This window comes from Thunnus maccoyii, chromosome 19, assembly GCF_910596095.1.
Source record: "Thunnus maccoyii chromosome 19, fThuMac1.1, whole genome shotgun sequence".
Lineage (NCBI taxonomy): Eukaryota > Metazoa > Chordata > Actinopteri > Scombriformes > Scombridae > Thunnus > Thunnus maccoyii.
Genome location: NC_056551.1, coordinates 22,261,607 through 22,333,695, shown reverse-complemented (window position 1 = coordinate 22,333,695; position 72,089 = coordinate 22,261,607). Strand labels below are relative to the sequence as shown.

General features: G+C 39.1%; 1 long non-coding RNA gene across 2 annotated transcripts; it reads left to right on the top strand.

Annotated features, from left to right (window-relative positions):
• Positions 1-50,753: 50,753 nt before the first annotated feature.
• On the top strand, positions 50,754-60,311 carry LOC121885944. Of its 2 annotated transcripts, XR_006092645.1 has the most exons (4): positions 50,754-51,010; positions 58,887-58,975; positions 59,228-59,263; positions 59,974-60,311. It is a non-coding gene; the product is annotated as an uncharacterized LOC121885944 (long non-coding RNA). The 2 variants fall into 2 exon arrangements; XR_006092644.1 differs by having other exon boundaries at positions 58,887-59,263.
• Positions 60,312-72,089: the final 11,778 nt, after the last annotated feature.

Here is a 72,089-nt window from a genome sequence, read left to right as displayed (position 1 = left end):
ATGGTTTCTATAAGATTAACTTTTCTTTAAATTAAAAAGGAGGATGGACAGAGTTCATGAGTTAAAAAAATTAAGGGAAGTGCATGACGGCAACAGGTGTTTTTTTTCTTTATTCTTCTATCCCTGCTGGACTGGACCAACTCTTTTTCCCAGTCTGTTTTTTTTTTTTTTTTGTCACGCGTTTTCCAGGATGAGCGTGTATTGTGTGGCCCTCTAAAGTGGTTTGATTGTGCACGGAGGCCTGAGCTGGAGGCCCTCTACACTAAACCACATGTGCTACCAGCTAAACATTTGTGCAGGGATTTTGAAACTACATCTGAGATGGCATTTTCCCTTTTGAAATCAAACAAAATACCAAAGGGTCAGATGATCCCTGGAAATCATGATTAGGCTAAGAGTAATTAGCACTGACCTTGCTCTGCGTGCTGGCAGCAGAGTGGACCCGAGTCTTTGTGTTTGCATTGTTACACCAGCATACACCCATATGGTGCATGCTAATAAGACTGAGAAGGCTTGGTCTCCGCAACTCATAAACAGCTGAAGTTGGTGTTTAGCCTGTAACCTGAGCTCATTTATGTGAGGAGATTCTGTTATAACACTGAGGCTCAAAAAAAAGGAATTTGTTGTTTGTTTTTGAGTGACGAACACAAAAACATATTATGTCTGACAGTGTAGAAAAAACAGAAAAATAAAAAAAAACTGAGAGCCAGATTTGTTTCTGCCTTTTTTTTTATCCTTCAGTTAACATACTGTAGCCTTTAACTACCATTTCCCCCTTTTGTTTCACCTCAACTTTGATAAAATGTCACACTGTCTGACATCACTATACTGTATATTCTTGTTCTAACTCATCCAGACACTTTACACTGAGTGAAATATTCAAACCTCAAACAAACCATGATTTTTATGGGTCCATCATTAGTTAAAAAGAGAAATATTCTGTGCAAAATGTTACACATATTTCCCTAAAACTCCTGAATGCATCAACTATTTGTTTTGGAAACTAACTTCAAATAAAGTTTAAACTTTAGTTTAAAGTTTGCACAGCATTAGTTTTTTAATGACTGTTCTAATTACTTTTAATGAATCTTAATTGCTAATTATTGACTGATTAACTGCATTATCAGCATCAAGCAGATGCCTTAAACTGTATAGCAGAGTTTCCATTAAAGGGTCTGTTTACTCAAATTACAAAAATACACATTTCCTTTTTCTCCTCTATTAAGTAACTCTCATTTCTACCAAAGAAATAGTTCCTATGTAAACTTTTGACTGTGTTCTGGAAAAAATATGTTGCTGCTGAATTTCTTTTTCATCGCTTTAAATCGCTCCTTAATATAGAAATCTCACAGTCAGATATCTGAAAACCTGAACAAATAAAACCAGAACTATCCGCATGGCTACATACAATTAAAGATAAGTGAGACATGTTTTTTGTAATTTGAGTGGACCTGCCCTTTAAATGTCACATGTTGTACGCATGCATGTGTGGAATTGGCTATATCTGAGGAAAGTTTTTCACTTTACTCAGGACATGTCTTGTTATTTTGACTGGAGAGGCAGATCTGGTGAGCCTCATTCACATTTTTCGTCTCTTGAGTCCCTCGGGATTATTTTTAGCAGCTGAAAGTGGCTGTTTTCAAAATGAGTTCCTGACCGTATATCAAAAAGATCCCAGTGCCACAGTGGTGGGCTCGCTCTGCGCCTGCTTTCATTTCACTGACTCTCTGTGTGTGTGTGTGTGTGTGTGTGTGACGTGCTATACGTAAGAGCCTGTGCAACTACAGGGCATGAAGACAGGGGACAAATGGATTCCATGTTTGCAGGAAAACACGCCGGAGGCACAGGAAAACTTTGTTGTTTATGAAGAACACGTGAAACCAATCAAATCTGAATTATCTTCCTGTTGTTCCAGCTTTTGTCGTTTGCAGCTTTCAGTTCGCTCGCCAGCAGTGTCACCACCCAGTGAGCGTGCAGGTCTGTGTCTGTGCATGAAAGGTAGAGAGAGTTTACTGGTCGCAGACGCACATGCAGTGAACTCACATGCACCCAAATAACAAACAGAGAGACTCCAACTGCACACATGCATTCAGAGTTTTTTATTTATTTTTTTTTTACTGTCACTCTGAAACTGATTTGTCACTTTGAGATTTAAGTCCTGACACTTTTCACGATGCTGCTTCTGGTGATGAAAAACACAAATTATCAGTTTCTTTATCTTTAAGATACAGGGAAAGCTTTTTCAATGTTGTTTTTTCTCTCCTTCTTTTTCTTTTTCCCTGTCACACACACACACATACACACACACACACACACACACACACACACACACACACACACACACATACAAGTTTGCGAGAGGAGTGTCTAAATCTCAAGGGAATCTGATAAATAGTCAGCCCACAGGAAATGATTTGCAGACCTCCTCAGCATAATAACCCATTTACATACTCATCCTTGTATGGAGCTTCACACACACACACATGCACACACACACACACACACACACACACACACACACACACACACACACATGCACGCACACAATTCTACTTCTTTCTAACACACACCATATGCAAAGACAAAGTTACAGGTACGTGCAGTTTCTTGGAGACACGCTAACACATGCAAACACTCACTAACTTGCCTGGAAAACACACACACAAACACTCTGTGAACACACACACACTCTCTTGCTCACATGTTCACACACACATTCACTTTCTGAGATAAAGATTAAGATGACTGCCCCTGTTTTCCAGAGCTAATGTGGCAAAACTATCAGCTACAATCAAGTTTTTTTAAAATTTTTTTATATTGACTGTGAGCCAACGACTGTACGTAGCCCTGATAAAGTCATCTCAGCTTCTCTCATCCCCCCTTCCTCCCCACTCTCTCTCTCTCTCTCTCCCCACCCTCTCTCTCTCTCTCTCTCTAATAACTTTCCCATGGCAAATTTTTTTTACGGCCAAACTCCCTCTCCGAGCTCACCTCAGAGAGCAGGTGTTCAGCTCATTCACAGAGAGCAGAGTGAGGTCAAATTCATCTTCTGCATTATTGGAAATCACCATATATGTGTGTTATGAGGGCAACCACAATGGATTCGAACGTGTGCTGAGTGCAATTACATGTGTCCTTCGTAAGGGTCAGTGCTTTGTCACACCACAGGAGGAAATATCATATGGAAAAAGAGTTCTGCGCGCCGACGATTACATTTATGAACAGCACTTATATTTCATTTTGTGTACGATAAGAGGCTTAAGTAGTCCTTATGATTATTTTTTAACAAGTATGAGGCTTTAAAATGACAGGATATAGCGATTATGATGTCAGATGTGGAGTATCGTGTAGTGGATAGTAGTGAGTGTGTAAAAAAATGATGTTTGCATCACACGGTGAGCTTTCAGAGTTGTCTAAACTTATTTTCATATTTTCATTTCTCAGCACATTTTTAAAGTTTTGCAGTTTTTACTCAGTGTTGTTATTTAATGTCTTCTTCAAATGATGTTAAAAACAAAAATAATAACACTGAGCTCATTCTTGACCTCGGGAATAGTAGCAGTTGTAGTTTTTGATGAAATAATCGTAACTCAAGACCTGTTTACAAACTTGCTTTCTGTAGCTTTGCAGTTGTATCTCATGGTCTTCATCAGTGGATGGAGTTCGCTCAGTTGTCCCGGAGCGAAGTGCTGGAAAAAGCTAAGTAAGTGGACCTTGAGTTAAGATTATTTTGTCAAGAAAACCTTTTCAAAAAGGAAGCTTCAAAGGGCACAAGGCGAAAAATTAGAATCGCTTTTGAAGTTGCGACACCTAAACTTTGGAATCTGTGGACACCTTTAAAAAGCACCTGTTAAGAGTTACCTTTGAATATTTTTTTATTTATTACTATTCATGTTGTTTTTACTCTCCTTAAGTCTGTATTCTATGTCTGCTGCTTTGTTTTTCATGTTGTTCATCACTTTATGACATTCTGCTCTTGAAAGATGCTATTTAAACAAACTTTCTCTACTCTAAAAAAGTCATCAAAACACAACAGGGACTGGTGCCAAATTGGTGGCATCACAAATATTAACAGTGTAGACTTGTAGACTTGAAAGCAAAGTGTAGTGTAATGTGCTGTTAATTTATGGAAATGCTGTTTGTCTGGGAACATGGTTGGCGCCATCAAATGTGTTCATCTGTTCAAAGATACTATTAAATATACAGTTTTATCCTGGAAATTCGGACTGACAGGGATGTCTGTAAAATGCAACAATAATTACAAACAAACCATGTGACAAATGGAACTAATATTTTCCCCAATTAGACCCAGCCCTCCCCTCGGAAAACCAACAGTTTGGGCTGTTGAGACTGTCGAAAAACAGAATAATAGACAAATCGCAATAAATATGAACTGTGTATGTGTTGTAGACCACCCAGTATGTGGCTTTAATGTTGCACATTGCATGTTGCACTTTACGACAAAACAGCTGAAGCTTGTCTCCAATTATATAATACTTGTATTATTATTACTGTGGAGGAAATAGTATTAGAAGTAGTAACATGTGTAACACAACTTCACTTTACTACATTGCATTATATTAATTATATCACTGTATGGCAATACTATATACACTGTTAGTATTGTATCTTTATGGTATTATATTATATTATATTATATGCTGTATCATGGTATTCTCTTCCATTTTTATTGTATATTTCATTGTATTATTATTGTACAGTGTGTGTATATTACATATACTGCACTCTATTATATATAACATTATTTACTGTGTAATATATTACTATGTTTGTTTTAGTTCATATCTATTTATACTATATATAGTTAACACACCATGGCTACAAGTTTTCTTTCATACATACACTATATTTGTACAATTCACTTAAATAGTTTAAGGTATTGTAATTTATACAGTATATTGTATTTTTAAATGCCATTGCTCTAATTTTCTGAGTATCAACTTTGTTTTTTATTTATTTTATTCAGATTTATTCTTTACCTGTTTATCTTGGTGCTGTCTCTGTGCTGCTGTAACATGTGAATTTCCCTAAAGGGTCAATAAAGTCTTATCTAATCTTGCTGTATATGACATTATATAAATTAATATTATAATGTTTAAATAATTTGACATGACAATATTATCTGCAGAAAAAATGGAGAGATGTTGTGAATTATAAGATAAAAATGTCAATTTCATAATAAACCCTTTATATAAAAGAAAATCTGCTGTATTAAATGCAAATACAACTTTAAATTCTAAACTTATTGAAGACTGACAGAAATAACAGCATTAACATCCCCAAAACTTCATTTTTACATGAATCTTGTGCTACTTTTGGACTTTTTCTCTCTAATTACCAAGTGGATAATTGAGAACTATTTTGAAATGACACCTTTATTTACCTTTTAGGACCAACCCGACACACTGAGCAGGCTGGTTCTGTTTTTACAGCAGAATGTATTTAATATAATAATGTGATACTTTGGGGAATTTTAGGGGGAAATCGTGTCTTATTACTATTTGATGCAGCAGTGTAAGAAACTGCGACGCAAAGCAAATTGTGAGAAATTATTAATGGTCGGTTTATTTACTGTTTGAATGGAGATTAAACAGTGATGTACTCAGACTCCCCAGATGGTGAAGGGATCTCTGCTGGTCATATGAAGTGAAACTGAAAGGACAGAGACCTACTTATTTGGCAAAGCAATGCCCCGCAAGGATTACTCTCCCTGCTGCTCCCAGGTTTCCATTCCTGCCTGTCAGTAAATACAACAGTAAGTATAACATTTCACACTAACAGAAATTAGGAGCAAGGAGAAAAGTAAACATGGGAGAATTTGGGAGCTGGGTATTTTGGAAAAGAGATCCTGTGTTTGTATTAATATTTCACCTTTGGGAAAACTTCTGTCACTGACAATTTAAAGGGCATGCAGCCAACATTATGTCAATTTGCTGTTACGGTGGTATTTATGACTTTATTGAATTAGGGCCAGAAAGTCTGTGGTGGGTCGAAATGTTTGGGGCAAGAGGAGAGGTGAAGAAGAAAAAAAAAAAAAAAAAGAAAAGAAAAGAAAATGGCCTGTTTGGAGTGAGGACGGAAAATCAGGACTTATTTTTGTTTCAAATGTGTTTCCGTCCACATATGGTCCTTGTTTTGGCCTATATACCGAGAATCTCAGAGGTGACCCATGACCCGGCTCCTCAGACTGACATGATTTTGGCTGTCTCACTCAGGTCTCACTCTGAGTTCAATTTGACCCCGTGTCCCCGAAGTTCAAGGGTCACCTGCAGGGAGCAGCAAATTAACCCAATGTGTCAAACCTGGCATGACACCATGTTCAGCCAAGCTCTGTTGTTTAAATATTCTCCTCTTTTCCACTTGCATTCATTTGATGTTAAGCCGTCTCTTGTCCTTGTCTTTTTTTGTGGGTTATTTTAAATTCTACCTCTCTTCAAAGTTTATGGTGTGTGACTAATTTTCCCCCCTTTAACCTCCCTCATCCTTTTCTGCTGAAATCCCACCCCTCTACACAGCAATCACTTCTCTCCAATTCTCCTGTCTCTTTTTCTTCTCTGACATCTTCTCCTTTCTTTTGGGCAGGACCTTTCTGTCTGATCTTCCCTCTCTCACCATTTCTCTCTCAGCCCAAATCCTCCTTACTCTGTGTCTCTCCCTGCGGTTAAAGACGTTTCAGTTCAGCTGTCACAAATTATGTTCGCCTGCCCAGCTGTCAAAACAGGGGGGTGTCCCTTTCATTCCACCTCACATACTACGAAAGGAGATGGGAGGGAGGAGGGCTTTAACGCTCGTGTTTGGACACAAGCAATTATCTCTAATTATTGTTTTTCTTTTCAGTTTCCCTGTCCCGATGGAGGTCCGACCAGACGAACATGCAATAATCCGCTCCAGTCGTCCGGGATCAGCAGGCCTCGGAGTCCAGGCTCGGTCCTGGGACTCTGTGGCTTTCATCTCAATGTGAGTCAGGAGTTGATTCAAACATGGAGTGATGGGAGAATTAACCCCTGGGACCCAGCTTTCAATGGGCTCAGCTAAGAGATTATATGTGTTGATGGCAGGCTTTTATATGCACTGGGCTTTCAAAACTTCAGCTGTTAAATCAAGGCACCACAGCCGGGATCTTCACCTTTACGTCTTCAGTATATGCGATGCCTCTGTCTCCTTCCTGGCACTTCATCTTTCATCTTTGTACCCTGAAACTGTTCGTGAGACAGACTAACATTTCCTCTGAAGTGCCAACGACACGGCCCACATCTTCACAAATTATACCATACATGTTCAGAGCCAAAGGACTCTCATCAGACTGCCACTGGGAGTTTACGTTCGATGTGCAGCTTTAGATTCCCATGACCGTCACAGAGCCTTTGGGATTCAAGCTTTTTTTTTAGTGCATGTAAATACAGTATATGTGGAGTAGTTATATGCTTGAAAGTAAATGCACACAGACATGAACAGAGGAACAGAAACACACAGTAGATTTCAGACGGATGGGATCATCCAAGAGATTGTAATTAATTTGAGTTTAAAGCCGACATCTTTGGTGGTCCTTGCAGGAAAAAAAGGCTTCTCAAGCACAGCGAGGGGGAGAAAAAAAAATCCTGTCCGTCTATGCAGACTTGTACAACATGTTGCATGCATCCTTTGGGTTTGGTATGTATGCCAAACCCAAAGGATGGCATGCATGCCAAACCCAAAGGATGTTTTGGCAAAACAAAAAGCCACACGTCTCAAATATGACTGACACGAGGGATGTGAAAGGAAGGAAGAAAACAAAAGAGGAAACAACAAATGATAGTTAAAATGAGTTACTTTGGAAAGAACATTGTAGATAACAGAATGGAATCCAAAAACATAGCAGTTGCAGGTTTGGATTTCTGTTTTCGCCAAATTCATAAAAAAATATGGCTTCTGACTCCTTTATTGTGACCATTGTGGTCCAATCAAGGCATGATTATTAGATCATGTGACTCCCTCATACCTCCTCTGCTCATTGTGCTGGAAATGCTCCCTGCTGAGACTGTTCATATCTCTTAAAAGCCTGATTACACCATCATTTAAAATGATTTTTTCTTTCCAAATTTGCGCTGTTTACCAATAGCTGTCTTGACATTGTTGACCTTTAAGGAAATGGAAAGCCAGAGAGTCCAAAGTAGAGTAAGCTATTGTAGCTTATTAGCTTTTTGGCACCATCCAGTTTTATGTAACCTCCTCTGTCACAGGAAGACTATAAACTACTCAACAAAAGGGGAATGGTTTTTGGACGATTATGACAGAAGTCAATGGCACAAATACGTCTCTTCATTAAATTGTGTGAACTTATTCCATTAGCAAGTGAGCTAACAGTTAGCAACCCTGCAAGCTGGGAAAACTTTTCCCCCTCTTTCAAATAGCTTTTTTCAATAACTTTTTAATGAATGAAATGATGCACAATCCTGAGAATGTTTCAGGGGGGAGTAAACAGCCCAGTAGAGCGAAAATAGAAAGAAGCTATGAGAACATTTGTGACTGATGACAGCTTGAATGTTTCTGGTTCGTTAGCGTGTTAGCCATTAGCTCGCCAGCTGCAGCTCACCACCTATTCCACGAAAATGCATTGATGAATTTTGTTGATTCACTTTTTAAGCAGGCCTTATTCTGTGCTAGTGGCAATTCAGTTTGATCAACCAGCATCTATCGACAATAGGACTGCACAATATGGTTAAAATCAATATCATGATATCACTAAGAATATTTTCTGATTTCTAATCAGTATATGTATATGTCAAATATATGCAAAAATACATATAAAAAGTTCAAAGCTATAGGCCTTGTTCCACTGTTATACATAACTTGAGACCAAGTTTGGAAGTTTTTATTAACAGCTTGCTTAAAGTTCATTTTGACAACAGAAATTTGACAGTATATATATCATCACAGTAGGATTCAGCTGAAAGTCGATAAATGATAATATTGTGCTAACACACTTACATACCCAAAAGAAAATCTTTTGCACTATCCATTGCACTTTTCTATCTCAAAAATTCAACAAATATGAGAAAGGCACAACGGAAATTAGCTCATATGCAGTTTAATGGCTGAATCTAAACCTGACCACCATGACAAACCCAAGCCTCTGTATATGGTCATATTATAATCTCTAAATGTAATGAACATTACATGGACCACCGAGGTAAGTATATATGGTATATTCACACATGTAGGAGTGTAAGCTTCTTTTAGTGTGGAATAATTTTGCCTCTGTAAAAGTCATTTATGTCACTGAAAACCACTAATGTGAGCTCTGCCTCATTGAGTTATGAGCTTTCCATGTGCTTGAGAGATTGAGATCTAAATCCTCCCCACGGGTTTTTCCCTACAGAGCCAAAATGACATTCATGGAGCAAGTGGTTGATGAACACTTAGGCCCCGATCAGACAGAGCGCTTTTTGCAGGTTGCAAAACGCGAGGCGCACTGCACTGCCTTTTTTGTTGAAGCCTACAGTTTGCCGCGTCTTTTTTCTATTGTTGCTAAACAACCACTGAATCACCTGTCCTTAGCCTAACCGTTATTTTGCAATGAAGTAAACTCACAGATCTGTAGCTTTTATTTTTTTAGGTAGTTAGTTAGTTAGCTTGTTAGCTAATTACCTTATCTAGTGAATAAACATCTGCATAAAATAGGACAAGTTCGTCCTCCATGATTGTTGTCTCCACTTCTTGTTGTCACCGCCACAGAAGGCCTGCCTCTCAATTCATCTGATTGGACAATGGGGAAAAAAAAGCAAACGATGAAACACAAGGTGCATAGAGCAGAAAAACGTGAGGCGCTCAGCAACACAAAAGCAGTGAGCAAAAAGCTTCACTCTCTTTGAAAACAATTGCAAAAAGCTGCCCTGAGGCTGCTACAAAGTGTTCTGTCTGGGGCCTTAGGAAGCAACAGATTAGTGAATATATGAAAAAATTATTATTGATATCCTGAATCCTGATTAGCTTTCTTTCATTCATTTTAAACAAAGTGGCAACTACCAATGAAGACAATGTGTTGAATCCAATGTGGAACTACTTTTAAGTGCAAAAGATCCCTGACCCCAATTGAATCCCATTCAAAAGGTGTTAACTTCTCTCTAAAAATACTATGTCTATTTTTCTTAAATGAGTCACTATGGTCTAAATCACTAAATTTGGGCTCTCTAATAAGTATGCTGGTGGTTATTTTGTAAATTATTATTGTTCATTTGCCTGCTGCTTTCCCCAGCTCTGGGACTCGCACTGAATCGGACTATTGTTGCAATATTTCAGTAAGTTTAATGTTACCTGATTACGATACCTGCCCTGTTAGCACAATATAGCTAAAGTAGCCAAAGTAAGCCCAAGTGTGGACCACTCTGTGTTCCCAGTAAGCTAGCGCTCACAGGCAACCCCCCCGGACTCCTTATCTGGAAGGTCCTGCCTCCAACCAGAAGCAGCAACACTTGGCTTCAAACCAGTTCCAATACAAACCAATGGGTGATGTCACACCTCGCTCCATCCATCTTTATATACAGCCTGTTTTAAACCTGCATTAACTGTTTATTTGGCCAATCAGTGGCAGCAAAAATATTGTAAACACAGCACTGACATTTTTCTCCTTACTGAGTTGATGTGGTGAACATGGGGAGGGGATTCTCTGTGGGTTTGTCACGAGCGACCTCTTTCACATACAAGTAGTCATGTGATCCATTGTTAATATATAAATATTGATTGTAGCTGCTTTAAAACATGAAACAAAATTAAACAGAGCATTCTTATCTCATATTGACCAATCATACTGGTCATTATCTAAGGTCATAGTTGACCCATGTGATGCTGAGCTTTGTGCTGTTATGTTTCCCTGATGCCCCACCACCCCCTCCCCCCTCCACCCCTGCACCCCCTCCTTGTCCTCACATTGTCCCAAAGGTGGCACCTCTTGGCCGGTGTCACATCCACCCCCCCTGCCTTCCCCTCCTCTAATTCCTCTCTCCTACGGTCTGATCCACCCTTTTTTGTGTCCTGAGTCTATAGTGGAGACATTACATAGCAAATCTCCATTGTCCAGCCTCAGGCTCTGCGTGTAATCTCTCTTGTCAAAGGGAATATTCAGCGATTAGCCCCCCACAAATTACAAGGGGTGATCAGTGTGTCTGTTCAGCTCTCATTAACTGCTAACAGGGCTTCATCAGAACCACCCACACTACCGGGACCTTCAACCTCTCACCCCTGACACCTGGAACTTTCTCGAGTCGGCTCCCTGGGCGCAGACTTCTTTCTGAAACAGACTTACTCATCTTTTTGTGTCCTCCTGAGGCATCTAGGCAAGACAGGGTGATTAAAGAGTTGCCATGGAAGTCTTAAAGAAGATAAAAGATTCTTTCCCCAAAAGTCCACATCCATCCAACAACTGGCATCAAAGTGGTATCATGAAGTAACGAGCAGGTTGTCATCTCCTTGTCATGCTAGTAGCCTCCCATCTTTGAGACATTTGTGATGATGAGGAGAAGAGAATGCGAGTACGGGTGTCATTCAGTGACATGATAGCCCCCGTGCCGTGTTATCACAAGACCACCCATCTGTTACATATGTTGGACAAACAGAAGAGTTTTTAGGTGTAATATCTAGCAGATGGGGGCTGGCCGGCAGGGAGGGCAAATCAGAAAGGGGTTGTCTATGATGCTGGTCAACTGGTCATTTCTCCCGGCCCATTAACCACCTGGGATCGGTATGTTTTGTCAGCTTTTCCAGAGTTTTAGGTTTCATTTGCCATGCTTTGAAATCAAACACGCTCGCCCCACACACACCCAGAAACAAAGCTTTCTCTGACAAATACACATAAACACATATGTACGTGCATGCATGCACACTGAAGTCTGACCCTGTCCCCCCCTACACACACACACACACACACACACACGCAAACACATACACACAAATATACAAGCACAACATACAGTATATTTGTTGTCTTTGATGATCTCCTGACATTTCCTCTTGCGCCACCATGAGGTTGACGTTGATTTTGAATAAAATATCCATGAAATTTGACATTCATGTCCCTCTCAGGAGGGATTGTAATAACTTTGGTGATCCCCTGACTTTTTATCTACCACATAAAAGTCAGATCAAATTTTCACTTTGTCCAATTTGGATTTATGACCAAATATCAAAACTAACGACATTCCCTGCTGTACTTTGTGTTTAATGCTAATTAGCAACTGTATTAGCATGCTAACACACTAAAACTAAGATGGTTGATATGTTAAACTTTATGCTGGCTAAACATCTGCATGTTAATATTGTCATTGTGAGCATGTTTCAAATATCATGCTGGCGTTAGCATTTTCTTTAGCTAAAGCCCCACAGAGCAAGCAATAATGTAACAGTGAAGTTTTCTGTTTTTGACTTTCATTTTACTGTCTGTTTACACAGTAAAAATGAATGTAAAGTATAGCAAGGCATTGTGTGTTTTCGCTCAGTAAGCATTATATGCAATGATGGAACAAGCAGGTACAGAGTATGCTACACATGTGATGTTGTTATACAGTGTTACATTTCCCCCCCCAAATTTCAAGGAACACAAGGGGAAATGTAACTGGAAAATGACGAGTTCAAGAGGTTAACATACACTGCAATAGACTCTGATCACATTATAAACCCACACACTCTAAACCCACATGTGAAGGTCTTTTGTGCTTTTTGCCAGTGAATTAAAGAATGTGGACAGATTTAAGTGATAAGTGCAGAAATCTTTCAGGATGAAAGAGGAGTCAGTTGTCACTTTCCCTCCCAAAAGCTGCATCAGCTGCAACATCTTAAAGTTCACCTTTCAGCCTGTCGTGGAAATCACTGCTGCGAGTTCGAGCATGATAAGACATGAAAAATACAAAGGAAACTGATACTCTTTAGAGTGCTCATGGTGTCCAGACTGCACAAGGAAATGAAGAGTTATATTCCCAAATGTTGAATACCAATTTGGGATTGTTGATCATTATCAGATGTAGACGCGCCAGTCTGTTACAGTAAATATTAACACTTTGTCACCCAAACACTTCAGTTTTCTCACAGTCCTTTTAAAAGATTATGCTCAATTGTGTGCAAAAGGTTTTTCAAAGTGTAGTTTTGGAACCAAAATTGAGGGTATTGTGTGTATTTATTGCATGGTATTGTACTATAATTGATGAGTTGACTGAAGCAGAGGCGGTGAACTTTAATCCAAGCAGTATGGTTTGCATGTAAATCTGCCACTAACAATGGCAACATTGCATCTTTCATGGCTGAAGATATTTATTAGGCTGTCAGCAAGTGTGAGGCCTTCTTTCACTGCCGCTTTATTATTCAATCATTGAAGAAGTCTTTTCAGCGTGTCCCTTTAATTGTGGTTTTCTTTGTAGCGATGTGTTCAAAGTTACAGTAGAGACAAAGCTGTAAGAGGAGGAGGAAATGACTGTTTACAAACATGATAATCATTAATAAAATCTGTTGGTTTATTTCAAACCGTTTGGGATTTAGACATATTCCAAAACCATATGATTCACTATGTACATATGTGCATGTGGGGTGCGTGTACTGTGCGGACACACATGTTAGGAGGTTTTATTAAGCGATACGTTAATACCCTTTTATGTTGTGGCCATAATTCAACTGCAAGGTCATTCAACAGTCATACTTTGGTAAAGCAATGGTATTTTCTTGTCTGACCAAATCAAAAACATGAAGCAAACTAGTAAAAACTAGTTAAACCACTTTGATTCCACAAATAATACCTAATGATCAACTGACTATATTTTATCCAGCTCATATTTTGTACTGCTGTGATGACTGCTGCTCCCTAAAATAAAACACACATGGTGATGCTTTCACTGTCCTCATGGGGAGACATAAAGCTCTGTTGTGTTGCTTGACAGCACATGTCACTTGTGTCAGACTTTGGTAAAACAATGGCGTTTCTTGTCTGACCAAATTAAAAACATGAAGCGAACTAGTAAAAACGAGTTAAAACACTTTGATAATACCTAACGATCGACTGAATACATGTTATTCGGCTCCTATTTTGCACTGATGTGATGACTGCTGCTCCTTAAAATAAAACACACATGGTGATGCTTTCACTGTCCTCATGGGGAGACATAAAGCTCTCTTGTGTTACTTGACAGCACATGTCTCTTGTTTCCGGTTGGTTGACTGGATTGTGGAAGGTCTAGGCTTGAATTTTTGCACATTAGCAGACAATGCCGCAGTCGAGATCAAAGTATTCTTGTGTCTGAGTCTCTGACACACTCTATCTGACATTAGTACAACATAGCAACATGTTACATCTCTTATTCACCTAACCTATGGTTATTTTCAGTATAATTTTAACTACAAGTTGGGGTATGAAGAACTGAAAAGATGGAGTGCTATGAGCCTGTAGCCACAGGATCCATTCTGATTACAGACAGTATTATATTTATCTCTTCATCTGTCCATGGCCTCAGTCACAAGCCTTGCATCTTGCTTCAAACTCACTGCTTCATTCACTTTCCATCAGACCTCTCTTCCTCTCAATCCTCTTCAAAAAAACTTCACAACCATCGATCATCGACAGTGTCGTCTTTTGGCTCTTAAACGGCTTCCTCTGTTGCGGAACAAAATGAATGATACCACTTGTTGCACGATGAATCCTCTGGAGCTCATTGTTGCTCATGTCTTTCAAGAACATGTTGTGCATAAAACATTTGAAAAACAGCTTCTGAAGTAGAAAAATTTATAACCACCCATCCGCTTCACACACTCAATGGGAAAACACTTGGCCAAGCTACAATTGCATCTGGATTTTCTCAAATTTTTGTTTTGCATTTACAGAGCATCACCCCCCCCCCCCCCCTTCTCCCATAGCTATAGATCATGTTCTCCCACGAGAGAGTGTCAGTCTGGGCTTTTAGGCACCTACTTTAACAGGAAGTTGAACTGGATTTGAACTACAACAAACACTGCACTCATCAATAACATCTTTATATGTGCATAATGGTAGTATGGTGCATAACATGAATCAACATGAATTTAAAAGCGGCAGAAACAGCACTTTAAATAATATCATAATAAAAGTGCCCAAGTGAAAATGACCCATAACGTCATAATTTTATATAAAATCAGCACAATCCACACATAATTACATCCAAATTGTAGGTAAAAACTCATAACCTTAAATAAAAATGTCATTCAAAGTTATGGAATAAATGGTAGTATGGTAATATTGACTGTTGAAGCTAAAATGCCACCTATTCATTGCTATTATAAGCCCCATTTTCTATAACAGAAAATAAGAAAAAATTGTAGCAGTATTCATGTTCACATGTGTGTCATTGGGTGAAAAGATAATTGCTGCTTGCTGGCTTCAATGCGAACTTTGAGAAACAAAGTCTCACACAGAGGACCACACTTGAAGCCCTCACCCCAACCCAAATCTCTGTTCCACTCTATATCGATTATTTCCATAAAATGTTATTATGAAGCTAATTGTGCTCCTGTACTTCAGATCAGATTGCCAGAGTATGAAAGTCAATAAAATGTGGTATTTGTGGGCTTGAGGATAAATCCACTTCAACATAAATGATCTAACAGCCCCCTTCGCTTATTAACTAGACTGTATGGCGTGCACTATTGAGATTCCAGTGCGATTTGTGTGAACATTGCAAAACCTTCTGGCTGAGAATTGATCGATTTTACCCCCATAGCACGGGCGTGTGAGAGTCTCTTTAAGCCAAATGTGCGCAGAGTAATGGCTATGGTGCAGCACAAGTAGTTAATGCTCACTTAACTGTGCATGATAAAAGTAGATAAAAGTGTCGATTACTAGGAGCATTATTTGAAAGGCAGCGTGCAGGCGTACAGTAAGTGGATAAAAAGATAAAAGTTAAAAATCACTAAGAACCATTATCTATCTGATTAACGATAAAAGTCCTTCACAAACTCATAGAAGATTTTTACAGCATCCTTTGGTGGAGGAACGTTGTATGTAAGTATGGGAAGCCAGCTGTGCAGTGTGTTGCTCTGATGAAGATATTGTACGGTAAACAGTTCCAGCCTCCTCCTGGAGTTCGAGTTTGTTGTAGTAAAATGGCTCAGAATGTGAGCTGTGCGCGCCCCAGCTGAGAGCCACTGCTATCAGATGTAGGGCGCAAACCGCACAGTGTGGGACCATGTGGGGCGGACCACCCATGAGTGTGCCTCCCCCATTTTCCCTGGCTGCAGCTGGAAGAGACACAATGCTGGAGCATGGGAACCGAGCGCCAGCCGTCAGCTATGGAGTCGGTCCTTAAACTGGGGATATTTTTGGTTAAGCAAATGAGGACAGTCTCACTTGACTTTCAGTGCACGCATGGGTTTTTTAGGCTTTCCTTCTCTCTAATGCTGCTCTGAGCCTTTATTTGCTTAGGAAAGGTCCGCTGAGGGTTTCAGACATGTGCTGTTGAAACTGATGCAGCCTGGGAGTAAGATGGGAAACATGATTTCGTCATTGTTGAGACAAGGATCAATACCCGAGCTAAAGGGAAGAATTGGGTTTCAACTTTTTTTTTTTTTAAGCACATTTTAATAAGTAAAATTTTATTAAAGATTTAATCATAAAGGTCAAATTGAAGGGGTCATAAAAAATCAAATATGTGATTCAGTTTGATTTCAAATAAAATAAAAATCTTAGATATGTCATCCGCCAATCATATTCCCACTTGACAGCTATAACCGTTTGTAAATGTGGATCATAAATTCCACCGTCTTCACCCTCTGTCCCTCTCAACAGTGTTTAAAAAAGACTTCTGTTAAAAATGTTGAAACCCAAAGCCGAAGCGTTCAACTGGGATGTTTAGGTTAAGTAACCCCCTGGGTTAATAAACTAAACAAAGGTAAACCATGCAAAATGGCTGCAATGAAAGCCAGGCTAAGTAAATGAAGCAGAGTTTACAAGTTACAAGGGGCTGGGGCTGCATGCGTGAAACTTTAATGTGAAACAGGTGATGAGTGTGTTTTTACTCTAATAAAGAGGCTCTGAGGGAGAATCCTGGTAAAGAAAAGATTATTGAAAATCACATTACAAACCCATATGTAGGGACACTTAATGCACTTGGTTGCAGCATATCAGCACGTCCTGTTGTGATTGATATTACAGCAGTAGATGTAGATGGTATCGGTACCGTATCATTTGATCAAATATCACGGCTTTGGTATAAGTCTGGGCTCAGTTCTGTGGATTACATTATATTAGGTCACTAAATTGTTCACTAAGTCTTAGCTGGGCATTTAAAGCGTGAAGTTAAACTGTCTAAACACAAATTCTGGAAACCACCTTCAATAAAAGCCTGTAGCTCATGGCGTTACTCCCTGCTTGATTTATATCTTATCTGAGAGATTATCCGTGGAGTCTTCTGAGAGTTTGTCTTCCCTTTAGGTGAGTTATTGCGTTCAGGTTTTACCCTTTTCATTTTCAGTCGGGGGAACAAACACTGTGCGTGGAGCAACTCCAGAGAAAATATGAACCCCAAGAACAACAAAAGGGTTCTTTTTAACTTCTTCAAACCACATCTCCCAATAAAAGCTGAACAAACATACCCTGCCACTTGCAAGCGGCTGCTGTCCAGCGAGTTTCACAGAAAAAGGGCTCGCTTTCAAAAAGGGGGGCTTATGGGCCTAATGAAAACTTCACCTTAACTGAAATAATAAAAAGCACACCACCCAAACACTGGCGATTTGTTCCTCTCGGTAGTGTTTTTTCTGGGTCTCTGCTCGTCACTCTGGATGCTTTTAGAAAAGACAGAGAGCATTTAAAGCTTTTCATTTGTAGCCTGTGTTCTGTGGCCTGTTGACTCTTTTAGGGGGGAATAATGTGACGTAGGTTTAAAAGATGTCAAATGTGCTATGAACTGCAGTGAACCGCGCCGTCGTTGGACGTGTACAAGAAAAAACCTGATGGCTGCAGTGGGAACAGATTCAGGGCTCGTGACCAAAGCGAGGACATCTATCCCTACGCTCCTCCTGGGGACGACAAAGCGGTTTTAACGGTGGTATGAAAAAGAGTGGCCTGTGAATGGTTACTGTTCAATTTGTATTTGGTTCCCCGCTGGTCGCAGAGCTGAGATCAGAGCCGAAAGTGAAAACACATGGCGAGGGTCAGCAGGATCAGAGGGCCACCACACACACGGCAGAAAGAAGGAAAAAGGCAATGGGAACTTGTGTGAAGAAATGGATTGAATAAACAGAGTCTGCAATCGCCTGCACCCTATTATCCTATAATTTACACTGCATGGGAGCTTGGAAACGCAGGCTGTTAAAGACGACCAATGGTTTCCACTGAAAAGTGGCATTCCACGCCTCATGCCAATCAAAAGGCCAGGCATTATAGTCAGAGACAAGTTTTGAATTCTTTCAGGCCTAATGTGTTTATTTTAAATATCCCAGGGAAATTATTACATCAGCGGCAAGCAATGTCCTCAGAAACAGCCGGCCCTTTGAAGTTTCCAGCAGCAAAACATACATTTAATTACATAATAACTTTGAAAATTGTATTTGTACAATCAATAGTGAGGATTAAATGTGGAAGTATGAGATTGGGCTAAAAAATTGGCCGTACCATGACAAAACAAACTTCAGAGGGAGGAAAGGCCAAGAAAATAACTAGAGATGAAGAATTAGACCGTTGGTTTGGCGCAGAGCTCAGCATCAGCTTTCCCCCCTCAGTACTGATGAATGTCAGCTCACTTCTTCCACCTCGCTTTAATTACCGCTCTGTGCACTCCGTCCCCTCCAATCTAGCACAGAACGAGCGCCAGTGAGCTCAACAGTAGTGAAAACATTTCTCGAATCTCTTGAAAGATGTCCCATGTATTTCCAGAGGGATCCTGCTGCCAATTATTTCTGCACATCAAAGCGTTTTCGCTCCGAAATGTGAGTGAGGGTGCAGTGGTAGGAAAACGTGTTATCACAATGTAGCATGCTCCATAACGCAGCGAGCGGAATAGCACGGATATGACATCACTGTTTGTAAAGAAAACAGCTGATCCGCTTTGATTAACCGTTGTGATTTAATTACACGGAGAGTTAGAAAGTCTTGCATCTCATTGCATGATGAGGGTCCTGCGTGACCTGGATGGAGGAGCTAAGAATGTTAGCGCTTTTAACAAAGCATCCGTTAAACAATAATAGAACAAAGTTAATTCTGTCAGTTATGCATTCAGTAAAATGTAAGGAAGATCACAGCAGTTCTTCTTTTCCAGATCTCCACCCACTTCCCCCTGTGGATCTAGGACTGTAGGCTAATTGGAGTCAGTGTTGTCCCATTTGAGAATGGAGCAGATTACTACGGTCTCTCATCTGTTTGGTTTGATGGGCATTGGCGGAGGTTATCCAGCCTTTGAATCTCTCTGCTTATTTATCCAACAGCTGGGCAAATACCCACAGCCCTTCTGCATTAGGGCTCATTTTTAAACATTTAGAAAAGACAGGGCCCAGTGTTTATGCCTCCATCTTCCTTCACATCTGCAGTTAATATTATTTTGCAGACTTTACGCAGAACAAGGGCTCGATCCTTTGTTATGACAGGAAGATATTTTGAACTTTTTGAGGATTAATACTGTTTGCTTTCCTGCTCACTCTCTTCAAAACAGCTCCAGGGATCCAATAGGTTAAAGCTGAAATCCGTAACTTAATTTGGCAAGCCTATAGTGGATGGAATATTGTTTTCAATTCATCTGCCACTTACATTACTCAGCTGGGATACATTGTCTCTTTTATCAATCCCTCTTTTCCTCATTTTCTCTCCATCACAGTTTTATTTTCCAGTTCATGTTCAGTGGAAATATGCATTGTTCCCAGTATGAGCACATTTAGTCACCATCCATTACTGTAAAAACAATCTACTTAGTCTCTCTTTCATAATCAGATCAATTTGTTATTTACATGTATTTTAATAAGTTTCCAATATTTCATAATAACAGTCTTGGATGTTTTTCCTTTTTTAGAAGCAACTCTAGTGCCAATTTTCTGGTCTAACTCGTCACACAATCCACTGAAAGAGCTCGGTGGAATGTAATTATAGCGATGACAACCTTCTTTGATAGATTTTTGCCACAAAATATTTTATAGACTTGTCATGAAATTGTCCATGAACATAATCATTGGTGCAAGACAGCCTAGAAAGGCTGACAAATAAACAACAGAGTTGCTAGTTTGATCTTGAAGCTAACAGGTTGACAGTGAGGTAGTAACTGCAGGTTTTCTTATTCATGCATTAAAATGTTCATGAGTCCTTACTGTATGAACAATAATAAACAAAAATTTGAACTGCCCGCACACTAAAAACCAAGTTCTTTCCATACACAAGTATTAGCATTAGTGTACTTTATACTTGTGCTAAATATACTTCAATCAGCAGTTGGTGGAATAACATTTAGAGTACTCTTTGGTATACAATAGATTTTGGTTAGAGGAGCAAATGAATATTTTAAAATCAGCAATTAATCCATCAGGACCTAAAAGATGTATAAGTGATTGCAAAATGGATTTCTCCTCATGACCACTGTAAACTTGACGCTGCTGTAATTAATATATTTTATATTAAAAATGGATTAAATGACAAAGTGTATTGCTCATAGTGAGGAACCCACAGAGAATTATCATCCAACTCTGCAGTTCCCCCTCAGCTCTATGTAGCATTTTAGCATCTTTCAGCTCATTGTTTTGGTTTTATGGCCCAAAACTTTACTGTTTTGGTTCACTCTCACTGCTCTTATCAGCGCCAGCAGCAGGCAGCTGTTTTCAGCGAAATGCTTTGATATCCCTGCTGTATTAGACCCGTCCAGCACCAAACGACAGACAGATAAATTTAGCTTCTATTTACTGGCTAAAGAGCCAGATATTTCACTCAGGAAATGGTTTAGAGGAAAAACAGAGCTAAGGAGAGTGAATCTTGGACTTAGCTTACATCACCTTCATCATGTGGACACAAACATGACTCCAAATAGTAATGATGCTCCGTGTCTGCTTGATGTGTAAATAAGCCACTGTTTGCCAGATTAACTTGATGGTGATGTCAGTGTTATGTTTACTGCTTGTTGTGCTGCATCTGTGTAGCCAAAAATAGATTAATGCGGTCTCCAGTTTCTCCTAACAACAACAAATAAAAGCAAATCATCCCAACCTTTTGGGATGATTTGACTTTCCTGCATACATTCATGCACATACAACAAATGCATATTTCAGCGCATAATTCTGCATATTATCCACTTGTTTTCACACTTTGGCTGATCAAAAGGCCAAATTAAAAAAAGGGATGTGGCGTCTTCATCCAGATTTAGACCAACTAAACAAACCGTTTTTGTACTTGATCATAAGGCGCTGCAGCAGTGTGGTTCAGGGTAAATTCCTCATCTCATGTTTACAGACTTAAAATGCAGTAGACAAGATATATTGTGGAATTTTTGAATTTGGTATTTGAGGTTTCTTTTGCATCTTAGTTTGTTACTGTAACCTCAGCACTGCACTGGATGCTCTGACGTTTGTTTTTCTCACATTATGAATCTACAGTCGGTGGGTGTGTATTTTAGCAAGGCACCAGGCAGAAACACCAACCAGAGCCGAAAATGATTGGCAAAAGACAAAATTGCCTCTGGTGGGAGAGTCTTGAACCTAATGTTGTCCCGGGCTTCAAAGATGCCTGGCTTTTCTGGGTCAGTAGTCTTGATGGAGTGTTTCAACACATGGTCGCGTAGATTTAAATCCCATATTGGTCTGTGGCAGCGGTGGACTTTGACTCTTTCAACAGGGACCAATCAAACAGATTCTTGAGGACATATTCTGTTTGATATGGGCGATTCAAAACATTGTTTAGTTGGAAAATTGAACCAAACAATAATCAGTTTTACTGAACTTTTATTCTTTGGTTTAATGAGCCGGGTTGGCTCCCATTTTGAGGTCACACACTCTTAACATAAAAATCTGAATTATTCTGTGGGGAAGAGAAACTTTTCTCTGTGAAGAACAGCAAAGCCAGTATTAGATCTTGGCTGCAGCAATCAGGCAGGCTGCAACAACAACTCTGTTCAATATAATTCTTTTTACAGTTAGAAGGAGACAGACTTAAGTTTGTGTTTTGGAAAAAACAGGGACTAGAGCAATGCAATATTGATGTGTAAATGTCCTTGATTGGAACAGACCACATGTAAAGCAACACATATAGAACAAGTGGAAAAGAACAAGACGTTACTTAATTGTCAAGCTACAGTAAAGACTTTTGTTTTTGCTTTTAACATGCAAACTTGCGGAACTAACTGCTGCATCTGATTTAAAGGATATTAAAGGGAGAAATTAAAAGGTCAAAATTTTAAGAAGTTTCTGTGTCGCCTGTTAAAATAATTATTGTTCAAACAAATGCTGTACATTGTGTGCCTAGAAAGTTCAGTGGAAATTAACTAAGTACTTTTATTTAAAGCTGGCCTACTCAGTGTTTTTATATTAACAATGAATTAAATGACTATGTTTAATGTGAAAAGCGTTGCCTGTAGTGGTGAACCCACAGAGAATTATCACCTAACTCTGCAGTTCCCATCAAATCTATGAAGCATTTTAGTGTCTTTCAGCTCATTGTTTTGGTTTTACGGGCCCCAAACTGCATTCTCATCAACCTTTTTCTGGGAAAAAGCTGTGATAAAACCCTCAATACACTGCCTGCCCAGCTCCAAAATGGCAGAAAGTCAAAGTTAGCAATTAGCTAGTGAACAAAGTGGAGCATTTAGCAGCTAAATAAGCAGATATTTCCCCCAGGAGTAGATGGAGACCAGACAGGGGTTAAAAGGAGAGTGAATGCTGGACTTATTTCTCCAGGCAACCAGAGACACAACTTAATTTGGATGCTAATGTTGATGTGTGTCTACTGGATGTGTAAATATCAGCAACTGGTTAAACATTCACCATATCAGCTTAAAAGGTACTGTATGTCAACATTGTGTTTACAGCTGGTTCTGCTGCACCCAAGTGCCCCCCCCAAAAAAATAAATCAAGAAAATATACTGCTTTAAGTGCATTTTGAGGAACTTGTACTTTACTTGAGAATTCAATTTTATGCTAAACACATTTCGACTCATCAACTTATTCAATTATCATTAATTGTTAAAAATGACATTTTTCAAATATATATGGAGTAGTTCTAGTAATTCTAGCTCCACCTCAACCAGCTACAACATTAGATGCTGTGAACATGTCAATGCATCAATAATGATAGTAATCTTGTAATTTGATATATATAATAACACAGAAAGGGACCATTCTGGATACTTAAAGGATATTTTGCCATGAATGCTTTCACTAAAATAACACTTTGAATATTTGAATCCAAGACTTTTGCTTCTAATGGAGTATCTTAATATTGTTATATTGCTGCTTTTACTTAAAGGATAAGGCTGGCAATATTTTCTATTTTTCTTGTTGTCCACAAATCCCACGAAGAGACCAGAGCCAATGAGCATTAGTTTGTCTCCCAAAATGTTCCCACTTCCTCAGCCTGTCTGTTGCACTCAACACCTAAGACCAAGATGTAAATCTTTAAAAACAGGTCATGAATGTGTAATTTAATTTCCTAAAACGTGCTACAGTGCTAGGTACTGTAGTTTTTAGTGAATATTACTCAAACAGGAGTATATACTGTACTTGTTGGGGATTATTTAATAAACTACAGTGGTACAGTACAGTTTTTGTGGGTCAGTGGCACATGGGAATAATCTACACAGCCAGCAGTCGTTAGTTGGATCAATTCATTATTGGTTTTGGTCTTTCCATGAGATTTGTTAACAATAAAATATGGAGTATCACCAAACTTATCCTTTAACTGAGGATGGAGTATCTGAGTATTTCTTCCACGAAAGGGAAAATGTCAGATAACTTATAGAGCACATTTTAAATTAACGGTGAAAGAAATGTGCTGTTCATTTCACTGTTGACACACATCAGCTTTGTATATGATGTAAAGTCTGTTTAAGTTGTGCATGCGGGTCATTACTTTCAAGATTCTCAGCAAAGAGGAAAAAAAAAAGACAACGCTGTTGTTCCCTGTCCTCCACAGTCAGTTCGTGAATGATTGTGTCTCATATTGGCCACTGCACATGTATGTGTGTGGTTTTATGTGTGTGTTTATGTGTGTGTTTGTGCAAGAGCAGACACAGAGAGAGCAGGACAGACACGCAGCGAGGGAAGTGTACTGTAAACTTGCCACAAGTGATTTAGAAAGTCGTATTTTTCTTGCTATTGACCAGCAACATGTGGTGTTCATAGACAGCACATGAGGCAGGACATAATGGGTGCTTTTAGGATAGCTTTGTCGAGAGTGGCTCTCCCTGTCCTTTTTAAAGTTAAAAACACACACACGCACAAAACATTTCCTTAACCATAATTCAGGCGGACCACCAACTAAGTCAAATGAGAGTGCAGGCTATGCTCGGTATTCAACATGCAGCAATCTTCTTCTCACATTATAAATTACAGCATCTGTCAAAAAGTGAAGGAGAGGAATAAAGCTAGCTTCTCCACCCATCGTAATGAGCATCATCCCCCACTTTTTCTAACCATAATTGGATGGGACTAATGTCAGATGAGCAGAGAAAGAGAGATCGATCATATTTAACATTCATGTCTCACCAGTGAACTATGTGTAAGGAAGAAAGGGCAAAAATGATTAATTACCTTTTCCAACAACAAAATACTCATACTATTTGATGTTGGTTTGTTGACATGTTGTAGGACCGAGCACTGACTGTGAAGTTTTGATTCATTTGCTGTTTGTTCCCCCTGATCTAACGGTCCTGTTCTTTGAATGTGGTGTGTGTTTGGTTTTGCTTCCATACACTGCTGCAAAGCTGCAGTCGATTACTTTTGATCGTGTTTTAAACTATCAACTTCTTGCACTTGATTACATTTGACGAATTTTTATTTGTACCAACTTGTGAGGCAAGCACCAAGCAGCTGATAAAGATTACTGCTGGTTAATGTTCTATTCCGCAACATTCATTTCCTATTTGTTTTCATATTTCCAGTCATGACATTGAACCATTAAGCATCATAAAATGTACATCTAAACACCATTCCAACTGCAGTGCAACTCTCTCATTACTTGTGTAATGAGGAAACGTACAACCCAGTGTGTTTGTGTTGTATGGAACACATTTTCGTGGTTTTTGCTTGTGTCTGGGTGTGTGCGAAGAAGATAAGTGCACTCGTCACCAGAGAGACTCAGGTAGTCAGATTACCTTCACCCTGTTGTTTATGCCAAATTTGTGATGAATAAAGCACCACAATTGGTCAAAGTTAAACTTGTTAGAATTAACCAAATTTATAGTAGGTTTGTTCTAATTTTGATAGGTAGCCTGTTGATTATCTGGCAAGTTGCTAGTGGGGTGATGGTTGAAATCACTGTCACAATATTAAAGAAGGCGTATAATGCATATTTCCAGATCTATATTTATATTCTGGGTCTCCACTGTAATATATTTGCATGATTTACAGTTAAAAAAACTCCTTATCTACCTTATACTATACTTATACCTTTATGCAGCCCTCAGTTCACCTTCTGTCTTAAACAGGATGTTTTAGCTCCCCCCCCCGATGAGCCCACTCTTTTCTGATTGGTTAGCTTCCAGAAACTGCATCTTGGCCGACTTCCGGCTATGTAAACAAATAGTAGCAGTGGGATTTCACATCTTTTGCTTGTTCTTTACTGCAAATGGAAACTTCTGAAATACATCCGTACATGTTCCAACCTGAATCCAACCCAAAATATGTGAGTGGACAACATGAACAACCTGTGGAACAACCTTAGCAACAAAAGCCAGGGCTTCAGCCTGCCCTGAATGCTTCATCTGCAATGTTGCCTCTACTTTCTCCTCATGATGACATCAGATTGTTTGCATGAATGGATGACCATTTGTGGGCATGTGTGAACAATCTGATGTCATCACAAGGAGGAAGTAGCGGTAACGTTGCATACAAAGCATTCAAAGCAGGCTGAAGCCCTGCCTTTTGACTTTAGGGGAGCAATTTTACATATGTTCACCTGTTTAACATAGGCATCCAACATTATAGCAGTGTTTAAGTAACAGAAATTTACAAAAAGCATATGTCCCATTTAAGACAATATTTAAAAATATTTGATTGTGTTCCACTGGTATGCATTACATCACAAAAAGCTATCCACATTTGTAAAACATCCATCCATTTTCCATCAATTAGTAAGGTAGTTCAGACAACCTTCTCTCCAGCAACGTCTTCCAGCTCCTCCTGCAGGATCCGGAGACACTACCCAAGCCAGATGAGGTAGATAATCTCTCCAGCATGTCCTGTGTCTACCTCAGGGTCTCCTACTTGTTGCACATGCATGGAAAACCTCCAAAGGTGGATGACCAGGAGGCATCCTTATCAGGAGCTTGAACCAACTCAACTGGCTCCTCAAAATACATTAAAATAAAATAGTATTTAATTACAGTTTGCTTGAAATTTTTAATTTAGACACCATCATTCTATTCCATTAAAAGTTGATTAACAATAATTGAATTCCCAGCCCTCATAGCTTGCCAGCACATGGCTGAAACATGTTGTTCAGTCAACAAGTCATTCTTTTAGTGACAGCACCTCTTTGTTGTCAACTAATGGAGACTGAGTTGCTTAATTCACCCAAACAACTCACCATCCCTCCACCGGAGCCCCTAGAGTGCTTAAGTAATCATATATATTCTAGCTAATCCAGGCTCAAAACCTGTTAACAATGGCTATGTTTACATGCGCACAGTAGCAGTATGGCCAATACTGCGATTAAGACATTAGTGCGATTATGCTGTTTGCATGATTGCGAAAGTGACAACTCCCTTTAACAGTCCGGTTTACATGTGTTATATAGTCTGATTATCTATAGTGTGACATTGAGTAGCTTTGTTTACTTCCTGTTGTTATATTCTATTACTTTAAAGTCAATAATGAACACATGAGAGCTCTAGTTAACCCGACTGGCTTGTTTATTCTTCCATTCACATCATACACATCATCACGTATAACTATGAATACACCACAGAAATTCAGTAATTCGACTCAGGTGTATACACACTCTGATTGACCCCAAATAACGCAAGTAAGATCCACATATCTCACTGCGTTTATACTTACTTATATGCGCATAATCGCATTAACATAATCAAAATATGGTGTCTACATGGGTTCTGCCTTACTCGCATTATTGCCTTAATCGCATTATAATCGAATTATTTGTGTATATGTAAACATAGCCAGTGAATCAGTCAGGTTAAGGGTTATATATAAAGCATGGGAAAACTGCAGCGCTGTTGGTGGGGTCTCTGAGGTAACCACCCACCTCCCTGCCAAATTTGCTGCCGTGCATACTATTAATATCATGCAGGTTCCATGCTGCCGCATGCTCTTACTGTGCACATGCTCTATGTAATGAGGAAAACCACAACTTAAGACCACTATCAGTGGGGTATAATTTTTCTAAATTGTTCTCAAAGCCACATAATGTTAAATGCTTGTATAAATCCAACCAGAACCAGACTCTGAGGGTATTTTAGCACAGCCCTGGGCCTAATTATTATCTATGAGCCAGGGCGACACAGTGAGTGGGAAACCCTTGTGCCACCACCCGCATAGAATACAGCAAGAGTCATTTGCAGAGAAACAGGTTGTCTCGTCCTAATGAGAGGTGGGTGGGTGGAGGGTGACAGACTTGCTTGGCCTATGTGTACGCGGCCCACTGCACCCAAACTAAAGAAGGGATGGTGGTCTCTGCCATCAGCAGACATTAGGCTCCAGTGGGGAGAATAAGCTGGCTGCGTCAGGTGTCAGTGGACACTCAGCGACTGTGGAGGTCAGTACGCAGACAACCAGCGCTGGTTAGATCCCTACTTATCGGAGGACAAGGCCTCCATGGTCAGTGAATCAGCCCAAAGAGCTGCCCTGATCCAATTAGAGATGATTTTGTTTGCATTTGTGCGTGTGTGTGTGTGTGTATGTGTGAGTGTGTGAGTGTGTGTGTGTCTTTTTATTTTTCTAAGCTGTAAATCCCTTGTAGGCCAAAGGCTGTTCTTTGATTTCATTTTTAAGTAATCAAACATTATAATGTTCTCATTGTTTCAGCTCGTGCTACGAGATGCAACAGAGGCAGTTTTCACAGTTAAACAGGAAAATAACAAAAGCACTTGTGTATACCAACCCGAACGAGCTTCGTGGGATCTGAGACACATTTATTTCTCAAACTGTCTCTCTGTCAACAGCGAGTCCGTCACACAGTAAGCAAAGAGGTCTGCCAGATTTCCTTGTGTGTTCCTCTCATCAGATAACCACCTCAGTACCCTGAATGTTCATGAATGAAGGCCCAGATGTGCGCCATATGCAGATTTGTAGTCGTGGAGGGTGGGAAACATGTCGAAGTGAATGACTGGTGAGGGAAATTCACATACATGGAAACACATCTCTTCTGGCATGGATATTCTTGAAATGGCTAATTAGGCAACAGCAGCTGGCAAGAGAGAAACCTGGCAGTAGGGGTGGCAATACATACTGGAGGAGTTCAGTCAGTTTTAGGGATTGCCTCGGTTTCTGTTCCTGTGTGTTCCACAGCCTTGCATAGAGAAAAATCACTAGTTGGAGTTTGAGGTGCAAGAAGTCAACATCTGAAGGATGTTAAAAGAAGAATTTGTTCTTTGTTCAATCAATCAATAAAATCAGTCAAATATTTGACTATATTTAATAAAGAAAAACAACCTCATACTTTCCTTAGAAAAACTACAAATACAGCCCTGCTACCTTTTAGGACCTTCAAATGTTGACAAGCTGGGGTAATGATTCCCAAGCTTGGGGAGTCTCTTATCGGGTCAGATTGTTAGATGATTATCAGGACAGGAAAGGGGGGAGAAGAAGGAAAAATTCTACTACACAAAACTACTTATTTTTCAGACAACTGTGTCTCTAATCCTTGTATTTTTTTTCTCTTTTCCTCAATATCTTAACACCTTTAGGAAAATTATTCAAATTAAACAGAGAAACTGAGATAGGAAAACCACTCTTCAGTTCAGCAGTTTGCAATCTCAAAAATCATAAACATATGTAACTTGTTTTCACATTCAAGTGGACATAGTATTCCTTCAAGGAGTCAAATGGTTGGGAACCCATAAACCGAGGAATGTTTAGTCAAAAACTAAATCACAAACCTCTCAGATCCTGGCCCACTGACTCAAGTGAATTTATTCTATTTAGATTTACTGACAACTTTGGCCCCTTATTAGACATTTCAACAAGTCCTCCAAACTAAACGACAAAATATGTTGTTTGTTCAAGTGTTCAAGTGACAAAGCCCTTTACGACTCTTGTCCATCAAGAGCAAAGGAGGAGGTAGCGTGATGTTAGTATAGAGCCACTAAGTCAACAGATGGAGGCTGTCTGGGTGGATGGATTGGAAAGCACAATATCAGACCACTGTTTGCTTCCTGCTTCTTAGCAACAACATTCAACATAACTTTCTTTTAACCATGACCATGATCGTTCCTTCCCCTTGCCAAGTAGTTTAATGATGACAGTGAAGGTCCCCTAACCTTAATTGAGGCAGTTACTCTTTCCCTGATCCTAACCAAGTTGGCCTTGTGCCAATACCTAACCAAACCTCATCCATAGCAATGCCTGATCAGAAAACGTTTTTTTATTTTTGAAACAATGATTTGTAGCTGATGATATCATCCTGATGATAGGGGGGTCAGATAAAAAAATGCTCTGGTGGGCAGTATCATATTTTAAGTAACATATTTTTTCATTTAATTTGTGTCCTCCTCATTGAGCATTTTCTGATCTGACGCCAACGACATCATTTTTCAGTGCCTTTGATAACAAAATTATTACAAAATGATTGATTTTTTACATAAAAAAATTTCATATGACCAGATCTTCCACCACTATGGTTATGGTTTAACTCGGTATAGGTACAAAAACTGATTACAGCTAGGGAAAATTCATGGTCATAAGAAACCGGCAATGGCTGTTGGTAGGAAACATGAATTAAACAGCAGTGTTCTGTGTCACACACTTTGTTGACTCATTTATCTATCCATCCTTCCTGGCCAAGTAGTAACCACCATGGCTTGAGGCTGAAGCCCATGTGGAAGTACCTTAAAGTGCAACCCCCCCACTGATGGTTGCTAGATGTTGGATCCAAAAAGTCCCTGGCTCCAATTTACACCCATTCAAACAGCGTCAACTTCTCCCTAAAAATACTACGTCAATATTTCTTTTCGACGAGTTATTATGGTCTCAATTGTTAAATTATACAACACGTAGTTCCGACCAAGCAATCTGATTGGTCAACTAGACATTTAGAACGTGCTCAAATCAGCATGACAGCACACCTAGCCATGCTCAAATGAAAAAAGCCTCATCAATAAAAATATTACTCCGCCATTTATTAGAACTACAGACTGTGACATCACGCTAACTACAACAGTCACTTCTGGGTAGACGACTGACATTTCTGCTGGCCTTATTCTATGTACCGTGTTGCTTTGCTAGCATCTTTGGTTTGTTTTGTTTTGTTGGGGGGGATTTGCTGTGAAAACCTGGAGCGGAAATTTGAGTTGTCTTTCTTTTATGTTTGTGAAACTGGATTGAACTGAACTGATTTGGAGTTGTGGGGGAAACAAAACAGACCCTTTACCGAGTGGATTGAACTCTTAGACAGCGGGGCGAGTTACACACGCACACCTTCACACACACTGAAAAACCCGAACCCTTCTCCCCTCTTTATCATTACCCGGCACCCCAATACCCAGCAAAACTTACCCATTTTCCCTTCAGTTGAGAGTATAGCTCAGCTTCCACTCCGGCATCCTCCATCAGCTGTGTCGGTGAGTCGGTGACACGGCGCTACTAGCTTAAAAATGTCTGTGAAGTTTGCAGATGTAGTGGCTAAATCTGTCCATGCAAAAAAAAAAAAAAATTCAGCAGTTATCTAAGTTACAATGAGATTGAGCTAGCAAAGCAGTTTTGTGTTTGTATGTGTGGTATTTATTTAGTTTGGGAAATGCTGCAATCTCCAGGAAGCATTAGCTGAAGTTGGCTGGCTGACTCAACAGGGACTAGAAATCGTCTCTGTTGCTAGGTCGTTACTAAGGGTTGGCCTACTTGCTGGAGTGGTAAACTAGGTTTCATTACATAGGAATCTACTGACGTGAGTTTTCCAGGTATTAGTCATACCCCATGTATTTCCATGGAAACGGAGATTACACAAGCAAGAAGTTTTTTTTTTATTTTTAGAGCTAACTGCCTCACAATATGAATACATTTTGTTCATATCTTTTATTTTGTTGGTAAATGTTGTATAATCGATATGATTACCTGCCCTGTTAGCACAATTTAGCTGAAGTAGCTAACATTAGCCCAAGTCCCAAGCCTAAGCAAGCGTTAGCTTCGGTCTGAGGTAATGGGGAATGTTTCAAAAACATGAAAGACAACACGCCGCTCTCCTTATTTGGAAAGTCCTGGCTCCAAAAAGAAGAGATGGCACCCATCATAAGCAGAAACTCTGGGCTTCAAATGACTCTAATGCAAACCAATGGGTGACATCACACCTTGCTACGTCCATCTGTACATACAGTCTATGATCCCGATTTCTTTCCTAAATGGTTTTTTGACACTAATATCAATGTCACGCTACTTTTACTGTTATTACTTGTCAGGTAAATGTAACATAGGTGATTTCATGCCCTTTAAAAAACAACAAACCTTGTTTTACTTGTGAAGACAGTTTCAGATATATTCAAACTGGATTGCATGAAAATGTTCATTCATTCATCACACTTTGAAGTATATTTGCCGCAGAGTGACATTGTGTGATTAGCACATTCAAGGCTTTTTTTTTCTAAAAATTTGCCTCATCTCAGCCTTGCACCTCCTTATCCTGTTCAAGACAACAAAGCCACACAACACAGCCAAGGCTATTTTCTGTAGAACTCCCTATTGTAATTTGAAACATACTTGAGAAACCCCCCTCCAACTCCATTGCTTCCCTCCACACCCATTGTCAAATGCAGCAAGACAATTAAGACCACATTAGATCTTTTCATGTACTTGTAATTTCATAAGAGAGGGCTTTTTTCTCTCTCTTTCCCCCTTTTTGAAAATGAAATGGGGGAAACCCGCAGTTCCTCAAGAGCCACTTGGAAAAGATGGGAAACAGATATTAACCCTGCGAGTGATGGTTCTTCAAGAGGCCTCCTCACTCAAAGCCCCCCCCCATACCACCAGCACCTCCGCTATGGGACCACACACACACAGACACCTGCACCATCTGAGACGCACTCCCACACACTCAAATCTAGGACGCTATATTCAAACAGAATGACACACACTCCCTATTCAGTTGTCTATTTAAAGAAGAAACTGCAATATATCTTGACTGATTTACTTTCTTACATTACTTCAGATAAGCTACAGCTAAAATTACATCCATTACCGAAATATGGTCATGTTTTTGTTAAAATAATTGAGCATACTCTGTATATTTCATGTATTTGATTCATTTTCCTTGGCTCATTATGAGCTTTAACTTACCCCATGTTGAGTAACCGGGGCCTCTCTATTTGGCCCCATTCCCCCCATGTGAAATGTAAATGATGTATTGTCCTAATTAGATGAAAAAATATGAGTAATCCTCCCAGCATGCACCACTTCTGATGGGGTTTATTATTCTAGCCGAAGGTGCTACTCTGTTTTATTTACTTTGATCCTGCATGTTTCTGACTCTTTGGTAATCAGAGGTAGAAAGTCATTATGTTGTTATCACAACTGCAGCCACAGCGGCCAAAGCTTGACACAAGACGTTAACCCGTCTGTAATGGAGAGGCCTTCGCTTGCTCAGCAGCCTGGCCCACACGGCCCGCTGCCTCGGAGGAACATACATCAGAGGGCGAGGACTTCATTACAACCCGCCCCTGAAATGAGACCAGCATCAGCAGAGGTGTGGAGAGCGGGTGCGGGGGACCCGAGGGGAAAGGGGGAGTCAAAGGAGCAGGTTGGCCGGCCTTTGAGGTTTGAGTCCTGAAAATCAAAAGAGAATGAGTGATGGGTGTGATTTGAACCCACTCCTCCGCCCTTCGCCTGCGCAGTAATCACCACTTTAAATCAATGTGTTTAAAAGAAATATGCCCAAGGATTTCTGCGCCACAGATTTCATTAGGAGCCCTCCTAAATGAATGGAAAGTCGCTCAGCTTTGTTTGTTTTTCTCTGCACGTTCTGTCACTCCGCTTTCCTTCCCCTCCTCCCCACCCCTTTAAGAGTGGCATTGCGTGAGTGGCAGCCATTTCACCTTGACCCGCCTGATTGACCCTGGCGATGGCAGTGAAAAAATCCCTCATCAGTGTGAAACGTTGCCATGGTTTCGGCTGAGCTGAGACCCCTGGTCGCGGGGAATGGGGACTGTGGGGATTTATACACCCCCTCCCCTCCACACCACTCTTCTCTTCCGTGGCTCCATGCCACAGCCATGTGGGGCTGCATCATGTCTGCCGGCCTTCTCACACGATCCCAGCACTATTGCGTGCAGAGGCAGCACTGAGAGCATAGCATTTTCACCCCACTACCTTACGCATGAGTAGGCTTGGGAGGGGCTGAGTGAAAGAGGGAGGGGAGAAGAGCAGAGGGGGGAGGAGGGGTGATGATGTGGATTGATACAAGGAGATGAGACACAGAACAAAGGTCACGTAACTAGGTGAATATTAGAAAAATGACTAAATGATTGAGACAATGGAGATTAAGATGAGCGAAGGAGACGGAGATAAGAAATGAGATAAGAGGGAGAGAGGAAGGGAATCTCCTGATGCATTATTCAGTTCATACACAGACAGTTGGTAGAGAGCTCTCTGAGGTATTATGCTGACACACACACACACACACTCACACTCACACACACACACACACACACACACGTAGACATGTACCGACTCACAGACAGGATGAAAGAATAGTCTGGGCACTCTAACCACAGACAAAACACTGAAAGCATACACACATGCTTCCTCTCTCTCCTTCTCACACAAAGGTACACTCAGCCGCCCCCTCACACAAACACACACTCAAACACAGTTATTGACTCGTTCAATGCAATGGGAAGTATGAACAGCAGATGTACACGCTTATCATGATTTCCTGATTCTGTGTTTCTAATTTTGCATTGTCGTGCAAACAGACAGATCCAGAAATCACTAACTTACAACAGATAATTGTCTTGTTTTGAACATGCAGTCTATCTTTTTTATGTAATTAAGGTATATGTCTATATTGTCTGATATAGACATGTAAGATTATGGCAGGAGTTACAGTATACAGCATGCAATATGATGGAATAAGCAGATATTACACTAGAGTTTCCAACCTTGGGGTTGTAACTCAAAGTGGGGTAACTTGATAAGATGAGGTCACAGAAGATTAATTGCAAAATATGCATATTTAAAATACATCACATATCCATTTAAACCATGGGGGCAGGTCCCTTGCAACTTGTCTGATGACTTCTACCATCACTACTGGAAAATACAATTTAATTCAATGTATGGGAGGATTTCTCTACATAGTGTGCTGTTATTTACCTCGATGCACTCCTGATTAAGTAAATATCTAAGATATCATACCTAAATACCTAATACCTCATACCTAAATCTATCAACAAACCTGCAGAGTTTTTATCTTTATATGTCTTGCATTGTCTGAATGAATCTTTCAGTTGTAAGCCCCACCCCCCTTAGTCATTGCTGCTACACCTGTCAAGATTTCCATTCTCAAGGAAATCTTGATGAAAATCTCTTCATTTTCCTCTCAAAGTTCTTAGTGATTTTTCAAACAACTGGTCTCTGATTTTATACAGAGGTAGACAAAAGTTGATATCTCATTTCTAGCTAGTGACTGTTGATTTCTCCAGCTAAATTGACAACTCTAACTAGCATATTTTATTGTAGCTAGATGGCTAGCGTATTAATGCCTCCCCTGGCTATCTCCACCTGACTCATTTTAAAACGAGAACCTTGTAAAAGGGCCTTAAATATGCAATTGATGGCTGCATACATGCATGTACTGTTGTGCAAAAAGAATGAAGCTAAGGCTACGTGGCCCAGATAAAAAAATCAGCATCCTCACCAGCTGATGATCATGTAAGACATGAAAAACAAGAAACAGCATTGTTCTTCTATTGCAGGGTAGAGCTAGTTATCCCAAGTATAGTGCAGTATGATAGGTACAATTTGGGATAAGACTGTTATTTTGTTGTAAGAAGCCCTGCTTATATTAGATTAGCTGACTATAGAAAATCATATAGTACTTGGTCAAGCAACAGAGGTTAGATTTATGGTTTTTTGTTTGTATTTTTACTTTTACGAGAGAAAAAGCTTACAGGATAAGGAGTTTGGCAAATGTAACATTTACTCCCCCAGATCCAATGAAGAGCAGCTGCTAATGTTGCCTAAATTCTGATGTGGTAACATACAGGACTGGCTCCCAGACTGTGGCTGTTCCAGTCCTGAACTTAACCCCCACAAAATAACGTAATCTTAGTTAACGATGTACTTCTTGGCCTTGGAAATAGCACTACGTTAGCATTACTACTGTGGGTAATAAGCCACTTAGCTGAACATGCTAACGATTGCAGCTTTCGTTAGAGCGGATAAAACCAGTGTTTAATTCATTACATATATTTTTGCTTTTGTGTTTTTGGTTTTAGAAAGGCGATAAAAAATGACATCATCCTCATAGATACCGAGCGTTACTATGACTACAGAGTCTCACTCGTGCTTAATCTCCAGGACCATCCATTTATCTCTTTCTTTGCTCTTATAAAGACTGAGTTTCTTTTATCAATAAAGTTAAATATAGACATCTAAAAATATAGAGATGCAGATGAATAAACAATATCACATATTGAAATGAAAGTGAGTGTATGTGAGAGATAATACTTACCAAACCTGACTGGTGCAGTATTTCACAGGGTGTGACAATTAAAGTAACCCGAAAATGACAATTTAAGCATAATAAATAAATAAATATTTATATATATGTTTTTTTGGCTCTTGTGAACTTATACCATGCAACATCTCGAAATCCTCAATCAAGTCGGTTTTCTAGAGCTCATTAAAAATGCTCATCAGTGCAGGGCCTGAGTGTGAGTGTGTACATGTGCAAGGAGAGACAGAACGGGTGTTACTGAAACCCTTACGTTGCTTTAATTGTCAAAGTAAATGAAACCCTGTGATAAATGAGTCATTTGGCAGTAAGTTCGAATGTGTGGTTTCTTACATATCCTACTTTCTTTTTTTTTTCTGTCTTAAGTGTTTTTTCCACCATTTGTACCACTTTCACCCCTTTAGAATAACATTATTATCACAAGCATGAAGAGCACCACAATTATTCACAGCCCGCTCTTTCTCAAGATAGGAAATCGCCTTGAAAATTGGGCAGGCCTGCAGAGTGTTTGCCACTTAAGTCCCCAGTCCTGTGCTGTTGAGATGTGTGTGTGTGCGTGCGTGTGTGTATATGCGTGTGTGTGTCGACATGGAAACTCCACACCATGCATGCTGTCAGATCTCAGACCGTAACATAAACCAATTTTCAAAAGCGTTTCTCCTTTAATCGTGTTAAGTAACAATAACAACAATTTAAGGAAAAAAAAAAGGTATTTATAATTTCAAGACCCAAACAAGGTAAAAATCCAGCTGGCATACATTTTTGGACTGATGAAATAATGAAAATGACTGTACACCACTTTGCTTCACACATTTAGAGGTGAGTGAGGTATAGAATTACTAAAATCCTATTTGTGTTTCATTGCACTTACAATTACTCAAATTGTTGGTTATAGCTTTATAATTGATTTGAAGATGATACCTCTTAAAGCCCAGACAGACCTGGTTTCCAGCTCCAGCTCAGATCTTTTAACCCATGAAAAGCTGGACTGCAGCATTGCAGCCTCTTTTTCTGTAAAAGGGTCCCTCTGGCTGCCCTGATGTCCAAATAAATAAAAATTCAAAAGGTGATTTGACCTTTATTGTGTGGGCCTCTGTGCTTTGAAAAAACATGTCTGAGAGTCAAATGGGCAGCAAAATTAATCTTATTTCATCACCTTTCTTTCCCCCCATATATCAACTGCATCCATTTCCAGTAATTGTCTGTTAAATTCCCTTGGAAGTCATCATACTGTGTGTATAAAGTAGCACAAAAATATTAGTATTATCAGGTGTAGAGATGATAGAAGTATCACCTAGACATTAGACATCTGGAGTTCAACAATAATCAAGCACAGCTGCATTTTATTTATTTAGCTACTTCATTTAGAAGCTTCATGGTGCCTCTACCCTGCTTTAATCATCTTTGTTCTCTTTTATGTACTGAACTCCAGTCGACTCTACTCAACTTAGCTATACTTCACTTATTTACACTCTACTGCACTTTACTGAACACCACTGCACTCTTCTTTACCTCACTTTACTGAACTTGATTTGACACTACTGCACTTTACTGCACTCATCTCTAAAGCACTTTAATATTTTTTGCTCTATTCGACACTATATTGCACACTACTGAACTTTACTGCACTCTCCTCGACTGAACTCTACTTCACTTGACTACACTCTACTGCACCTAACTGGACACTACTGCACTCTTCTCTACCACACTTTACTGCACTCGACTCTACAGCACTTTACTGAACTTTACTGCACTCTACTCAACTGAACTCTACTTCAATTAACTACAATCTACTGCACTCAGCTTTTAAGAAACTTTACTGAACTCTACCATGCTCTACTCTACCACACTTTACTGAATTTGACCGTACAGCGCTACTCTTTACAGTACTCTACACAGCACTCACTTGAAATCTACTGTACCTTACTCTTCTTTTATCTTTTTTCTTTACTGTACTCCACTCTGTTGTATGATACTTTGTTGTACTGAACCTCACTGCCCTCTACTGAACTCTAATTCATTCATCTCTACTCTGATGTACTTTACTAATTAATGAAATTTACATGACTTCACTTAACACTGACTAAACTCTACTATACCCTACCGTACTCTATTATGCATTACTCTCCTCTCCTGTCCTCCAGTCTACTATATTCTCTGGTCTATTCTACTACACTCTTCTATACTCTAAAATAAACTCTACCAAACAAAACAGTGAGGGGTTCAAGCTGGATTTAGAACAATAGACAAACCAAAGTTTATGCACTCACTTCACTTTAAATAAAAAAATCTGTAAAAACAACATAATAGAAAAAGTCAGCATATGGCATACTGACATACCATCAATCTAAAATGTTGCTACAACCATCTGACCATTGTGCTTTTTTGTGTAAATAATGATGATAGGACTGGAAGAAGAAGACATGCTAATTTTGACTGATGAAACTTAAGCGTTTTGATCTGAAAACAATAAATGACAATGAATAACTCCGACACCATGTCACCATCTTCCAATGTCTCTTCCCTCTTTGGCTTCCTCTGTCTCTTCCCTCTTTGGCTATATTTTATAACCTAAAGCATTTCTACAAAACCACACCACTCACACATGCAATAAACACATTCAAGAGTTTGTCACTCAGAGCAATTTGTGTGACTTTCCATATACACAACAAAAAGAGCTGACTGGCCTCTCATTGTTTACAGGAGGGAGTTAAGTTGTATCCCTTAACTTCTGGAACAGTATCGCTTTACTTTGGATTCAAAGCAGAAATATCCTCACAATAGGGAAATGATGTCATACAACACAGGGAAGGGGGTCAGCTCAAAGGCAGGGGCCACTCTGGACAAGTTATTTGTTGACAAACCATAAAATGCAAGAAAAAAAATACAGAAATGTGTTACCCCACAAAAAACAATGAAGCACATAGCTAATGAGTCACAGCACTGTGTGAGCATACAGAACCCAGATGACTCTGTTCCTCTTCCATGTTTGTGCCTCTTTTTCTCTGGGTTTACTTCTCAGCAGCATCTGGTGCACCAAAGCTTAATCAAAAGAGTTTATTCAGGGTACAGACTGTTGGACCAATATTATCATATACATGAAGATACTTTCTGATACTTGAACAATGCTTTATCCCATATAGTTTTAGGAAATCATTTGTGCCATTCACTTATGACTTTTAATTCTAGCAAAACGCTCAAAACAATAAACAGAGGATATTGTGCACCATGCAAACACAAATTCAAAGTCCTGTGTGACAAAAAGAAAACATGTTTAAAAAAACAGAGCCATGTTAGCAGCTCTGTCAGGCTGTACTGTGGTGCTTTGAGCTAAATGCTAAACGTCAGCATGCTAACATGCTTACAATGAAAATGTTAAAGGGAACATGTCATGCACATTTCCAGATCTTTATTTATATTCTGGGGCTCTACTGGAATATCCTTGTGTGATTTATAGTCCGAAAAACTCCTTATTTATCTTATACTGGCCCTTTATGCAGCCCCTCAGTTCAACCTCAGTCTGAAACAGGCCGTTTTAGCTCCTGTCTCTTTAAGGCCCCTCTCCTGATGAGCCGACTCTGTTCTGATTGGTTAGCTCCTGGAAACTGCTCCTCAGCTGACTTCCTGCAGCTCCAGAGGCTACGTAAACAAACAGTAGCAGCAAGACTTCACTTCTTTTTCTCATTCTTTACTCAAATTGGAAACTTCTAAAATACTTCTGTACATGGTCGAGCCCAAAACCTATCAAAAATATGTTAGAGGACAACACGAACCACACATGGAACAACCTTAGCAACAAAGGCCATTTGTGGGCATGCACGAACAATCTCAGTAGAAGGAGAAGTAACATTGTAAATGAAATACTCAGAGCAGGCTGAAGCTCTGGCTTTTGAATTGCCAGGAACATTTTACATACGTTCACCTCAAGTGAACATTATAAAAGTATAAAAACAACAGAAAAAACATGATATGTCCCCTTTAACATGTTGATGTTTAGCAGGTACAATGTTTACCTTGTTTACCATCTTAGTGTAGCATGTTAGCACACTAGAATTTGTCTGTAGTGGATAAAAAAAAGTCAGAGGATCACCAAAGCCAGTAGGATTCATCTTCTGGGGACCATGAATGTCTGCACAAAATTTCATGGTAATCCATACTTGGTACATTTACATGGTAGTCGAGAATTAAAAAGGGATATTTGTCATCAGGAACATTTATGCTACAGAGTTTGCACCAACTATAGATAGTAAGAAGTGCTTATTTGAAATGTTAACTGTCACTACATGCACACTTGAATAAATTGACCAAGTAAGATTTATTATTCTTTATAGCTGAAATGTGTTTTTGTTCCTATCAGCTGTTTGTCAGGAGCCCAGTTGCTAGTTTATACAAAGTAAAATGTTTAACACTAAAATCTAAATTGACTGTTAAGTGATTAATGCTTAAATTCACAATGTCAGCATTCGAAAGTGCACTGCAAACATTTAACCTCTTTAAAAAGCAAAGCACTTTTTTTTTGCCTTTGTTATGAGCGGAGTTCACTGTGTTCTCACTGAATTTTTCTCCTTTTCATCAAAGAGATGAAACGTTTTCATGTCTTTGAACTGCGACCAGAGACACAAGAGCTGAAATGATTATGTGAAGCAATGAAATCATTAATGTGGTGAATGGACGTTCTCCTGCTGTGTCAATGACTTATACAATGATGGGTAATACTGTGATTGTGCTCATATACCCCATAGAGACTGTGTCTGCCGCCCGACCACTTAAATCAATTAAATCAAAGTATACAGAAGAGGAATTATACATAAAAACCTAATAAAAATTAACACCACCACTGCAATAGTACAACAAAATAGGAGAATTAAATGTGGACTCTTAAACAGAACTCTGTCATCTAAAGCTGTGTTATAATATAGTTATATATATATAAGATACTAATATCAGATCATATGGATTTATCTTGTCTTACTGAAACCTGGCTGTGTCATGAAGAATATGTTGGCCTAAATGAATCCACTCCCCCAAGTCATATTAATACTTACATTCCTCAAGACGCTGGCTGAGGAGGTGGAGTTGCAGCCATTTTCAACTCAAGCCTATTAATCAACCCTAGACCTACACTTAATTATAACTCATTTGAGAGCCTGGAAATCAACCTGGAAAACATTACCGCCAATTTTATTTGTTATTTCGTACTGTCCTCCTGGCCCGCATTCTGAATTCTTATTTGAATTATCAGAGTTTTTATCAAGTTTAATCCTTAGTACAGATAAAGTAATTATTGTAGGTGATTTTAATATTCATGTGTCGATAATGATAGCCTTAGCACTGTGTTTATCTCATTATTAGACTCACTTGGCTTCTCAGAGTGTAAATAAACCCACTCACTGTTTTAACCACAATCTCAACCTCATCATTAATAGAGGAGAATAGAAACAGCCCTAGGTTCCTTTTCAGCAGTTTGGCCAGGCTGACAAAGAGTCGTAACTCTATTGATCCATGTATTCCCTATAGCTGTCAGTAGTAACGACTTAATGAGCCTCTTTAATCATAAAACTTAGAAACAGCTGTAAAACCTGATATATATTTAGACTGTTTTTCTCCAATCGACCTTCCTGAACTAATTTAAACAATTTCTTAGTTTAAACCATCAACCTGTCTCTTAGACCCCATCCCAACTAGGTTGCTTAAGGACCTTACCGTAAGTTAACCCTTCTTAACCTGATATGATTAGTCTGTCTTCAGTAACAAGCTATGTAATTAAACCTCTTCTTAATGAGTCTATTCTTGATTCAGGCATTTTAGCCAACTAAAGACCTATATCTAACCTTCCCCTTCTCTCTAAGATAGTGACTTTCTACATAATAATAGTTTATTTGAGGATTTCGAGCCAGGATCCAGAGTGCACCATAACACAGAGACAGCACTGGTGAAAGTTACAACTGACCTCCTAATTGCATTGGACAAAGGATTTCTCTCTGTACTTGTCTTGTTAGATCTCAGTGCTGCGTTTGACACCACTCACCATCACATCCTATTACAGAGACTGGAACATTTAATTGGCATTAAAGGAACTGTTCTAAGCTGGTTTAAGTCCTATTTATCAGATAGATTTCAGTTTGTACACGTTTGTGATGAATCCTCCATGCACATAAAGGTTAGACATGGAGTTCTGCAAGATTCTGTGCTTGGACCAATTCTATTCACCTTATATGTGCTTCCTTTAGGTAATATGATTAGGAAACACTTTTATTGATATGCAGATGATACCCAATTATATTTATCAATGAAGCCAGATGAAACCAATCAGTTAACTAAACTCCAAGCATGCCTTAAGGACATAAAGACCTGGATGACCTGCAATTTTCTGCTATTAAACTCAGACAAAACTTAAGTTATTGTGCTTGGCCCTAAACATCTCAGAAACACATTATCTAATGATATAGCCACTCTGGATGGCATTACCCTGGCCTCCAGCACCACTGGAAGGAATCTGGGGGTTATCTTTGAACAGGATATGTCCTTCAACTCTCATTTTAGCTTCTCTGCAATGGCTCCATGTAAAATCCAGAATAGAATTTAAAATCCTTGTCCTCACCTACAAAGCCGTTAACGGTCAGGCACCATCATATCTTAAACAGCTCATAGTACCCTATTACCCAACTAGAGCACTACGCTCCCAGAATGCATGCTTACTTGTGGTTCCTGGAGACTCCAAAAGTAGAATGGGAGGCACAGCCTTCAGCAATCAGGCTCTGCTCCTGTGGAACCATCTCCTAGTTTGGGTCCGGGAGGCAGACACCCTGTCTACATTTAAAAGTAGGCTTAAAACTTTCCTTTTTGATAAAACTTATAGTTAGGGCCAGCTCAGGCTTGCCTTGGACCATCCCCTAGTCATGCTTCTATAGGCCTAGACTGCTAGGGTATTTCCCATGATGGCCTGGGCTCCTCTCTCCTCCTCTCCCTCTTAATTTGTATGCATTCATGCCCCATTAATGCATGTTACTAACTCAGCATCCTCCCTCTCCCATAGTTTTGTGCTTTCTCGTCACTCTCCTCTCTTCTCCTGTTGCTTTCCGCAGGTATACCTGCCTCTGGAGCTGTAGAACTGCTACAATATTGTTATTATTATTACCATTATTAGCACTATACATCTCCATATGGAACTTGCATTGTGCTATGCCCTCTTTCCTCCTGCTCTAACTCTACTATATAGTCACATTTACTGTACAGTGCTTGCATTGGCAGGACTATGTAAAATCGCAATGTTGCCAAATCATAGAAACATTCTTAAAATAAGATAATACAACAATAACATGACATTCACAATAGTAATCAATGGATTAGATAAAGCTATATGTATAATAGGCTATGTCAAGGTAATTATTTGTCACATTCAGTGACATTTTAATTATGTGTCCCTCAGTTTTTGACATGCAGTCACGTATTGTGCAGCTAAGTATGCTGCATGTCTCTCTCCTAGTAGAATTTGTTGCTTTTCACTGTCATCTAGCTTTGTGAAGTTCGGCATTAACAAATCAAATTTCTTCAAGTATTCCACTTTGACATTATTGTATTTGTTGCATTATAAGAAGAAGTGCATCTCAGTCTCTACCTCAGCTGTTGTGCGGTGGCCACAGACTCTTTTCTCTGTCGGTAGCCGTAACTTCTTGTGTCGTCCTTTCTCTGTGACTAGACTGTTTTCACTCAGTCTGTATTCAGTCAGGATCTGTCTCTGCTTTGAATCTCTGATAGTAAAGAGATACTCTGCCAATTTATATTCATAGTTTAGGGCCAGATAGCAATTAAGTTTGTTTTGAGTTTTGGTTTGATTTGTCCAATGTTCCAGATAGGCATCTTTTGTTAGTTTAATAATTTGGTTTACTCTGATTAGTGGTTGGAAAGCAGTGCTGGTCTGAGGCTGAACGGTATTGGGTGTTATTTGATCAGTAAGTCTCAGGACCAACTGAAAGAAGGGACTCTCTCTCTCTCTCTTGCTCTCTCTCTCTCTCTCCCCTCTCCCCCTCCCTCTTCCTCTCAACCCAACTGGTCGAGGCAGATGGTCGCCCCCCCCCCCCGAGCCCGGTTCTGCTCGAAGATTCTTCCCGTTAAAGGGGAAGTTTTTCCTCGCCACTGTCGCCAAGCGCTCACTCATGGGGGAATGTTGGGTCTCTGTAAATAATATTGAAAAGAGTACAGTCTAACCTGCTGTATATAAAAAGTGCCCTGAGATAACTTCTGTTATGATTTGGCGCTATATAAATAAAATTGACTTGACTTGACTTGACATGCCCGTACAGATTGACACATACACACACATACATGCATCCACACACACACACACGCACATGCACACATTTCATTCCGCAGGGAATTGAGGCCTTTTATAAGAAAGAGAGATTGACAGACTCACACACACACACACACACTCTCTCTCTCTTTCTCTCTCTCTCTTTCTCTCACACACACTTAAACACGCATTGTTCCTTTGGGATCTGAGCTTATTCATGAGTCTTATTATACCAAGGTTTTCAGGTTTTCCCTTTTGATGTGTCATTGTGTTTCTCGAGCCTTTTTGGTGGTTTTCTTCTTTTCTGAGTAACGTTTCATGAACAACCCCCCCCTCACACACACACACACATACACACACACACAACCTCCCCCCTCTCCATCTCTGCCCCCAAACACCCACTTCACCTCCAGTATCCCTGTGGCACTAATGATGCCATGATGTGCATTTTGTCTAATTTTCTGAAACATTCCTTCGCCTCTGGACCCGAGGAGCTGCTCCGGCAGGTTCTGTACGTTACTCACTGAGAGCTGACTGGTTCCAGATTTCTGGAGAAGAATCACGATAGGTTGTGCGTGAGAAGAGCCAGCCATTTGTTAATTTGTTTCGAGGTTTGTTTGTCTTACTCATCCATGTGTGCTTGTGTGTGAGGCAGCAGCAGAATCTGAACAGTGTGTGTATATTGTATAAATCCCCTTGTTAATAGTGAAGGATAAGCACATTTCTTTGATTTTCTCCTGTGCAGATTTAGCAATCAGCTTGAAGAACTAATGGCATAATGAATCATCAAATATGTTAGTCCCACTATTTGCTGCAACATTTGATTTATTTATGATTTGTACACAACTTAAAGACACTAATAAGGGTATTTTTCAGACTTACTGAACTCCTCCCTCCCACTACTGCCACTACCATGAGTCGATATGCCAAAACAGTCTAATTGGTTTAAATTATTTGATCTCCAAACATCTTCAGTCCAGCGATTCACATGTTGCAGCTACAAGACTCAATCCGAGCTTTGAACCCCACTTTGGCTTCCTCTTGATTCCCCATGCAAGATGCATATGCAGATTGCACATGAGCTCTTGTGAAAATAAAGGCACTTGTGGTGAAGGGTCTGAAAAGTCTCCTGAAGTGGTAGACTCTGCGGCCTAATTAACATGCCATAGGTGTTAATTGGCAGCTGGCAGCAGTCAAAGCAGTAGCAGGTGAGCACCAGCGCTCGTTGAACTTAGATGCACTGAATAGCATGAGGAGTCACTCAGGGTTTATACGGCAGCGATTTGCAAATCAATGCCCACGGCTGGAGGTTAATTTGGATGTGGAGAAGTCTGACTTCATGTTTCCAACCTCATTTAGGAGGTTAAAGCACCATTTTTCTTTTTTTTTTCTTTTTTTTTTTTGTTTTGTGCTTAGAGAATTTGATTACAACACATTTTAATCTGATCACTGTAATGCTTTTCTGTATCCAGTGATGTGTGAGAGTTCACATAATTGCATTTGACTGTATTAAATGAAATGAACTGTGTGAAAATCATTGTATAATGTGTCATTTGGTGTGGAATAGTTGTGCAATTCCACTGTAAATGGAGAGTAAACTAGATTTTCATCCGTGATGTACACTCACCGAGCACTTTAATAGCAACACCTGTGCAATCCTAACGCAATCCAACACAACAGCTCTGCCATAAATTTTACTTTTATGAAGCTTATACATTTTCAGTTTTTGTCGACATTGTCAGAAAGGCGATAATCCTACTTTGTTTATTATGGAGGTCGTAGTGGGTGGTGATGGTGTACTGGAGTGCATTATATAGAGAAGAGTTATGAATATACTCTTCACACTTTTCAATTTACACCAACACCGCCCACTACGACCTCAATAATAAACATAAAGTAGAATAATCGCCTTTCTGACAATATCAACAAAAACTGAAAATGTATATGTATATACATTGCATTAGATTGCACAGGTGTTCCTAGTAAAGTGTTTGGTAAGTCTAATCCACCTACTAAAAAATTTAAAGTAAAAGCACTTGAATGAAAGGTGTGAAAAGCACCCATTCAGTATATTCTTCTCAGTATAATTTACTGAGAGTGCAGTGAAGGGAAGGCAGCGGATTAGCAGACTTCCATTACAGTAATAATGGCAGCTAGGCGATAAGAAATGCGTGTGGATTATTGTAGCCTAAATGCGATTTTACTTTAGATAAGCACAGATCCATCTGTTATTAAATCCATTAAACACACAGGTTCCCACATTACTGTGATGACACACACGGAATATGCAGCGTCCAAAATAGTGCTGGGTATCAAAAAAATGAGGCATCGGGGAAGTATTTATTAGGTTGAAACAAGGCTCTAGATGATTGATTTATCGCGGGATCCGACGAGATTCAAGTGATACTATTGATTTCTCCAATGCGCCGAAATAGAATCAAAATAATATCATTTGTCATTTTAAAATGATGCTTTCTATACAACGAACCTGCATTAAAATGTGAATTAAAAAGTGCTTGAAGTAAGTGTAATTGGTGTTTTAATTGTTGTTTTAATTATGAGTCAAGCCCCCCCTTCATGAGCGTCTTAACGTGGGTCGTTTTCAAGTATCGTCGTGGTATTTTAGCCGTGTCTTATCTTTATTTGATTGTTAAGAAGCTTTAAAGGTCCCAACTTTTCTCGGCAGGGAGCAGATATTTCTCAGTTTAGCCTCTCGGTCTCCTCCCGCCGCCCCCCCCACCCCACCGCCCCTCAAGGGAGTTGTGGCCCACATTCGCAGTTTCCCTGCGGACACTGAGCTATATGAACCTGACCAGTCAATTAGGAGGGAAAACAAAAACTAGCTGCAACCAAACACAACCATCGCGTGCAGTTCCATCTCTGAGCCAATAAACACACCCACGCACGCGTGACACAGTACAGCCTGCAGAGCAGATTACTTTTGTCATAATTTATTATTCCTTACGTTCTCACTTCATATGTAACCTCTATTTTTGCGGTGTCCATTTCAGACAATATGTCGCTATTTTTAAATATTTACTTTAATTACTGCGGCTTATAATCCCTTCACGTGGCTGTACTCTTTTGTTACGCCCATACACGTCATTATAATTATGATGAATTCATTAAAGGAAAAACGGCTTTATCAACCTAATAAAATAATATATAGGCTAACTTGTTTACTTCCCACCACATCTTTAAGACTCCCTCCAAACTCGTTTTAAGACATATAACAATTTGTGTCTTTCTATACAAACAAAAAAAAGACCAGAATCTGTCATAATATGGATATGGAAATATTTTTCGTTGCAAAAACTCATCTGCTAGAGACAAAATGTCTCTTGCTTCACTGAAAAGTCGATTCTCAGTGACTGTGCACTCAAGGTTTCAAGTTTTCATGTGTGTGTAAATCACTACTAGTTTTCAAACTAGTTGTGATGTCACAAATCACGCTCATTTCCGTCTTAAACTCGCATCTAAACTTTCCTCCTTCGGGCAGCCTTCTAGTGTCAAACTTTGCGCTGTGAAGCTCAAACATCCAGGTAACAATAAGCAAAATGCATTGAACGTGATTTCTACGTTAACGTGTTGCAATGATTTCCTTAATTGTTTTTGTTTTACTTAATTAATTCACTTTTTTCCTCCTCGTCACCTGATGCAGAAATATGACCATGCTTGGTCAAAACTCACTTTCCATTTGTCCTTGCAGCGGTGATTAATTAGGCCTTTGTCCGTTTTTTTAAGGACTTTATCCATGTTTGAAGTATAATTATTGGCCCATACGTCATATTAATGAAGAAGAATGAGAAGACAGTGTAGACTGTATTACATGACCGACCCTGCCAAATTTTTTGAATTATTTCAGGCACACATGGGAGACCAACAGGATCTTATAGTCGTCCACGTTAAAACCTGTTTTTTTTCCTACAGTTTTTCGGTCAGTAGGTAATGTTGACCTCCTTGAAGTGCAGTTATTGTCTGAATTTCTGCCTGCAGGTCTAATGTATGCATGCATTTGAAGAGTAGCGCATATGTGACACATTATTTCCCTACAAACAAAACCAACACATTAACAAATAAATGAATATATAGACTAAAGGATCTATATGCCTACAACTTCCACAAAACTTAATGCTAAGGATGGGCTCTTTAAAAAAGAAACGCTATGATAATAATTTGAGCCTGTGTCAAAAATGAATCAATTTCATATCTGCTTCCTAAATCCTGCAGACCCTGTACGCATATCGGGTTTGTTTTCAATCCTTTTTGAGGCTTTGATCTGATGCAAAAATGTGTGTTTAGTGGTGAAGGGAAGGGGAACAGCTTCCTTAGCTTTGGGGCAAAACACACTCGTCTCTTTCATCAATTAGCCTACCTCCCACTACGACTCAGGCCCACATGAAGTTCCCCCGAAAACATATTTAGTTGAGTTGATGGGAAAACAAAACATTCATTTTTAAACAGATTTTTCATCAACTTGACTGTTCGGCATTAATATTTTACTCGTGTGATGGTAAAGCCAAGGAGCAGAGTTTAGACCAATGAGTCAGATGTGTTTGCCTCTGAGCATGTGAGCCTGAATGAAACAACTGAATAAATCTGTTCACTCACTCCAGGTGGCGAGTTTTGTCAATGTATTATATTGCAACCTTTTGCCAATCCCCTTGCACGGAAAGCATTGTTTCTCTTTTTTTTCACGGGGCATTATGAATAATTAGAGGCCAAACACACAATCCTGCTTAAGGGACACCAGGAAAGACCCGCTCTGCGCCTAATGCCAAACCATAAACCATAAGCAGCTGTGAGCGATCAATAATTAATATATACCGGTCGCGCATGGGCGACGCTGACTCTGGAACTGGTGCTTCCCCGGAAAAGCCTGATGTGATAGGACCATAAAGTGTGCAGTGGTGGATTCTTTACTTAAGTAACTAAAAGTAGTAATACTTTACTTTTTTTAGCCTACTCTACGAGTAAAAATGTGGTATGCATTATCAGCGAAATGTACTAAAAGTATCAAACAGAAAAAAAATCCCCTTGAGAGAGTTATACTTTAGTTTTATTAGATTGTTATTGGTGATGCGTTCACGTATAAGCAGTATTTTATTGTACTGTTTTAGTTCCTCGACTTGGAGCTATTTTATGCATCATATTCTTATCTGATGTTTTGTATAAAATGCTGGTGAAGCAGGCTAACTACAGATGTCTAATAAATGTAGTAAAAAGTACAATATTTCTAAGTGTTGTAGAGTAGACGAATGAAGAAATAGAGATAGAGTCTATATATTTGCACTACTACTATATTTGTACTTGAGTAAATGTGCTCAGTTACATCCAATTATAAGACTCTATTGTGTCTACATGCCCCATCTTATCACGACAGACAGGCTGCTGTAGTGACTCCTGGATTCATCCAAAAGAACAAATCTGCAGGTGGGATGAGCAACTTATTTTTGTGATAAAAATGTGATAAAAATACAAATTAATGTAAAGAAAGTTACTGAAATGCGCTGATTTGCATAGAGAAAATATACACGTATTTTAAGAGGTTTTATTTAAAGGATATATCACTGAAAAAGGTCATTAGACGAATCGTCATGATGGGTATTATTATAATATAGGCGTATGGGACTTGAGGCCCCTAAGAGTAAGAAAAAAAATAGATATTTTGCATGGACATATTTTAAAAAAAAGGCTACATCCTCAATTTAGGAGCAAGTCCAGGAAAAGGCATCACAACTTGCTTGGCTTCATCCACTAAAGAACTGCTAAACTTCTTCTAACAGGCCAGATTGCAGTTTGAACTGGAAAGCGTCCAGTCAGCAGGTTTTTACCTCAGTTGAACTAAAAGATCTTGTAAGTCCACTGCTGCTCTATCTCTGGAGACTGTTCAGTAAATAACTGTAGGAAAATAAAGTAATTAGTCTTTTTAAAAAAAAACATAAGTAATATATGTGCAGAAAATGAATTAAATATTATATTAAAAACAGGATTTTACATGAATATTTACGTGAAATCTTGCGTGAATTTTTTTAAAATCACTTTCATTTGGTGGGTTGCTGTTGGAAGTTAAATTTAGAACAAAGACTAAACATTTTCTTTAAAGAAAATCTGCTTTCATTTTGGAATAAAAGTCTTAAAAGTTTACTTTAATTGCATGGCGCTTAATTCGGAAATCACAGTGTACTGGTTTTTAAGAGTTTCCATCAAGTGTCACCAGGTGTTTCTGACAGAAGGCAGTGATGTGTCTGTTCAGCAGTGATTTGTCAGACACTGTTCCTAATTTCTGAAACACATAAAATTACATCAGCAACCATCACTTGATGGACTTTTTCCTTGTCTTAAAAATCAAAGTTTTTAGAGGTGGGTAAGAGGTTAAAATAACTTGTAAAGTGTAGTTTTTACTTTTACAGAAATTCAGTGGGGAGTTGTTGTGTTTTTTTTACACGTGCATAGTGATGTTAGGTTGCAGGCTGTGACAAAGCATGGAGGAAATTCCATTTTCCCTGTGGGAGCCCACGGGTGCCCGCTCACAGAAGCGAGCTGCTGCAGTTTGCAAGAAGAAACGTTCCCAAGATTTTTATCGCTGAAATGATCCAGTCGATGCAGTCCTGGTTAACAGATGACTCCAGGCTATCTGATACGTCTCTGCAGCCAAACAGCATCGTTGCAGGCCACTCGGCTGAAAAGATAAGGTGCGTTTGGGAAATGTTTGTTTCTGTGTTTAGTCAGCTTTAATGACAACATAAACTTATCTTGAAAACCATAATGAATGGCCATTAGAACTACAAAGGTTTCCAAATGGTGCGCGTTCAAGGGAATATTTTAGTGTCATATCAAAATTACAACTCGAGTAAACCAATTTTCTCCACAGAGGAATAAACACAGACTCAAGTGAACCGCAAAGATCAAGCTCAGGGAATATCACAAAGTGTTTCCCAAACTGCAGCAGACTTCTTGAGCAATTAAGAGCGTTTGGCTTTGAATGGTAGAGGAAATAGCTTTCCTTGCTGTTAAATGTCACCAGAAACGCGCCTGGGGCATAAAGTGACCACTTTGTTTTTGTTTTGTGTGCTTTAATACCTCTCAGTTACAACGATTGTAATATCACAGGAGAGCACGGGCGAGCAGGTCAAACCAAAGTCTCCATGAGTCCAGAAAGCTCCCAATTTCACTTTTAATAGAAATAAAAATCATTGAGCAATATAGGTTGATCACTTTCTAAATTTAAAGAATTGTTTAATTATTATTGACTTCTGATATTGATTTTTTTTGTAAATATTTAATGAGTTTATAACATGAAATTAAACTTGCATAATAAAACCACATTATTTGATCTTTGACCCAAAAGACAAAAAAAAGTTCTATTTTCTTTTCTTCAAAGTCCCAAAATGTTTAGATTTCTCATGATTATAACAAACCAAGAATGTCTGAGAACCATAAGATTTGACCTTTGATGACTCTCATGCCAGAATAAAAATAATGCAACAAGTTAAGAGCTCAAATAGGCCCAGAGAGCACTCCGAACCTTCACCAGGAAGATTTAAATTATGGCAGCATAAGGAAAAGCTTCCTCATTTGCACATAAAAACAAAGAAAGACATTAAAATGATCTCTCTTAGTGAATAAATATTATGATATCATATGAGTCCTGGATTAATTGAAAAGAACAAATCTGCATCTGGGATGAGCCTGTTTTTGTGATAAAAGTGTCATAAAATGCAAATAAGGTGTAAAGAAAGTTACTGAAACGAGCTGATTTGCAATAAAAACATATAAGTATTTTCAGAGGTTTTGTTTAAAGGACATAACAGTGAAAAAAAAGCTCATTGCATGATTTGTCAGTGTGGATAGTGCATGAATTTTTGCCAGTATTTTTAGATTTTGGTGTCTCAGAGTTGGAGGAAAAGCTCATTTACCTTTTGTTTTTTCTTTTGCACCTCCATATTTTAAATGTGGATTTTTTTTTTCACGCTTCAGTTGCAGGAGTACTTGTCTCCCAGAAAACAATCAATTCAGCTGTGTTTGATCCACTCCTAACTGTGAACATGATTTATTTTTCACTCTGTTTTGGTATATTCTCACAGCTCCTTTACACCCGTTTAAGTCGCCACAAACTTGAGTCACGAGTGCAAAGAGCGGTGTCTGCAGGAATTCCCTCAGGTCAGAGAGAAAGCTATGTTTTGAGGACCTTCTTAGCAGCCTTTGCCTCACTGGCCTTTGACCCCAGTCAGCCCTCTTTAGTGAAGGAGCATAATCCACCTAACATGGATTTAAACAAACAGTGTAATCCATAACACTCAGCCGTTGCACACCATCTCATTCAGGTTATGAGCCCTGCTGCTGTTATGACTGTGTTGCTTTGAGTGGGTGATTTGTCTCACGGACTTTATTGTCCTTTGGCAGCGGGAGCGAGGTTCTCACTGTAATTTCATGTGCAATTCCCTGTTTCAAATTGAAATGAGAGTGAGAGCTATCTGCATCTGTGAGGGCATCCTCTCGTGATTCCCGCACCTGCGTTGTAACTCCAAAATGTGAAAAAATGTGACTGTGAAACGTGGTCGTCCCTGTTTTCCCCAGCTCTGTGTGCTTCAGTACAGCTGTGTTTGTGGCCCTTGCACCTCTGCCCTCGCCTGCCTCCCTGCCGCTTCAAGCCTCACTGCTCCCCCCTCCTTCCTTAAAAAAGTTCATCAATATTTTGGTTGACCTTTGACTTGACCCGCACAATTAAACAATGGGATTTTGGGTACACTAAATGGCCTGGCTTTGCTACAGAGGGCAGACTAATGAGAGGATGTCGTCTTTAGTTTATAGTTCAGTCCAGAAAGCAGTGGAGCGGAAAAACAACCCGACGTTCCGTTAAGCTGCCTCACGCAAACTTTCAAAGCAGGGGCACTTGGAATCAGACTGGGCTTTCCAATGTCATTTACCTTCACTCACATAACCCCGCCCATCCACCTTCACCCCCCTCCTCCAAGTTTATCTGGCTCTGGTCTCCTTTTTCTCCTTTTTTTTAAGTGTCTCTTAGTTGCATTTCATCATCCAATTCACCCCTTGTTATAACAAGAGAAACAAACATTTTTCAGGTTTACATGAACAAATGAGATCAGTGCTGTGACTGTATTGTACTGCATGTAGTCAGCCTGTGTTTGTGTGTGTGTGCGTGCGTGTGTGTGTAACAAAGGCTGTTTTTGTATGTTTAGCTGTGTTTTTCATGTACTTTTCCCTCGGTCTTGCCAGTGTTGCTTTTTCAGTCTCCCAGCTGGAGTAACAACTGACTGCTGAGCCACTTTTTCATTAAAAAGTCAGACTGTGGCTCTTCTTGAGCAGTGCTCACAAAGGTATGAAAAACACTAAAGCATTGATGGAATGTAACTAATTACATTTACTCAAGTAGTAATTTTAGGTAGTTTTACTTCCATTTTTGTCACTTTATACTTATAATCCACTACTTCAGAGTCAGATATTATACTTTTTACCCCGTTTATTTTATTGATAGCAATTGTTTCTTGTTAATTTTTAAGATCTTACATATAAAACCTGTCATAAAGGTGTAAAATATGATGCATTGTTATAGATTAAACCAGTGGTTCCAACCTTTTTGGCTTGTGGACCCTTAAAATGTCATTCTTCATGATAAGAATGTGAGCAGTTGAAAATGAAAAGGTTAACTATTTCATTTAAAGGATCTTTATAGCCATGAAATAAGTATTTCACGAGAAAAAAGTAAAAAATTAGAGAAAAGTTGATTGTAATTTTGTATTCCTTTAATCATCTGGAGACCCCTCAAATTTTTCATGATGATTTTAGGGTTTAAGTACACCACTGAAGAATGTGAGGTTATGTAACTGGGTATTCTTTCTGTAAACAAAACTAACAAAAAGCTGATAGCAGTATTTTTAGAGTCATTTTGTTTTAAGACGGACAAAAATACTCTGCTTTGAATAACGATTTTTCCATAAAACAGTTCAATTACCTGGTTAAAAATTCTTAAAATTACACCTACCTTTTCTCCTTAATTTAATCTGTGAATATGCAAATATGTTTTAATTCCAAAAGTTTAACTGGTGGACACAAGATGTCCCTACCACATCACACTTGTGTAAACTGTATACCAGACCGAGGTCGGCCTCAGAATTGGTTGTGATGTCACAAAATCATGCTCGTAGGAACACGCTTTAAACTCATTTAAGAAACTTTCCACTTTCAGCAGATGAATGTGAAAACAGTTTGACCACTGTCGAACTCTGCACATACATCATTCTGCACAGTGATAAAAAGCAAAACACGTTTTTTTTTAAAAAGGCGGGGGGCTTTAAATTTGAATATTTTAACTGTAAATAAATATCACTTTACCAGAATTTTATTCCTGGGAGTGTCGAGAGGGCTTTGAAACACAATTTAGTCTTTTATATTACAATGAAATTGCCAGAAAATGTAACTGAATAGAATATAACCTTATAATTCCAAATACTTAAACCAAGTATTTTTATGTAATTTTGTCAGGGTGTGTTTGGGTGATTAAGACACATGACCTCAGCATTTATCCAAAACCTTTTTAAATATAAACCTCATGATAAAGACATGGATTACATTAGTTTAAAAAGCATTTCTAGTTTGTGTGTGCAGGCCTATATTAATTAATTTAATACAAATTAAGATTAAGACATTATAGACATATCATCCCTGAATTGAAGTTTTGAATGAGTGTAAAATTAAAGTTAAAAATCAAGCGATACAACAACAATTCTGCACTGTGTTGGTTTTAAAGAATGACGCTGCTCTGCACTTAAATGATTTATTAGTGCATCAGCTGTATGTTTATGTAGTATAATGGCACTGAATCTATCACTGCCAGAGTATTGTCACAATGGAAACATGTGTGTCGTTACTGTTATATATCTGAATGCCAGTAATATTATTATTAGGTCCCCTCCCCCCTATATAAACACACACACACACACACACACACACACACACACAGACAGACACGCACGCACACTTCAACCCTATGGTGCACATACACACATTGGCTCCATCTCCATCTATTGGTTCAATCTTTCGAGGAACCTCCTCCCAGAGCGACAGACTCGATATCTTTCGCTCTAATAATCTCTCACAAATGCTGCGTGTGGCTGTAGTGTCCCCGAGTGCTCTACGCACGAGATGGCTGCACAGGCGAGTCGTATAGGACTCACTGTAAGACCACGCAGACAAATAAACATACTGAATGCGCACGTAAACACCACTTAAGTCGTAATAGTCCTTCTCCACAGCATTCAGATACGTTCTTTACATCAGAATGGTGATATAACTGAATCTGTCTTGGCATCTTAATATTACCTTTGCCATGTGTCTGTCATGATATCCAGTAAAACAGATACATTCGCTCATCTTGCTAATGTGCTGAGACGGACTTTGCTTTATTCACATAATTACAAAAGCCCTGAAATATCACCCGACGTGTTAGATGAGGGGACGGACAGCATGAGAAATTGCGGTGACAAAGGATTGAGATGAATGGATTTGGGAGGGGAGGACCCACTGTCTCAGAAAGCATGAGGGAGGAGGGCTCTGTCACGAACATATTAGTATGTGTGAGATGGGAATAGACAAGGAGACACATTACAGGATTATGGATGTGATTTTGGGCTAAAAAGGAGAGGTTAAAAGACCTAGCTGTCCTGTCTTGGAGTGAGAGGAGAGGGGGAGCGTTGAGTCGTGAGCTCCCTTGCAGCAAGAGTCCTCAATCCAACCCTGGAAGAGGTTCACACCCAACAACGCTCAGAGGGGAGTAGTGGATGTCCAACGATATAGTGAACAGTTTCCTGGAGACATGAAATACTTGATAGAAAATATGCCTTAAAAATAAAGAATTGTGTCCTTTGTGGCCCTTTGTGACAACAGTTTTGGAGGTTCAGAGTAGATGATTTGCTGGTGGCTCTGTGCTCACTGGCACTTTGCCAAAATAGCGGGTTCATTACTACTGAATCAGTTACAGCAGACTGACACCCAGACTTCAACCCACACACCTCACAGCGCTGACGAGACCGCCCTTCGCTTCTGTGCCAAGATGGTTAGAGACCTCCTATTTGTGATGCAGGCGGCTGACAGTCCTCGCAACCCTAAAAGTGCTTTATCTTTCATTTTTACAGGTCAGTGTTACTGATCAGCTCATTTTGTTAAGGTCTACGTTATGTGGATGGACCCCCCCTCCCCCCAAAAAATGTGCAAAATTCACTTTTCAGCAGCTGAACTGCAGCAGAATCTACCTCAAAATAATCTCTCATAAATGAAAACATATGCAGCTGGCTCTTTAGAGGGGAAAAATGATTGAGAGCAGCAATTGAAAGAGGAAGTAAAGAAGGTCAAAAAGTGATCTTTATTTTCTTAAGAATCCCTACCTCTGCCATTAGCCAGTGGTAGTTTCTTAACCTTTTTGGTCTTGAATCAAGGACCTGCTCGGTTGAGTTTACCCCCCCCAAAAGAAATTAGACTAAAATTACAGCATGAGGTCATGGATCCCTGGCAATGAACTCAACAACTGAGAAAAAAGGGGTTAGCAAAAAAGATTTAAAACCTTTGAAGATCATGGCTTAGTATAGAAATAATCATGAAAAATAAAGTAAATTATATTTACTTAAGTGCACGTTAAAGCCAGAAACCTCAAAGTGGGAGGACTATAGCATGAGTTTTATGGAAGTGGCCAGTTTCGGCATTCTTGTGATATTTCCAAGGAACTAAAGATAGCAGGGCTGTAAAATACACATAAATGGTTGTGCGCAACAAATACACATATAGTTCCTTATAAGTTAAAGTTTGTTCAGATAGGCACCTAAAATATCAGATGTTACATTGCTTTTACAATCATTGCCGCTCGCCTTTTAATTATGTGATTTTGCAAAATGGTTGTGGTGTTGCATAAATTGTATATTGTGAGGACGGGAGCTAGTGGAAAACACCAAAGAGGAAGGCAAAAAATCATCTCTGTCCTCAAATTTGTGTAAGAAGTTACAGGAAAGACAACAAAATTTCCAAAGTTTACACATGGAAGTTGTGTTTTCTCATCGTGCTGCGACTGTTTTTTTAACATCCTTAAAGTACAGGTTCTTTTGCTTTGCTTGTGGTTCATCATAGTCCAACAATTCCACTCATGGGGCTTTTAAAACAAACCTAGTGGGGCATCATTCACCACAGCACCTTCAAACATGGAGCAGACTCTCTCTAGCTGTTTTCCTTCAGTGATTTTTAAGAGTAAAATGTGGATTTTACAGAAGGAGAAGTGCTGAATAATTTTCTTATTCGGTATCTTCTCAATGGTAGAAAAATACATGATGTTTTTCCTCAGCGGTGAAGACTAATTTCAGGTTTTATTAAAGTCAACTTAAAATGTCTAGCTTTTATTTTCAGACCATTTCTGAGCTTATAAATATGAGTTCACTGAGTTGAAGTCTTTTGACTGTTGAGAGTTCGCTCAACTCGTTAAATTACGTTTTCTAAAGAAATGCGATCTTGATCAGACTTCCCAGCATGCATTGTGTTAGAGTTAAAACTCTCCAACAAAGACACTTCTTTATTGTTGTTTGAAGAAAATATACATGATGGAAGCTTGCTGTGTGTCTTTAATACATGTTAATGTAAGTCATGGTCATTGAAAACAATGCAAACCATAATGGAGGTTTGAAGTGAATTCAGTTAATTTACATTTTCACAACTCACTAGACTTTGAGTTGTGAACTTTGAACTAATCATTCAACTGTTTCTAAGTTGAGCCGGCTTAAAATGTATTACGGTATAGGTGGAAATAGGCAATAAAAACAGGTTAAGCAATTAAATGAGATTTAAATACATCAACAGAATTTCAACATGATAAATTTGAACCGTTTCAGAGTTTAGGAGACAGATGCAAAAAGCTGAGTCTCCTTTAAATTTCAGTTGAATTGGTGAGGTAATTAGGAGACCTTAGTCAGACGACCACAGACAACATAAAATGACGGTTACGTAGATAGTGTGGCTTTAATTCAGCGTACTGTACTCTGGGGCTTTGCTGAGTAATGGCAATTAAAACAGTTTAAAAATTGATTTTAAAGTGGAGCGGGAGCCTGTGTAATGAGGCTGAGTAATGTGAGCAGGCTGTTTTGGTGTTTGTTAGAAGTCCTCTGTTTATTAGGAACAGTGCTCTACAGTACACACAACCTCCAACAGAGAGGAACCCAACAAAGCAATTACAACATGTGTTTTTTAAACACAATAACACTCACACTGATTGTCTACAACCGATAACTGACCTGAGTTTGACTGGAAATGGCAAACCAGGAACTGTTCAATTCAAACTATTTAGAGTTATTCCTACATCTGAAGTATGTTTTAATTAGTTTGTGTTACTGTGTGAGGGTGTGTGTGTGTGTGGTGAGATAATGGCATGAGTGGACAGTAACTGAAATAATCTTTTAAACATTTGCTTACATTTTAAAACTTGCTTTTCTATTCTATTATTATTTACAGTGATTAACTTACATGTGTCTGTTCCACTCTGCTGTAATTTGTGCTGAAACCAAAATGTCATCACAGATCTCAGCTTGAGCTCTACAGTGGCTACTATAACATCTGAGATTTACAAAGGAGCACGATGACGCTGAATACAGCTGGACCAGCGCTGAGTATACTGTCCTTATTCTTAAATGTCCAATGGAGTTGGAGTATCAAGAAACCATTAATTTGTTTTAGAGATGTGTTTAGGGATTCACTCTGTATTTTAACAATGTTTTGACTGCTAGTAATACTCCAACTTCTTGAGCTTGTTGCTATTTCTTACCTTTGTTTATGACCTCGTATGTTTGTTCCCATAGTTGTTCAAAAAATATTATTATTTTATTTTATTTACTCATTTATTTTTTCTTCTCCCATGATAGTGGGATGTAATGGCTCTGGTCAATCCACAGTCAGAGGTATGTAAATCCACATATTTGTCATCTACTGTTTTTTTCTGTTTGTTGCATTTGTTGTCTCAGAATTTGTAAAAGCGCATATATAGCCTATACACATATATGTCCATACTTGTATGTGTATGTTCATGTTTGCATATTATTATTATTATTGTTATTTTGTTCCATTTATGTATTTATTCTTCAAATCTTATTTAACCATGGGCAACATCCAATAAAAATTTAATCACAACATATATATATATATATATATATATAATTGATACTTTATTAATACAGTATAGTTATGTACCTGACTATGATATATAAGAACTTTGTCGTCACCTGTTTGGGCATAAGCAGACATAAACAGTCCAGCTTTCATGAAACACTACCAACTAACTGGAATCAATAGAGAGAGACACAGTGGAGTATCTTTGGCATAACAGAATGACAAAACATTTTAAACTGACATCTGGAATTGCATTGTGGCTTTTTGACACACTTGAGGGCGGAAATTGATGAACAGGCAAAGAAGTTGAAAAAGAAATTGAGAAAATGAATGGTTTTTTATGGTAGTCTTTCAGCCAAGCTTTATCAAACACATGAGAGATGACCTCAGACGTTTCAAATAGTGGAAAACAAAAAAAAAGAGAAAATAAATGTGACAATATATGGAGTGTAACGGGAAATCACTGCACTCATCTTAAATCTTTTTGTGTTTGTTTCAGCAGCATGTCTCCAACGATGTTTCAGCATGTGCAGAGTGTGTGTGTGTGTGACAACAATGCAACAGTTGGTTTATATTCAATTTACTGCCTTCCTGCTATACATTAAGCTTATTACATGTTAATGCTATGACACGACTGTCATGTGTGTATTCTGTCTTTTATTATAGAAGCCAAATATATGTCACACCATTGTGCATTTGTGCTGTATATGGACAGAAATCATTACGGTTGATTGTAATGCATTCTGATTTCATAGTGATGTCCCTCAAGTGTATATGAAAACAATCTGTAAGCATCCCAAAATGTTAAATGTACCCTACATTGTTGTTTCTAATTAAAGGATATGGATGGCAATTTTCTATATTTTTCTTATTGTCAACAAATGTGCAGAGCCAAACTGACAATGAATTGTTCCAGACCCTGATATATCATATTCCCGTGAGTTGTAGATCTCTGTTGTTGTCCAAAAACCATTAAAAACAAGTCAATGAGCCACAACGTTGCACTGGGTGAAATGTTCCTTCGCCCCGAAGATTACGGTCATGTTAGTTTATTTAGAAACGGCTCCAAAGACTATTAACAGCGATCATGTTTTCAGTCTCTGGAGAGCAGTTCTGTGTAAGGCAACAGCCTCTTGACGTTTCTTGAGAAATTTATAATGTGGTACAAAGTCAAGAGGTTGTGATATGTAGCACAACAAGCTAGTGAAGCTCTATAAATGGAACAGCGTTCCCGTGCATGAGCAGTGGCATCTGCTTTACATGGAACTACTCTTTGGAGACTGAAAATATGATTGTTGTTATTAGTCTTTTACACTTTGCTTGTGGATTCACCAAAGAGAACATCTGGAGTGTGACACTTCTGAAATGCAACACAGATTTGCTTAATAAGTTCTGGTGAATGAATTGATCCTGTTGCTTTCTTAAATTAACATTCAACCTTCAGCTCTTTTACTACAATGTAGGACTTTAAAATGTCATACTAAATGTTTTGCAGTGTGCATTACAGCAATGCCTGCACTGGCACTATAACTCCCACAAAAAAGACCATACATTACAGGGGATATCTAATAAATATTTATATATTATAAATTCTGAATATATCTCTCCTTTCCATCACAGTCTGATGGTGAGGTATCAGACACACATACAGGCTAAATAAGGATGGTTGCAGAGAATATGCAGAACAGGTGAGGAAACAGTGTGGACACTGTGAGATTTACTTTCTCCTGAACTTTGACCCATCTTTGATAAACTGGAAAACATGTCAAGTGATGGCGCTGGTGGTTATTCTATTAGTATCAGACATTCATTCTGATAAAAGCGTTGGAAGTGTGGGTGGTCGATCTGTATGCCACACTTCAGTCAGACTCACATCCAGCACTCTTTATGTGAAAAGAGATGGGACAAAGCAAGCTGCATGTATGCAAGCAATCACACACGCGCTGCGGATTACTCACAACATGATGCAGACTGATTGTTCACTTGTGGGACGTGTCATGAGTTTGCAAATTCTTCCCTCTGAATGTGAATCTGTCTCAAGACATCAGCGCTGCATTTTGCTCTTAGTCTAATCCTGCACGTACAACTTTAATGACCTCAGCTGTAAAAACAGAGAGGGTACGCATCTCCTCCTCCGCGCCCTGTCCTACGGCAGATCCCTGGAGGCGGGGGCGGGGAGGAGTTCGCAGGAGTCGGGTTTGGGGGGATCCAGATGCTTGGTTCCAAGGAAGCTAAATAACTTCAAGGTTCACTTGGTTAAGCGCTGTAAGACATACTTCAACACTTCCTTCACTCTCTCCCTTTCACTCTCTGTGGGTGCGCCTCCTCTGTATGTTTGTCTAAGGCAGTGTGAGAATGGAAAGTTTGTGTTATTCTTCAGTGCATATCAATCCTTCTACATTTATGCAGCCAAAAGATGTGTTGTTGAAAGAGAGGATATTGAGAATCAGGTGCATTTTAGAGCCAAGAGAGGAAAAACAAACAATACAAAGTAGTAAAGGGGTGAATAGAAATGTTATTGTGTGTGAGTGTGAGTAGAGTAGTTAAACGCTTCCATTGCTCTCTTTCTCTCTCCTTCTGCCCCTCAGGCTCCATAAAATGGCAGTGGATAGCAGGCCGTCCCTGCGGAGCATCACTAGGATAAACACACACTCATGAATGGCGTTCATTGAGCCTGGGCTAGAAGGGGATGCAGGGGAATACCAGGGGTCACCAGTGGACCCCTCCTGCTGGGGAGAGGTCACCACACTCACTGCCCTCATAGCAGCACCAAGCAGAAAGCCCAAGACAAGGAGGATAAATTCTCTGGTATACCCCTTCTCCACTCCTCCTCTGCTGCCATCAGCCCTGTTTCCCTCCATCCCTCCCATCTACATCCCTAAAGAGTGAAGTGATAGCCCCATAAATCCCCCTGCTCTGCTACTGAGAGACTGATTATTTGTTTAGACTGGGAAAGTCATTAAGTATTAACGAGAGAGTATCAATCTGTCAAGGGTGTACAACCGTCAGCTTGTGCTGCTCTGAACTGGAAATCAGGTAACAAGAGTGGAAAGTACTCTTATAGCTAAATAAATTGTACTGTAATAAACTGAGGACTTGCAAAACTTCTATTCTTATATTCGTCTGAACAGCAAGAAGCTGAAAAGAACTTGGTGTCACTCTAAAGGCCAGAATGAAAGAGAAAACTTCAATTTCTAGTAAATTTCCACCATTGCCAAAATGTTGCGGAATATAGATGTGTTGAACAACTAAAGTTTTGGGTTTATTTTTTCCATGTTACTGAAAACAATGCTTTCTTACTTCCAGTTAAGCTTGAGTGGAACCACAGGTCACCCTTATCTGGCTCTTGATGCCTTCAAAGGAGTGATACATTTTAAAGAAGCAGTTTATCATTTTTTGTTAGATGAGAACATGGATACTACTCCCATGTACTATGTCTGTTCAATTTTGTAAACAAACAAGATGTATCATGTTAATTAATGAGCTTTAGAGGAGCTGGTTGGTGTATTTGTTTTGAACCTTTGGCTGCAGCCAGGTCAGCTGTTTTCCCCTGTTTCCAAGCTTAATGCTAAGCTAAGCTAGCTAGCTGCGGTCTGTAGCTTCATATTTAGCGTACACATAATAGAGTAGTATCAATCATCTCACCCAACTCCAAAAAACAAGGCATATTTCCCAAATAAACTATAAGCAGATTTCAGTAGTTTGCCGCACCACAACTTTTCACCAGCACATGGGACCAATAGCAAACAGTGGTTGCATTTGCAAATGAAGTATAACGCACTACAAATCTATTCTTAATCTGTTTCAGAGAAATCTCCTTTTCCAGATAGACCCAATTTTCAGGGTCCTACTGTACATTTAATTAGACAAGCCATTACATTTTTGAGAGGTTTGACGGTGCATTTCCTTACTTTCAAGGGGAACTGCCTCTTGATTTTAAAGATATCTATAAACTAAGCTAATCTCAGTGTTATAATGTTATGCAGTACTTTTAAACTACACGAAGAAACATAGATGTAGGTAGAGCATTGATGAATTTATCAGACTCTGGGTAATGAGAAAAATGGTAAAATTCCTTCTGAAATTGACCCATCCTATTTAACGGTTGCAAAAGTAAAGGGTTAAAGAGGTATGGGATCTTTGGGGGAGGAAAAGTTCCACAGCTAACAAATGACCAGCGTTCAGATGCACAGATTTATGTGTTTGCTCTGTGACATCCTAGCACCATCCAACCAGCGCTGCATTTCACCCCTCTTCCCTCATCGGCGCATGGTAACCCTATCCCCTCTGGTGACGGGCAGAGAAATGAAAACACGCTGATCTGTGTAGCATATGTGCTCGCACTGGACTGAGACCACGTCCTGGACCCCCTACTGCCTCGTTCCACCTGAGTGCAGAGTGACGGGAGAGGATGGAGAGATCAAGAAGAGGAGACCATTGCGGCCAGTGAATCAATTAAGCTACCGTAAAAACAGCGAGCTGCACAGGCAGGCGGAGAAGTCACAGCTGTCAGAGCTGCTGCTGCTGCTGCTGCTGGCTGCATCCTGTCTGCGAGCTGTTTCAGACAACTTCATCTAGGGTCTGTTGTTAGTGTAGGTTTGTTTTGAGTTTTTGCTGCTGAATGTCTCACTCTGGGCTTGTGGGTTTCATGAATTCAACCTACAGAAGAGTCCCTTTAAATTATAGCATAGCAACTTTCATTAATGGACACAATGTGGGTTCCTTCAAATGACTTACAGGAAATATTCCAGGATGTTTTATTCTTTTCAAAGCTATTTTCCTATAAGCTGTCTTACTTATTGTCAAAATGTTCAACCATGTTTATCTGGCAGCTAATATAGAGGAAATCTTTGCTTTTTTAACAAGAACTGTAATCCAGTTTTGTTGAAAGTTTCCAAATGTATTATTCTGTCATGTTTGAATTGGCTGCATGGGCCGCTGTAATGTACATGAATCAGTAAAGAATAAACACGCCACTGAAGACCATCCAGGACGTTGTTGAGTATGCCGACACTAACTTTCACGGCTAAAGAAACAAATACAGACTTTAAACAAATTTAGATATTGTTATCTTAGGCTTCACATGCAGTAGACCACAATTAGTGAAGCACTGCATATGTTCAGCATAACCCACCAAAATATTGTTAGAAGAAGTTGAGAACATGTCACAATATTGTAGATGCCATGTATAGTTAAGGTTCAAGTCATTCATTTTTGTTTGGTGGTTTGTTAATTGAGAAGATACAGGCTAATACAGTAGAGAGCTGCGAGCCCAAGATCCTCTATGTGGAGCACCTGACCAAACACTGCACATAAAAGACTGGAACTGACCTCTGGATATATTCTCATTATCTTTCATTTAACTTATGTATACCAGGTGTCTATACTCTCTTGAAAAAAAAAGATATGCCAGAAATAGACAAACCTATTTTGAGAGACTAAATCAGGGCTGTAGTTGAGAAATACTGAGGTCACCAATACATATTTGGCAATAAGAGAGATTTTTTTGTGTAGCGATCAAAATGTTTTATTCAATTTCTTAAAAATGTTGCTTTCATTTTATCAATTCATTTAATTTTTATCTCTGTACATTCCTCCTTCCCACTGCCAAATAATTCTGGGAGGAGAAATATGAAAAAAGCATGTGACAAATCAGATATTTTGCATGTGATGAATTCCAATGTGAAATGCAAGACACCATGTGTCATATGTAATGAATTTACATAAAGCCACAGGCTTTTCACATGTGAAATATGTGAAATAGAATATTCCACATATGAAACAATTCAATATTTTTTTGGCAATCTGGCAACCTTAATTAGATGTTGTATATAGTATATATAGTACAAAAAAACAGAGTATTTGAAATTAATTGTAGATTATAAACTCCTCTTCAAGTTGTTAAGACCTGTAAATTCCCAGACACAATACTGAGAACACAACCTCAGTGTCCTCAATGCTCAGCACAGACCTGGACTAAATGTAGGCCATATGTTCATAATACCTATTATTGACCTGTAATGTCTACACTGACAAAAGGAAACAAAATAAGACAATCGGTGGCCACCTGATCAGTATTACAGAGTCTGAGTAACAGCACTGTTTCCTGGTAAAACAGATATTTTGCTGTTTGGAAAAGTCTGCTTGCATAATGATCGCACTGAATTACCACTATTGGATGGTGGTAATTAGTCTTGGTGTTCACATTTAAGAGTGTGTGTGCACTGAGGGTATGTGGGTGTGTAAAAGCCACTTTTCCAGCTTTGCCGTGTACAAGAGGGCAAAATGGAAGCATAAGTGAGCCACTCCAAGCATTGGAGATAAAACATGTGAAAAAAAAAAACCCTAACCAGAGTGATCATAGATTCAACTGCGACTCGAGTTCAGAATTCAGTAAACACAAAAGATGGAGCTCTTTACTGCTCTGTGAGCTGTTGCAATTTGTGTGAATTGAGTAGGAGTGCAGCTTTTTGGCCCTGATCAGGTATATTTAGCTTATGTTAGCCTTACAATTGCATTAAAATTCGGCGGGTAAATTTAGCCTGTGATAATGCCAGAGCTGGGCTACATTTCAGCGGGTCTGCTGCACCCCTCTGTGTCCTGAATATGTATCCAGTTACCTGCCAGTGGAGCCACTTCACGTGTCCAACAGAGATCCTCTCAGAATCGGTGGGCTTGACCACCCTGAAGCACAGGGGCCGCTGGACACCCCCTACGGCGAAGTTATACTTTGATAGGGGCCCCTGAAAATGTTGTGACGGGGAACAGGAAGTGCCTACTGCCTCGGGAGGAAGTATCAAATAAAACAGCATCTTTTTTCAACTTTGGTGAGATCTTGCCAGTGAGATGTTCTCTATAGTGAGCTTTGACACTGTCAAATAGAAGACGGGACTTGGCACTCCAGACAAAAGGAGGCTTTCAGTGGAACTTCACCAGGATACACAGTGTTTTTGCAGTTTCTTTCTTCCCTTTGAGGGAGAGTCAACATTGTTGTTGCACACTACGCGTGTTTCTTTCATTATTTTATCAAACCTCTGGAGGAACAAGAAGGAAATGGAGAAGGGTTTGGCGAAAAGATGTTCTTAACTTCCGTCAGTCTCATAAAAATGGCTGAGCCATGCATGCAGACAGTAGATGTTGGGAAACGAACACTCAAACACTCATACTGTATTTCCTCTTGCTCTTCTCCTCACACACACTCACTAATCTATTCTTTTTCCAGGCATTACCAAGTCATGACTCAGAGTGCAGTTGACAATTTAAGCACGTGTCTTTCTAAGGGATTTTCTTCACCTCGACAATGTCATACATAACCATGCAGTGTGTGATCAGGAAATCAAAGCTCACATCCTTAATACATTGCAGAGGGTCATGGTTTTGTCTTTTATGTGGCTCACATTTTGGCAAAGGGTATATCCAAGAGCTGGGGGCTTGTGTGTGTGTGTGTGTGTGTATATCCTACAATCTCTGGATCTAATTGTGGGTCGATCTGTGTCTGTGAGAAGAGCACGTCTGTCAAATTTTTATGCCTGCCTTCAGACAGATTTGGGCAAGCTTCCAAAAAGCTTAAGAAGACACAGCGTTACACAGAGGTGGGGTGACTCTATCCAACCACTTAAACGCTTAGCTTCAGCGTCTCACTGTTCCTTTTAGGGATCCAAGTCATCTGCCATAGACACTTTGTGGTCGAGTCAATGAGGCGGAGAGCTGGAGAAAGAGGAGGATGGAGGGAAAGAAATATACAAACAGAAGGGAATGTTCGGGGGAGGAGAGGGAAAGGATATTTAGGGAAGGAAAAGTGAGGAGTGAATGGGCCTACATGGGTGGCTTCCAGTGTTGATGTTTTTTTTTTCTCTCCTTTTGAGTGACAAGGCCATCGTCATTGAAAAATCAATGACATAACACAGAGGATGCAGACTGAAATTTCAAACTTGGGAGCTGTCTAAAGAAGCCAGAGTTTGAACAACCGCTCCCTCCCCCCCCCCTCCCTACCTCATCCACACACACAGAAAGACACATGTACATGCACAGGCAACAGCTTTTCGTCTATCTGGTTTACTGGTTTTGGATACGTCCTACTATATTTGACTGTGTGTAAAGCCCTGTGTTTGCTGGCAGTCTGTGTTTAGAAGCGGGTCCCGCTCAGAGGAAATGTTTGGGTTCTGCCTTGTGTCAGCTGCAGCCGTTGGTGTGTATTACCTGTGGGTGTCACGATGATGAACGGGCTGCTGGAGCTCGATGAAGTGTTTATGACCGAAAGGCGTTGTTGCATGTAACTAATCAGGCCTGAAGCTTCTATTCACGAGCAGTGCTTCTTTGGCAGGCTCCTTCTGAATGGTAATAAGATGCTGCTTAATGATGTGGAGGATGCAAACGGTCAGCGGATGTTGCAGTGACATCACACAGCTGCTGGAGTCAAAAGTCTTTGCAGTGACCAGGATTTGGGACTTTCCAAATGGCTTAGATGCTGTAGCTAGCTAGCTATGCACAGCCAATTTTTGTTCTATTTATTGTTGTAACCTAAGTAGGAGATGTCTAGGTAACCTCTGTACTTTGTTTCAAGTGGACAGAATAATAAATTCTGCTGTAACAAATGGTTTGTTTCAAACCGCCTGTTACTTTATCATCACATTCTGCACAAGCGTGATGGATAAGCTACGGGCCCCAGTTGTTTGTATGAGCGGATAGCATGCCAAAGCAAACACGTGCAGGGCTAAAAAAGTGAAAAATGCAGTGAGAGGCAGCAACATAATTCTGCAGCAGATCCGGGATCTGTGGGTTCACACTGAGGTGAGACAGGCAAGATGTAGAACAAATAAAAACACCCCTGAAAGTCTTCTGCTAAATAAATTATGTGCAAGGACGCGTAAGCTTACACTTCATGAAGTGGTGAAAGCCTAGTGTTTCTCCTTGGCCTGTCTGGAGTGAGGTGGCCTGGAGCCAGCGTCTTTAATTCCTCTGTCAAACAGCACTTCATGCATCTCTACAGATGTTACTGTAACTGTGAGGCTCATCATGTGTACTCATCACTGCTCTCTGAAGGAGACAACTGCCACACTATACGCTTAGATATTCAATACAAAAAAAAAAAAAAAAAGGACAGGCACTTTCATCATCTCTCTGTGTCTGTAACACTGGATCAAAAAGTGCTAAAAAATGATGAAAGCTGGCTCTGCTTTTTGTTAGCAAGAAGAAAGAAAGAAAGAAAGAAAGAAAGAAAGAAAGAAAGAAAGAAAGAAAGAAAGAAAGATGTAATGGGTCAGAAAAAGAAAGAGCAAAACGATGGGATCACAAAAGGGAAAAAGCAGAGAATCTATCCCAAAGCCACTCTTGTGTAGCAGGTCCTTGCAATTCTGAGCAGCCTCTAATTAGGGTAGTATTCAGGGGTGGCATTAGTTCCCAAACTTTTTAATGGGGTGGAAAGCGGAGCTCCTTTTAGAGAGAGGGGATAAGTGTAGCGACTGTTCCATACACTGAATAGCAGATGGAGAGATTCTGCACCTCCCTGGGAGGTATTCACTCTTTTTTAGTCTTTTTTAAATTCCATTCCTTGTGCTCTCCCTGTTTTCCAATTGCTCTCTTTTTCTTAGTTTTCTCCTCCTCTATTGTCTTTTCCATATATTTTATATTTTAATGTTTATGTAGAGTATTTTTGCTTCTAATTTAAATCAGCTGGTGCGAGGGACAACAGAGATTAAATGTGTAGTGTCTCTGTGCTAAATAAATAAAATTAATGAATTAATAGATGCGTAAAATTCACTTTGAACTTTTTTTTCAGTTTTTTATTTTTAATGGGTTTCAAACATGAATGGATAACAGTACATTCCTGCCCAGTAGAGCTTTTATATTAAAAGTAATAAGTAACTTCAAAATACCTAAATATATTATAAACGTGTCAAAACTTTTGCCAATAAAACATAAAGATCCACAAAAACATCATTTCAAATTTGCTCTTACCCATGGGATCCTTTAAGATATCTATCTTTAATTATTTATTTCTTGATGTTTTCATTGGTGTTTGAATTTAAAAAGTTTATGCCAAAATTTATAATTATTTATTTATCTTTTATGATGTAAAAAATGCTGCATTAAATTAGTTTAATTTGTGCTATGAATAAATATTATCATGTTGATGATGGTGATTGCTGTTATTATCATCATGATTTTCGTATTATTAAAATTATTATATACACCATATAAATAGCTCGGTTCACCTTACCGAGGACTTCCTGTTACACTTCATGCAGTGCATCTGGGGCTATAAATAATTGAACAGTGTACAGAGACACTATGAGGCCAGAAACACAACATTTTTACTATCACACTATTTCTTAAACTGTTTCATTGAGACAAAATTTTAAAAAAGCTTCAACAATACTACAGGTCATCTGCATTTATTATTTATTGGTGAGGATTTAAAAAGTGCTGCTGTTTATATTTTTTTGAAAAAGTGTTTTTTCATTTTATTACCTTATAAAATGTTTCTCATTGGAGGGGGGGGGAAACAGAGATCTTAAATTTGACAGCGTGGCCTCATAAATAAGTTGTGTGCTGATGCTGTAGCTCATCAAAACATTACACATTACATCAAATATTAATGTAACTTAATGCTATGTAAAGGTCACAAAATATGTTTTTCCCTTTTCAAAAACTGAACATATTTGAAGTCAGAAAATATTTATAAAACTTATTTTCCATTCAAGTCTTTTTTATATTTTATTTTACTGTTTAAATTCAAATCCAAACAATATAACTATCACATTTATTCCCAGGATTATTGGTAGCACTCTTCAAAACACTTTTGTGTTGCTAGCTGATGAGGTCAGTCTGTGACTTATTTATTCAGTGAGGCTACATCAAGAATAAGAGTGTATAAAGGTGGCTAAAATGTCCTGTTTAGACTGAACACCTCAAAGTATAGCTCTTTCTAAAATATATATATATATATATATATATATAGATTATTGTCACAGTCTTAAAAACTCTCACACATTTACCCAAAGCCCAGTGTCTTTTATGTGCTGAGTGTTGTGCTTTATCCCCTCTCCTCATGACCTGTGACCCAGCAGGATAAACTGCTAACTGAGCTTCAGTCATGCTCAAGGAGGCTGATGCCCACATGATCCGTGACATTTCATGAAAAGCTCCTTTTTAAAAAAAAAACTAAAAAAAAACTACAGGAGCACCTATATTCTACTGTTGTTAACACAGCCTATGACCAAACTATCAATGAACTAAAATCTGAGTTATTTGATCACTCCAGACATACCCTTAAAAACATTGCCTGTTCCACTTTTAATGACTTTTATGACTTTTTTTAGGTATTTTTGTATTTTTTTTTGATCAGTCTGTTTAATTATTCATTATTTCTATATAATAATAATGTGAGTAGGCAGAGTATTCGAGTGTTTCTGAAGGAAAATCTAAGAGAACCGTTTTGGTGAAAGATGGACGGCCGTCAGCAGGGAAGTTGAGCCACACAAGTAAAACAGATTTATGTTATTTGTTAGTCTGGTTATCACACGGGTCAAAGGCATCAACATCCTGAAACATACAGAATCTCTGACGGACAACCGTGTAGATTTATTTATTTTTTTAATATCCTACAACGTGCATCTTCCATCTATCAAACCAGTGCGAGATAGATAGATAGATAGATAGATAGATAGATAGATAGATAGATAGATAGATAGATAGGTATTTATTTAATTATTGACTTGCGTCTTTAAAAAAAAACTTTATTTAACCAGAAATTCTCTTGAAAATAAATTATATATTTTACAAGAGAGTCTTGGCCAAAATGACAGCGTTAGAGAGTCACGTGAAAAAATAAATAATAATAATTTAGCCTACAAAGCCTATCCTATATCCCACCATATAGGCCTGGCACAATTACACAGGACCTGGGAGGCATAAAGGAGATAAGTTGATTGTTAATCTTTTCAGTGTGTTTGAGTGTCTAACATGAACGCAGTGAAGATTATCTTGCAAATGATCTCAAGCTTACAGTGCGCAGTCTGGATACATGCGTGAGGCCTATCTAAGCAATAACAACCCCAAATGATTAGCTAGTTTCTTTTTTTTATTGATCAAATCGACTATTACCAGAGCAGTTACGCAGAGACAATAGTTAAAGACAGCTAATTGACTCTAAATGTCTCTATAGAGTTGGCCTACATCACAAGACCATAGATATTACAGACAGATAGGCCTGATGGAAATATTTCAGAGATACAGCAAGCCATAAAAAAAACATAACGTACAGGCTATGAGAAGATTTGCATTCAATATTGAATATAAGACATCTCCTATTATACCCCCTATTGGTGTATTACATTGTGTAGCCTATTATAGATACCATAAAAATACTCTACAATAAATATACAACTCCTATTAACCTCAAACACAATGTAAGTCCCTGTAGGATTGATATTGTAATAGTGCAGCATTATAAAAATCCCGCGAGACTAAACAAGGTGTCTCTCTCTCTTTATTTCCTCTTCTATTCTTGCCTTCTCCTCGTTTAGCCTCCCTCTCTGTTTGTCAACAAGTCCATACAGTACAACTGACCTCCTTCCCTGCTGCTGCTCTCCCTCTCAGTCAGTCAGTGTGTGTGTG